General features: G+C 43.3%; 2 protein-coding genes across 2 annotated transcripts; one reads left to right on the forward strand and one right to left on the reverse strand.

Annotated features, from left to right (window-relative positions):
* Positions 1 to 8,084: 8,084 nt before the first annotated feature.
* On the forward strand, positions 8,085 to 14,096 carry LOC306925149 (general transcription factor 3C polypeptide 1-like; the record flags this gene model as incomplete). Its single annotated transcript, XM_079503831.1, has 1 exon — positions 8,085 to 14,096. The coding sequence occupies one exon, from the start codon at positions 8,085 to 8,087 to the stop codon at positions 14,094 to 14,096; it is 6,012 nt and encodes a 2,003-aa protein (XP_079359957.1).
* A 2,097-nt stretch (positions 14,097 to 16,193) lies between these two features.
* LOC306925150 (arachidonate 12-lipoxygenase, 12R-type-like) lies at positions 16,194 to 28,681 on the reverse strand (the record flags this gene model as incomplete). Its single annotated transcript, XM_079503832.1, has 15 exons — positions 16,194 to 16,494; positions 16,640 to 16,813; positions 17,777 to 17,877; positions 18,385 to 18,506; positions 18,963 to 19,132; positions 19,411 to 19,500; positions 20,757 to 20,954; positions 21,391 to 21,534; positions 22,745 to 22,911; positions 23,338 to 23,432; positions 24,229 to 24,351; positions 25,297 to 25,378; positions 26,539 to 26,737; positions 27,606 to 27,789; positions 28,674 to 28,681. The coding sequence occupies 15 exons, from the start codon at positions 28,679 to 28,681 to the stop codon at positions 16,303 to 16,305; spliced, it is 2,049 nt and encodes a 682-aa protein (XP_079359958.1). The 3' UTR covers positions 16,194 to 16,302.
* Between the last annotated feature and the right edge of the window lie 43,408 nt (positions 28,682 to 72,089).

Here is a 72,089-nt window from a genome sequence, read left to right on the forward strand (position 1 = left end):
TTCTCAAGATAATCACTACATGCTGGGTGTAATCATAGGAGCAGAGACGTGCTTCTCAAGGTAATCACTACATGTTGGGTGTAATCATAGGAGCAGAGACGTGCTTCTCAAGATAATCACTACATGTTGGGTGTAATCATAGGAGCAGAGACGTGCTTCTCAAGATAATCACTACATGTTGGGTGTAATCATAGGAGCAGAGACGTGCTTCTCAAGATAATCACTACATGCTGGGTGTAATCATAGGAGCAGAGACGTGCTTCTCAAGATAATCACACATGTTGGGTGTAATCATAGGAGCAGAGACGTGCTTCTCAAGATAATCACTACATGCTGGGTGTAATCATAGGAGCAGAGACGTGCTTCTCAAGATAATCACTACATGCTGGGTGTAATCATAGGAGCAGAGGCGTGCTTCTCAAGATAATCACTACATGCTGGGTGTAATCATAGGAGCAGAGACGTGCTTCTCAAGATAATCACTACATGCTGGGTGTAATCATAGGAGCAGAGACGTGCTTCTCAAGATAATCACTACATGCTGGGTGTAATCATAGGAGCAGAGACGTGCTTCTCAAGGTAATCACTACATGCTGGGTGTAATCATAGGAGCAGAGACGTGCTTCTCAAGATAATCACTACATGTTGGGTGTAATCATAGGAGCAGAGACGTGCTTCTCAAGATAATCACTACATGTTGGGTGTAATCATAGGAGCAGAGACGTGCTTCTCAAGATAATCACTACATGTTGGGTGTAATCATAGGAGCAGAGACGTGCTTCTCAAGGTAATCACTACATGTTGGGTGTAATCATAGGAGCAGAGACGTGCTTCTCAAGATAATCACTACATGCTGGGTGTAATCATAGGAGCAGAGACGTGCTTCTCAAGATAATCACTACATGCTGGGTGTAATCATAGGAGCAGAGACGTGCTTCTCAAGGTAATCACTACATGTTGGGTGTAATCATAGGAGCAGAGACGTGCTTCTCAAGATAATCACTACATGTTGGGTGTAATCATAGGAGCAGAGACGTGCTTCTCAAGATAATCACTACATGTTGGGTGTAATCATAGGAGCAGAGACATGTTGGGTGTAATCATAGGAGCAGAGACGTGCTTCTCAAGATAATCACTACATGCTGGGTGTAATCATAGGAGCAGAGACATGTTGGGTGTAATCATAGGAGCAGAGACGTGCTTCTCAAGGTAATCACTACATGCTGGGTGTAATCATAGGAGCAGAGACATGTTGGGTGTAATCATAGGAGCAGAGACGTGCTTCTCAAGGTAATCACTTTACATTTATTGTAACAAAAATATTAGTTTAGTTTAATCTGATCAATCAAGTCATAGGCTCCAGTACAATTTAATATTAAAAGGGTAAGCAGGGGTCAACAATCGACTAGGGGAGAAGAGGAAGAAGTTAGCACACACACACACACACACACACACACACACACACACACACACACACACACACACACACACACACACACACACACACACACACACACACACACACACACACACACACACACACACACACACACACACACACACACACACACACACACACACACACACACACACACGTGTGTGTGAGGGGGAAGAGCCCTCCCAATAGATCTCCCCCACAGTACGATGTTGCCTCTGTATGCTCTGAATAATACAGGAACAACAATTAGTATCAATTAACAGGTAATTGGCAGTTCAGTTAACAAGTTTAAAATGCATATTGTTTTACCTCAGTGTAACCTGGGCACTAAGGCCCGGAAACAGAGCCAGACTACGCCACAATGGGAATTTCACCCAGAGAATATATATGATACATAATGAATACCCACAAGGTTGAAATAAAGGGGAGCAGAGACGTGCATTTCCAGTTATACAAAATATATCGTTTTGTTTATTTATAACTCAGGACAGCATAAATATCAGGTTAGAATATCCATTTATCAGTTGCAAAATGCCATTTAGTTAAAAGTGACTTCATTACTAAAATCAATATCAAAGTCAAATATGAAAAGGGATTATGAATATGACAGTTAGGGGCCTATATGCTATACTATACCAGGTAGCAGGGGTTTTAAACGTCCTGACACAGGAGAGAGGCAGGGAGTGAGGGGAGAGAAGAGAAATGTCTAACCACCACCAAAGAGCCCACACACAGCAAGACACACATCACTCTTCAATCACTGCAAGACAAGAGATACTGTTAAACACTCACAATAAAACTGGGAAGAAGCAGGCAGACTATACTAAATCCCAAACACAGCCTACCACCCGTGACCATCCCACCTGTCGGACTACTATCTGATACCTGCTATACTGGCACAGCTGGGCCAAATGTACACTGTTATGAGGAACTACTATTAAGTTAAATCATTAAAACAGCTGGTTTGCACAAACAATAAACAAAATATATAACCAAAATAATAGGGACAAAAACAGCAGAGGTAAAGAGCTCCTCCTAATAAAACAAAAGGACAATATTAATAACCAATACTTATTACAATTTAAAACATACAAATACAATAGGCAGCTCTTTACCTCAAATTAAGAGGGCCACACTAGGCCATGACGTCAGTGCTCTGGTCCATAAACGCAGCATGACACCGAACCGGAGCTGAAGGGCGCCGCATGCAGTCGGCCTACGAGGCCATGACTCGAGGCACCATGCCACTGAACCATCAGCAGCTAATGGCAGACAAGGCCTTAAGCCTACGACATGTGGGGGGAAGAAGCAGCCTATCCCAGGGAATCTGGGATTCCCACTGTCAATGCCTGCCCTGCAAGATTTAAGGATAATTCATATTTTGCTCAAAACTTACATTTATCAAACACATGAAACCGTGCATACTGCATACCATCAATGAGTCTCTTGTTGCACCTAGACCCAACACACCTCCTAGACCCAACACACCACCAGGCAACCACAACAAGCCAGCCAGCTACTCTGATGGCCGGGTGTGGCTCCCCTTTATTCAGTCAGCAGCCAGGTGTCACAGCTGTCCTGAATATGGGTGATTGGGGAGTCACATCACATGTCTAGGAAAGCTCAACTCACTATATCAGCAATTAAGGTCTGGTACATGGCAGGGACTATAGAAGACATGGCAGGAGGCTCATGGAAGACATGGCAGGGGACTCATGGAAGACATGGCAGGGGACTCATGGAAGACATGGCAGGGGACTCATGGAAGACATGGCAGAGGACTCATGGAAGACATGGCAGGAGGCTCATGGAAGACATGGCAGGGGGCTCATGGAAGACATGGCAGGGACTATAGGAGACATGGCAGGAGGCTCATGGAAGACATGGCAGGGACTATAGGAGACATGGCAGGGGACTCATGGAAGACATGGCAGGGGACTCATGGAAGACATGGCAGGGGACTCATGGAAGACATGGCAGGGGACTCATGGAAGACATGGCAGGGACTATAGAAGACATGGCAGGGGACTCATGGAAGACATGGCAGGGACTATAGAAGACATGGCAGGGGACTCATGGAAGACATGGCAGGAGGCTCATGGAAGACATGGCAGGAGGCTCATGGAAGACATGGCAGGGACTATAGAAGACATGGCAGGGGACTCATGGAAGACATGGCAGGGACTATAGAAGACATGGCAGGGGACTCATGGAAGACATGGCAGGGACTATAGGAGACATGGCAGGAGGCTCATGGAAGACATGGCAGGGACTATAGAAGACATGGCAGGAGGCTCATGGAAGACATGGCAGGAGGCTCATGGAAGACATGGCAGGGGACTCATGGAAGACATGGCAGGGGACTCATGGAAGACATGGCAGGGGACTCATGGAAGACATGGCAGGGGACTCATGGAAGACATGGCAGGAGGCTCATGGAAGACATGGCAGGGGACTCATGGAAGACATGGCAGGGGACTCATGGAAGACATGGCAGGGGACTCATGGAAGACATGGCAGGGGACTCATGGAAGACATGGCAGGAGACTCATGGAAGACATGGCAGGGGACTCATGGAAGGAACTTGTAGCTGTAGGCCTACACAAAGAGCCTGGTACACCAGCCTATACTGCAAGTACAAAATTAACAACCCTAATGAGTACAAAAATGAACAAAACCCCAATATAAAGTCATATACAAACATTACTTTGAAAATGGCCGATCTACAAGCTCCTGCACAAGAACATGCCTCCAGAGAAGTGTGGTTTTGGCCCTAATTGGGTTACATACAAACAGCCTCTTGGTCCTCAACACTGAGGCCTATGAGGAGGGCACCTGAGGAACAATAGGCCCATTAAAATAAACACACGGTGGCAGAGTTGGTCGCCTCACAGCTAGAAGGTCCTGGGTTCGATTCCCGCCTGGGACGCTGTAGGTGCTAGCGGCGCGTTTCCTCCTCCGCGTCATCAGTGCCCATACCCGAGGCGGGGTTGGCGAAAGGGCCTTTCTGTGTGGAGTTTGCATGTTCTCCCCGTGTCCCCTAGGGTAGGTACCCTCACAAAAAACATGCAGTAATCCTGGCCTCTAAACGGCCTCCCCCTGGCCAGCCGGGGCGCCTGATGGAGGGGAAAGGAACTGGTTTGAATAACGTGTTCCTTCCACTCGCTACGTCCAACCAGGGAAACTCCCCCCTGTCAGGTGTAAAGGAGCAACTTGGACACTCAGGCATGAAGGAAGCATAAGTTCAAGTCCGTTGCTCTCCCCATGTCCCCCATATATGGGGACTTCAAGTGGCAGCGGTGGCCGAACGGTTTGCGGAGTGGTCTTGATACCGGAAGGTCGCCAGTTCGTATCACCGGACCGGCACGTTAAAATTACCACCGCTGAAGTGCCCTTGAGCAAGGCATTGAACCACTACTATGAAATGTTCTATGAGCAGGGCCTGGCTGTAAACAAGTATCTGATGCTTAGTCCAGTTACCCTGGGTAAATATAGTAACTTTGCTTTGCTTTGCTTACTAGGTTGGCAGAGGGTGTGTAGAGCCCAGGATCACATTAGATAATTGACACAGGGGTGAAAAATGGGTTACAAAATCGTGGGATCAAAATTATAATAAAAAAAATAAACATAATATGAACAGTGGTTTAACATAAAAATGCCCACCTTGCTCACACACGTCAGTGCATACCGATAGCCAAGCAGGAATGACTGACTGAGTACCTGGCTTTATAGGGGAGGGGATAATCAGTGACCACTTGCAGCTGAGCAATTAGGGCGTGGACACATAACTCTGTGTAGAGACAGGTCTCCCTGTTACATTTATAATATTAAAGCAGCACTGTGTAACTTTTAAACAACTATATATCATATTATGTCCCACACAATGTAAGTTATGTATAGATTTATAAAGTTACATGTTTAAGCAATAACAATCATCCTTATGCATATACAATATACATGCATAGACTCAAACTCAGGGGTCCCTGCTAGGTGACTGTATTACTTTGGATAGACTCATTCAGGGGGTCCCTGCTAGAGGCTGGACTGTAGGGGAATCATATCTTGAACCTAGTGTCGTGATTGGAATCGCATCGTGAGTTGAGTTGAGTGAATCGCTACACGCCTACATCCTATGTTCTGAATCAATCAATCAATAATTAATTATGTTTTATTATTTCTTGTCAAACAAGACCCATCCCTTACGTACGGGATTATAAGACACCAAAAACAAACAAAATCACATTCACTTCATGAACACAGAAACTACACAAAATAAAATGGGATGTTCATAGGTTGTTGCTGGAGACAAGACAGCCAATCAGCAATCAGAAGTACTCGTCAGTATGGTTGCCAGTGTTGCCAACTGTCGTGACAGAAGTAAGCTATAACCAACCTCCAAAAACCAGCCAAGAAACTGTGAGGGCCAGCCCAAAACAAGCCAAGTTTGGCTGGAAATAAGTGGCCGTGGCAACACACTACTATCCACTGACTACCGGTGTCGGTCTGGTCGTGCAAGTTTCATAGCCATTCTATGACCAGCTTTGCAGCTGGTAAAAACAGACAACATAACTAGCCTACATACAAAAACACAAAAGGAACACCTCTAACCCATAAAAAAAGAACTAAAGAACTGCCTGAAAAACAAGGAGTAACTGGGTGGGTAAACAGGGCAGTAACAATGCAATCTATATCACTGACTACGAGTAGTGTAGTAGTGTGATATTTCCTGTTGCACGCCGACCCAAGTAATTCAACTGGTTCAATTCAATAGCCCAATGGCTTGAGCTAAAAGGCAGACAGGGCTTATTTTTTTTTAATTTATTCAGACAGCCAGATAAATGTATGTATTGTTAGTATGGATTTTGATGAGGTCTGTACTGTCCTTCGGATGTAAATCGCTGATCGATTGAACACTGGACTCTCTTTAATTGCAGCTGGTGTCACAGAGGTCAGGTGGATAGGCAGGATGTGTCTCCCTCGATCCACCCTGCAGGTCTCAAAAGGCCTGGCAAACCTCGTTAAACAAATTAAATACACTTCAAATTGCGTCTTACAATATCTCGCTTCAGAGATAGCACTTACCTCGTAGCCATTAGACATCTGAACTAGATGTATGTATGTAGCAATATGCATATTGCACTTTAAAAACTGAATGTAATTCCCTATGCTGCTGGTTTTTGTATTGTATTGTCCTTTTTGTTTTTGTATCTATGGTTGTCTGTATATGTTGAGTATGAACCAAGACAAATTCCTATCAACTTGTTGACATGGCAAATAAATTCTTGAATGAATGTAAACAGTAACATTATCACAAGCACCAACAAACAGGCACATTACACATTGTGCAGCATTTCAAATCAATCAGAGCACACACACAATTGGCTTAAGGGAGGACCAGTCGGCCAGCTGGCGTGACACTGATGTCACACTCATGTCACTATTATTCAGCCATAACCATATAAGGAGTTCCCAATGCAGCTACGCCCAAATATGGGAGTGTGTAACCTCAATCTGTCGCTATGGTGTCAAGCACAAACAAATCACTCAGCTCCATATATGGCCACAAAAGGGGCCATGCCCATATATGGGCTTATAGGCATATATAATGATGACATCATGGATCTCCATATATGGGCATAAATGGACATGGCGTGACAGATACAGAGATCTCCAAATATGGGCATAAAAGGGACAAGGACTGATGGATACAGATATCTCCATATATGGGCAGTTGGATTGGCGGTTCGACATAGGTGTGAGGGCCGTGTAGCAGCCCAAACTCTAGATGTGAGGGTGGCCCAAACCTCTAGTACAGTAGTATGCCCATGATATACGGAGTTCTCTGTATCTGTCAGTGCATGTCCCTTTATGCCCATATATAGATATCCCTCGAGGGATGCGCACGGCCAGATGCGCACATACTCAATACACAGACATTTTCTTGAATTTATAGAAGGATTATCGTGGGCTCGAGTAGCGAGTCACTCTTTATTCCCCTTTCATATTCCACCCTCTGTGACGTCATGTGGGTCAGAATGCACTTGTCGAGCTTCTGGAGCCCACACTGTTTCTTCAGGAGATGTATTTTCTATTTATCTTCTTCTTCTTTTGGCTTTCCGGCAGACTGGACACCCATCGGCGTATTGCTGCCTCCAACTATTTGGTTCGGTACTGCACCGTTACGCAGGCCTAACCCTATATATTGCAGACCAGAGAGGCTACTTGAAGGCCAGACATCTGACATCATGGACCTCCATATTTGGGCAATAATGACATGGAAATCCATATTTGGGCATGTCTGACATCGTAGTGACATCATCATTCCCCCTAGTCCCTCCATGTACTGTATAAATATGGACGCCCTCCATCGCTATGGATATGTAAATAAAACAAAATCTCATGTACAGCACGGCACGTTGTGTAAATGGAACAGGGAGTGTTGAAGTCATATGAGATGCTCGATTAGAGCATATAGAGAACTCCTGCCAAGTGCCATGTTTATTTTTATTTTGTTTTGAAAGCTGTTAGCGTCGCTCAGCTGATATCTACAATATCTACAATAAACCGAATCTTACTTGACTTCTATCTACAATAAATGAACCGAATCTGACCTACTTACTTGACTCGTGCTAGCCAATCCAATACTATGGATGCGTTGAGCATAGTGGAGAATGAGGTGGCATTGGACGGTCTGGATGGAATCACCGTTCCCTCCCTGTGGATACGTCTGGAGGGCAGAACACCCAAGTTTCCACTCAAACTAGACACGCTCACTAAGGACTTTATTTGGAAGGCATTGGTCGGCAATGGCGACTTGAGCTTCTACGAACTTCCAAAGGAGCGGGACGACGTTCTGCTCTCGGACCGGTTCGCAGGCATCGACCCGGAAACGGGGATGGAGACGAGGGAGGCGCTTCTCGACCAACGACAGAGGACGGAGATCTACCCGGCCCAAATCATAGTGGGAGAAAAGAACGGCGTACAGGGCTCCTGTGCGTCGTATAAAGAGAGGAAAGACGTAACCGGTGTCGTCCGCTCCGACGTCAGCACTGCGCTACTCGGCTTAGAAGAGGCTTTCGGAAGGTTCGGCCGAAGGCTCGTCGTCGTGGCATCGCAGGCGGTGAGGTTCCGCACATTGATCGGCCCCCAGGGCGACCCTGACCTGGAACTCGCCGACCACACCTACTGCATACTGGAACGCGTAGGCCGCGCTCGTTGGCAAGGAGAGGTACAGCGAGACCTGGAGATCTCTCTCGGGTTCGATGCCAAGAAGCTGTATTACTTGCGGAAGTCCCTCGTGAAGAATGGCCTCGTCACCATGCAAGCGTACGCGATCCGAACGCACAGTGGACAGCAGCAACACTCCGTACTGCTGCTGCTCGGCCGCTTCCACGTGAACAGGATGACCAAATATGACATCTTGATGGAGTCCATGTCCAACATTCTAGCGGAGACACCCGGTCGGTTCGCCACCGTAGTCTCTCTCCGAGAACGACTTAACGTAACAAACAGGACATTCAGGTCGGTGCAGCAGTATATGCAATCTGCCAAGCTGGTCAAGATAATCAATGCTCCCGTGGACAACACGCAACCCAACGATGGTCCTTGCGCCACTAAAAGGGCGACTAAAGTAACAGTGCGCTGTTTTCAACTGATAAAGCCATTTGTTAGGAAGGAACTGACTGTGGAAGATGATGCTGATGATGATGATGATGAAGAGGGGGCTGGAACAAGTGCAGTTGATTGTTCTGCCAAAGGGAGGATCATGGAGCAGGATGTCCTCACGCAGGCCTATCAGCTTGTACTCTCTGTTGGTACCATGGGCATTTCGCAGAAGGCCATAGGCTCAAGGATGAACATTGCGAAACTGGAGGCTCGTATGATATGCAAAGTGCTGGACAGGTCTGGCATGATTAAGACATTCATGGAAGATGAGGGCAAGCAGAGGGTCACCAAATACATCAGCCACAAGTGCGAGAGCACGTGTGACCATTTGAAACAGTTTGCAAAGGAGCGAAACAAGTTGATCAGTTCATCTGCAATCCCCCAAAACAAGCTTCAAATCCTCAATGCACCGTCCTCACCTTTTGGGTCAAAGTCCAAAGGAAAACACAAAACCACGGTGGAGAAACAAGCGGTATCCATCATGCGCCCAGACGTATCCCTGGAACAGTGTGGTGGGCGATCCAGAAAGGCTCAGGCCAGTAAGATAGAGCAGCCTCGTGAGACATACCGTCTGCTGAAGAGGAAGAACATGATCGTGGAGTCTGTCCACAGTCTCAAGATCATAGAGGGAACTGCCATGCTTCAGAGGATGATCAACGACGAAGAGAGGACGCATGGCATGACTACAAAAGTTTGTAAGAAGACTATCCTACGTATAATACATAGTCTGACCAGAGAGGGCTTGGTTAAGATATTCACTACCACTGTTATACGCAATGGAATAAACAAAAAGGTTGAATTTGTGCTTCACCCCTCCATTCAGCCTGATGATGACATAGTGAAGAGTGCCATAGAAAACATTTGTTTCCAGACCTCCAGCTCCTCCATTTCACACATGCAGCAGGCTAAAAAGAAAGCCAAAGAACAAGGAAAGGAGTTGAGCGTGAAAGCCGACAAACCTGTTGACTTCAAACCTGCGACAGTCAAAGGAATTAGCAAGGCTTGGGGATACCAACCCAAGATGCAACGTCTGCGTGTAATCCATACCTTCCTTTGGTACCTCTTGCATGGTCACCCACTCCAGCGGAGCACAAGGGGTACACACACATCCAGTCAGTCTCCCACGGACGCAACAACCTCTAATGCGGGTGCCACACAAACATTCTCATGTGAACATCCGGAGCCCTTGAATACGTTATTCCCAGGCAACGATCCCAATGTCGACGATGCGCATCATTCAGCAGATGCAGCCAGACAAACCACCTCCTCTGAAGATATCGCCTCCCATGCGGGGGACCGGTGGAATGCAGGGACACCTCACCAGGATGGGACGTCGGCTCAGCCAGATGAAACCCACCCAGATCTGAGAGTGTATGTGGATGCGATCTCTTGGAAGAGATTCATTCCTCCCGTTCCCGTATACGAGGAGCTTGGCAGTGGCTGGGGCCTCATTGAAGATGTGCTGCTCTGCTTGCCTCTCTCCATCTTCATCCAGGTCGTACAGATAACCTACATGGTAGATGGGCTGGCAGCGTACCTGAAGGATCCTGTGAAGCAACACTGTCTTGTCAGACACTTACCCGGTACTTTGAAATCGCAGCTGCTTTACAAGCAAAAGCATGTCTTGTCTTTCCATGAGCACTTGCAGAGACTGGCCTATATGGGTTTGCTCCAATTTGGTCCCGTGGAGGCGTTCCAGGAAAAACAGAAGGCATTTGTTTACTTGAAGAAAACTTCCACGATTGTTGACACGACCAGCTCTGAGCCTCACTACTGTCTGGTCAAAGATCCACCTGACAAACCATTTGAAAGGCGACGTTACACGTTCACCACTGTGAAAGATGTGGAAACCTACTGGTTCGACCTTATGTGTGTCTCCCTCAATACACAGCTGGGAGTAAACCGTGCTAAGAGAGAGATCGTAGGACTTCCTTTGACACATGACAATTTCAAGAGATTGGCATACTTGCTCAAAGGCACCCATGAGGTGTGTGATGACGGTTCGATTCCAGGGGACGGTAGAGGTGCTGGAGGGCTGGATTCCTGCTTCTTTGTACATCTTAAACGCAACTGGAACTGGATCACACCAGAAAGTGTCGAGGTGGCAGAGGAGCCTGCTAGCATGGACCAGCAGGTGGCTGGAGGTCGGACACGTAAGAGGAAAACACCCAAGAAGGTTGATGTCCAACCCCCATGCAAGAAGACAAAAGAGCTAAAGACGTGCAGTCCCGCCCATGATGAATCGGAACATCTGCCGTTGAAGAAAATGACAAGACAGCGCTTCACATGGTCTGTACAGGAGGAATCGCTGATGATGCTCTGCAGCGTGGCCTCACATCTGCTCAACAGCATGATGACCAGGCAGTTTCTTCCCTACGGTGTTGCGAGGGCCCTGCTGTACACCGAGTTTGAGATAGCTGAAGATAAAACGTCTGCAGTCGTCAGGAGACACATGTTCGCCATCCTCAAGAATCCTCAGACATTGCTGAACTACAGGGTGTGTGTGGCCGAGGTGTACCAGGACAGGCTTCTGATGGAACGTCTGGAAGAAAAGAAACCCACTAACCCAGACGACCCCCAGGAGTGCGCCGCAGCATTCTCCCAGTTCACTAGGCTGCTAAGGCAGAAGTTCAGCTCTGTCGTGAGCTCCCGTGACAACATAGCTGTCCCCAATACCAAGGCAGAGCTTTTCTCACGGTTTAACGTTTACACCATAGATGAGGGCAAAGGAATGTGCTTGGAAGACTCACTCGGTTGTACAGACGACATCCACGCTATCGTTTTGAATAACTTGATGCAGAGCACTCTGTTGTCTAACTCTCAGACAACAGAGTCCTTCCACACCTTCAACATCTACAGTAAATATAGTCAGGAAGTGTTGCGTCAAGTGTTCATCCAGTGCAGGAAGAAGGGTGTGATCAGCCGCCGTCGTGACACTTGTGGGCCCAAGAAGAACCGAGCCCTGCCCATCCTCCCCATGTCCTACCAGATGTCTCAGATATACTTTAGGTCTTTTCTGTGGCGCTTCCCTGCCACGTTGTGCACAGATGCCTTCCAGTTCATAAGGACAGTGAATGGCGTCCGGGCAGTAGATGACAGGCCCTTCATTGCATTCCACAACGAAACAGAATGGAGAGAGGGGTTGGGGGGCAGAGGAAAGGAGTTGGAGGAAGTAAGTCCGGGGGAGAAAGAAGAGGGGGGTGGGAAGAGTCGCAGGGAGAAAGACAACAAGAGTGACAAGGAGGGAAACATCATACCATTGACCGTTAACTCATCCACTGAGGACCATGTGGGGGACCGTGCTAACCTGGAGGAGCAAACTCAATCGGTAGCATCGTCAAGCCCTGCAGCCCAAGCTTCAGAGGAACCCCAGGACGTTTCGAGCATGGTTCAGTTCTCTCTAGACTCCCCGGGCGGAGCTTGCGCAGCGTTCCTCAGCCTAATGACTCTAGGACTAGTGTCTGTGCACGTCTCCATACCCAAGCAGGTGGTGATGGTGGACAGCAACTTGGTGGCCAGTGAAGTTACCAAGGGTATGGCAACACTGGAGGAAGACGATAATGAGGAGAACTATGAAACCGATGAGGTGTGTGAGGTGTGGAATAAGTTCCATCTGAAGAGTCATCAGGCATCACACACTAAGTACCTGATGATGCGAGGACACTGCAGTCCGGGCATAGCTCAGTTACATAACCTCGGCGCCAATGACAGCATCGTAGTGGAGTCCTGTTTAATAAGTGTGCAGATGCGCGGCACTCCAGCACACCAGCTGTTTAACCCGGAGATCTCGCCACCTTTGGACTTCTTCAAATGTGGTCCATCTCTGCTGCCTTCCACACTGACTCATTCTTTCCAACCCCCACCCTCTCTGGATTCTCCATCCACTGTGGAGTGTGATGTGCGTTTGATTCAGCAATACGGCTACACCGCTCAGGACGTGCATGCCTGTACCGAGATACAGAGGAGCTTAGATGGGGCGGGTGAGAATGGCTTGGGTAAAAGGGACTTGTACCAGGCACTCAAACACCTGGCCGAAACACAGCCTGGTAGCACCAGGAAGCTAGACCAGTATGTGCACGAGCTGCAGGAACAGGGTCATGTGTTGCAAGTTGGCGGTTTTGGGCCACGTTGGGTGCTGATGCGCCATGCCGGCCCATGGATTCTGACCTCAAAGTCCGGGCCCGGGCCCCAGTTCCACACAACCCAGGAGGGGAAACATCCCTTCTTCGCCCGCAAGAGATGCAGAGAAGGCCGTGACCAGCAAGAGCAGCAGCCGCCAGGGAAAAGAGTGGCTGTGGAGGCCAAGAGAAGAGAAGAGGCGGATGGATTCTCAGGGAGGACGACTGACGGAGAGAAAAACGGCATAGAAGAGTCAGAGGAGCAAGAGAGACGGGGTGAGGGCAAGGGAAGCACAGACATCGCATCGACAGAGATAGCGGAGATCACAGAGAATGTGAGAGAAACGGGGAAGAAGGACATCTGGCACGGGGGTGGAAGGATTGGGACCAAAGACACTGCCAATGCAGGTTCACCCTCAGCACCATCCTCACCACCACCCTCAACGTCATCACCAGCCGATAACAACGACACGGGCGACGTGAGCTTCATCAGTCGACCGTGGCGTCTGGAGGACGGCGGTCTGAACGGGCCGGCGTGCAAAGGCATGCTGGAGGCCGTCCTGTTCCACGTCATGTCCCGGCCGGGACTCACGCGACAGGCACTGCTGGAACACTACAAGGACGTCCTGCAGCCAGTGGCCGTATCAGAACTTCTGCAGGCACTGATAGAGTCGGGCTGTGTGAGGAAGAAAGTCCTCGTCAAAACTCCGAAAGCGTCGCTCTTCTCCCGCCCAGGACACCGGACGGCGTGCGCGGCAGACACGAGGTCTGAAGAGGAACATGCCGTCTTTTATGAGCCCACCATTAGCTGCTGTCTGCGGCTCGCTCAGGTGTTACCCGATGAAGCTAACTGGAACTATTCCACCCAAGTTTGACAAATAGCAGGCGTGTCCTGGGCCTTTCCTCGTATTACCTCGGTCACACACGCATAGTTTTAACGACCCTATTAAGGAAATTCAACCATTTGTTTCTAGACACATGGTACACGTTAAAGAGTAATGGTTTTAAAAAATCTTTCTCACATACGGATACTGTACATTAGAGGGCAGCACGGGTCCATAAAATTGGACCCGGTCCGAAACGGACCCGGTGATATCAGAACAGAACCGATCCGGATCCGAAAACATTCTAATTGGCCGCACCCGGCCCGGACCCGGCCCCGAAAGTTTTGGATCCGGTCTGAAACGGACCCGTTAAAAACAGGATCCGATCCGAAATAAACCTACCCGTTCCGAAAGACCCGTTACACCCGTGGTGTGTCAAATCCTATATTATGCTTATTTTCGCCGTGACTGTGATTATGAGACTGAAGTGAACACTGTGACTGAACGTCAGCATCACCCCCGCCTCTACAAAGGAGCGCTGAAAATAGCCGATCTACAATAAGCTCGCAATGCGTCGCATGGTTAAGTACAGTTTGCACTGCAGTGCAAACTGTACTTAACCATCTTGTAGATCGTCTATTTTCAGCGCTTGCAGTTGCACAGCACAATGCAGAGCAGATTCAGAACAGAACTACATTTCCACGGACTTTCGTCTTATTAGATGTCCCCGTCTTCTGCATGTCGTAGGTAAGCAGTGAGTCACACTTTGTGCATTTAGCAGCACCAACATTTTTACCGTCCGCGTCGACAATGATAACAAAACTGTCCAAGACATCCGACTTCCCTTTAGGAGATTGCGTGCTGTAATCGTTTGATTGTAGTTTGCGTTTCACCTCGCTCAAGAAGGGGGCCGCCATGGTGATGATAGCTACTGTTCGTGTTGTGTGTGACTGTGCGCGCGCTGCGCACACACTGTGACACACCCACCACCAGTGGATACGTTCCATTTCCAAATCCTCGAGGCGTGTATTTTAGAACATAATCATTACAACGCAGTTGAACGCACGCATACCATAATGTCTATTTTCAAAACCTATTTTTAAAGTTGAAAGGTTTAATATATAATAAAAATCGGGTCCTGCACGGGCATTTCGGGTATTCTGCATTGCAGATGCCCGAAACGAGGCCTGCAGCTTTGAAATGGAACCGACCCGTTCCCCGACGGCATGTCAATATTGTGCACCCGACCCGGCTCGGTTCGGATCTCGGGTATTCGGGTCCGGGTGGACCCGTGCTGCCCTCTACTGTACATACTAAAGTAAATAAAACGCAAACTATCACATTTTGTACATAATATTTTTTAAGGATTCTCCAACTGAGATATTTAAAGACAATACGCCTGCAGTGATATATTTTGAGATATAGAATAATATCCTGTTATGTGCTCAAGTGGAACTTCATTTCAGCTAAACAGCAACTATTGTTGTTTCAATGTTTAGTTTATTGTAATGCCAGAACATTAAGTCTCACTTGATTGGTAGTTTAATTTGTCAGAAATGCATCTACTGAAACAGTCAACTGACACAGACATTTTCATCATCACTTCAGGGAATTCATTATTAGATCCAGGAGCAATTCATATAGCATTTACTTTCATGAATATGAACGGCATTTACTTTTATGAAAATTAACAGAACACACACAAACACATGAACATATTTCCATGAACTGCAACTTTTATTCCAAAGAGAGGCTTGATAAATTACATTAGTTTGAAGAATTATTTTGGTCTGAAAATGATCTTATTCGTCTATTTGCAAACATAAAGAAAATGTGTGTGTGTGCGTGTGCGTGTGTGTGTGTGTGTGTGTCTGTGTGAAAACTTAAAAAGCCTTTAATTAGACAACAGGGCTACATATTAAAAACAATAAAATGCCAAAGATGCCATGGAAGCAAATGGACCCTTATGGCTCCATTTGTTTCCATTTGTACACTCTCAAAGTCAGTCATGTATCAAATGGGGGTCTGTGGCCTAATGCACATCTGAGGTCTGTGGCCTAATAATTATAATGGATGCATTTTATAGCACTTTTCTATGCACAGAGTGCTTAACTCCATTCATTCAATACATTGGGAGGTCTCTCTGGCCTAATGCACATCTATCTGGGGGTCCCTGGAATGAAAATGAGGTTGTGAATCAGTGAGTTATTCAATATAGTGAACTGACTTCCTGAGAATAACGTCAAACACACCCATGTCAAATGGCAACACTATTCGCCACCAGCTGTGGGTCCATGAATGTGTACGGGAGGCTTCCAGAGGCTTCCAGAGGCTGGTTTCTGTCATGGACATATTTAGTGAGCTGTTTAAGCTCTGCTCTGAATTTCGCCATGAGGTTGCATGGAGTCTCCTCAGTGAAATACTCCTCTGGGTGATGGCCAAGAGCAACCTGAGGAAATAGAAATAAAGTTGTACAGTTGTGGTAAAAGCTAAAAAAGATAAAAGTACAGTTTTTGTAGCAAAGGCTTGTCAATATCTCATACAGGGGAAACCCTTTACTTGTACAGTTTGTGGTAAAAGGAAGGGACACTTACAAAGTCAGTGGACTCTTTGCTGAGCAGCCACAGGGCGGCCATGACATTGGCCGTCGTGCCGACATCAGGGAGGGTTTGTAGCACGCTGCTGCTCTCACTAGAGCTCCCCTTGGTGGTGGGAGGAGGACGTCGCAACGTGCTGGGATCGTTGGGCATCCAACCACCATAGTCAAACTATAACGATACATAATACAGTCCAAAAAAAGAAATGTTTTTAGAACACAATACTGCCTCATTAAAGTTGATACGGTTATTTTATACATTGTCAGATAATTTAATGTGTCCTTACATTATAATTCTCATCGCAAGATCGAAACGTCATCATTCTTTGTACTAGCACCCGAATATAAAAGGCATAAACTGTCCGAGGTGACATTTTCGTCTACTGACCTACCAAGATCTCAGTAGCTGCATTATGTGCGTTGATCACGGCTACTGTTTTGACCGTGACAGAGGGGCGCCGTCTCAAGCGAACTTGAGCAACGAGAGCCACCACCGAGCGAGCTAAAGCGAGTTGCCATGGTGAATTTGGGGAAGTTCTATAGAGCGTCGCAGTCCCGCCCCCTTTCAGAACGACGAAGGCACCAGGAAATAATTCTCCATTCATTTTTTTCCCATAGACGTTTCCAAAAGTATTTATTTAAAGGCATTTAAGCCTCGGACAAAGCCAACAGCCGAGTTGACAAATCATGACAATAATCAAATTTTTTGGGCCCAAACAAATAATAAGAAATAAAAAAAAGTGTTGTACCCTGCCTTCTTTCTAATTATTTGTTCGGCCCAAAAAGATTAGTTTATTGTCATGATTTGTCAACTCAGCTGTTGGCTTTGTCCGAGGCTTAAATGCCTTTAAATAAATACTTTTGGAAACGTCTATGGGAAAAATGAATGGGGAATACTTTCCTGGTGCCCCCGTCATTCTAAAAGGGGACTGCGACGCTCTATTGAGCCGACACAGCCCTGTCCGAGTTGCAACCCGATAGGCACAGAATCTATTATTTGTTGCGAGTGCATTTGCCCCAACTGAGATAATGGGGCTACTACTTCAATGGTCTGATCAAACGTTATAATGTTGCATTCAGTGCACTGATAGCATTCGAAGCGGGTGTTCTATGACAGTGATACCACTGGACACACCTGTCCAGTGTTGACGGCAGAATGCTGGGCGGAGCCAGTGAAGATCACCATGGTGGCAAACTTCACCAGCTCATCCACTGAGCTTAGACGTTGAGGCACTCCTGAGTGTGGACAGAAAACAAAATGAAAGAAAACTGTTGTAATAACGATGGTAAGAGGAACATAATACAATACCTATGCATGGACTGTTGACATGACTTAGTTATTCAAAAGCATTTAATGTTTATATCTAAAAATATAATTAGCTGGAGTTCATCATTACATCAAACCAGAATCATAATAAACATCAAACAAAGATGTTCAGAAATGTGTGTTTGGTAGATTATTGCTCTGTTGTAACAATGCTTCTTGGAAATAATTTCTATAGATTTTAGTTGGATATTCAAAAATAGCAGATCTACATGCTCACAGCACGTCACGTTTAACACTTGTACATCTGCTTCTTTATTTCTTGATTTTTTAAACCTCTTGAAAGTATTTGTATTTATTTAGAACACAGAGCTTCTCTTCTGGAGGTCCCAGTCAGAAAACATTTTCAGAATGGTGTCCGCGGTTAACAGGTGCTTGCAGTTGAGAAAATGCTTTGTGTGCACGGCCCCTAAGTGTACCTGTCCTTTTGTTGGAAAGGAACCCATGCTCAAATATGTCCTGGATCCATGTCTGCAGCTCACTGTCTTTTTTGACCTCAGCATCAGTCTTGTAATAGTAGCCAAGGATTCCCTCAACAAACCTGCACAACACAACGCAACGCAACACAACACAACACAACACAACACAACACAACACAACACCGACCTCAACATCAGTCTTTTATATCTTTTAACACAAGACAAAAATGCATTACTATGCCTTTTTTGAGTGGTGTAAACCACTCCTACAACTGGCTTTGTTGTGCAGAAAAAATGAGCATGGTTGCTATGTTCACCCTGTTCACCCGGGTGTGATTTAATTACGTCAGACTTGATTTTGTTAGTCTGTGCAGCAAAAATGAGCATGGTTGCTATGTTCACCCTGTTCACCCGGGTGAACAGGGTTTTTTTTCTGTGCAGAAAAAATGAGCATGGTTGCTATGTTCACCCTGTTCACCCGGGTGTGCTTTCATTACGTCAGACATGATTTCATTACGTCAGACAGGCTATATTAAACCACTCAGTTCACACGGGTGTTTTCTATTATGTTCCTATACCTGTGAATGATGGCCCACATTTTCAGTGCATCATCCCTGTAGTAGTATCCTGGTACAGACTCCATGCCACGCTCCTTGATGTCATCAGGAGGACACAGAGAGCTGTAAGTCAATAAGGCCGTGGACTTCTTCAGGATTGTCTTCGTAGCCTCTCCACCTGAAGCTGCATACTGGAACACAAAATCACATGTACTGTATAATAGGAGAACAATCAGATTCCCAACAATTTGATGATAGATCTACCAGTTGTGCTGATGATTGACTGATCAGCATCAGCTGCAGGGGCCGTGCTCTGACATATAGACAAAGTCACTCATGAACGGTCGGCACCGCTCAAAATGTATACAATTTCTGGAACACTGTTCTTAAGTGTTGCGTGTCTGTTAAGAGTGAAAGAGATTTAATGTATTGTTCAGTATTTGACAAACTCTTAAACAGTGTTTCCTACATCTTTAAAGAGTCCAGAAGAGTCAGAAATCAGGAATCCTCGAGCCAGACTGTTGATCTGCAGAGTGTAGCGGGTGTGAGGAATCAGGAGCTGAGGAGGGGAAAAGAGAGATTGATAGTATTGGAAATGAGCTCTTAAGTTTGATTGATTAAATGATTGATTGATTGATTTAATACTTTATTAACAGTTTGCAAAGACAAGCACAGGGAAAGTACAGTTCAATACAAGTTCTGCTAATAGGATTAAACAATCAAGAAAGCACTCATGGCTTGTTTAGTCAATGTTATGCCCATTGGAATGGGGGCTGCGCATAACTCCGACATCCAATTATGCCGACTACGTGGCTTTGCGTGCGGTTAGGGTTAGGGATAGGGTTCATCATCACCATTTTTCGACTGTGGTCGAGATCATGGATTTCACAATGCCACGCCGGTCCTTCATTGCCATCCCCAGTTCCTGCTTACTGATGCATGTGTCCCTAGCGATGACATCAGGGACTGACAGTTTTCTACCTCTGGTCTGCTTTGAGGCAGGACTCCAGAGAAGAAAGGAAGATATATCCTCATGATCAGCTCTGTAGCAGTGGCAAGCAAACTGTGTTCTTCTGGATCGGACTAGTGAAGAAACACAGGGAAGGTTGCCGTATATGCCTACACTGTATTAGATAAGTCGATGGGTAGCTCTTCCAAGAGAGATTTTGCTCTCATTAGAAGGCACCGGGTGTAAGTGCCATCCAGCCGTTTCTCTAATTTCTTTGAAAGTGTCCATGTCTCGGAGCCATAGAGTAGAATCGGCTCGACGGTTGTCCTAAATATTTTTACTTTGAACCTCTTACTAAGCTGGGATGACCAGATCTCGTATGCATGTCACTGCAGGCTGACCAGGCCATACCCTTCCTAGCTTCACGGGTCTTCATTCTTTTTTTTCTCTGCTGATGTAAACCGTGCACTTGAATCTGTTCCGTGAAGATGTTCAAATAAACTAAACTAAACTAAACTAAACTAAAGTCCTTTTGGGAAGAAGATATGAACCCAAATACATGTCGTCATCAACATGTTTCAAAGGAGTGTTGAGGGATAAGGTTAGTAATGCGCAAATCGGACTAACATCAGAATAATGAGCCGTCAGACTAATGACACAGCAACATTGGAATTGCGTTGAACAAGAAAGACATTTGATCGAATTCTGATGGGTGAAACCATAGGGACATTCCTTAGCAGTGACAGTTACCTTGTACAGGGGGTGAGCCATAGCAGTGACAGTTACCTTGTACAGGGAGGGGGTGAACCATAGCAGTGACAGATACCTTGTACAGGGAGGGGGTGAACCATAGCAGTGACAGTTACCTTGTACAGTGGGTGAACCATGGGGACATTCCTTAGCAGTGACACTGCAAAGACCTCTGCCAGCAGGTGAGTGCGCAGCAGGTGAATGTTGAGCTCGTGTTCACTGAAATCGGCACTTCTCACATAGATCTTGGCCAGCAGCCAGTCATTGTCAGGCGGCAGGAAGATTGGATTGGTCTTTGATGGCTTCTGCTTCAACTGCAAGGAACAACAATTTACTACTGAATAATTAGATTAGATTAGATTAGATTGAATTAAATTACATTTAGCTAAAATCCTTGATGCATAATCCACATATCATGTACAATCTCATGCTGGCTAAAGAAACGTGGTACATTTGCAAAACGACAGAGGCACGCTGTGTCAAGCGGACTTGAGCAACGAGGCACGCTACCACACCGATCGAGCCGCAGGCTAGCAAGTCGTTGTGCCAAACGTTGCAATATCCACTTGAGCCGACTCAGTGCTACCTACCAAGGGACATGAACTATCTACACTACAGGACAGAATTGTAAGTTAGTATCAATGGTTACACCTGTGAAGTAAGTAAGGAAGACTCCCTGTTTCTTTCCAGTACGGCTGCTGTGCACAGAGCCCATTGGTTTAATTTTCCAGTCTGGAAGCTTGTTCTCACCTGGATGGCGACGGGCATCAGTTTGTGGTCAGGCGTTGAGTGCAGCAGCACCAGTGGAGCCATCAGGTATTGCTTCTCACCGTCGATGATGTTTGCTTCCACCCCATCCAAGTTCTCATAGTCCAACAGGAAAATGTTGCCATTCTGTTGGAAACATTAACACATTACTCGTGGCATCCATTACTCGTGGAATCCGTAAAATAAGCAGAGAAGGAGGGTCACTTCCGCCCGAGCTGGATGTGACGTAGTCCGGATCTGTAGTGAAGGCATAGGGAACGGACTGACCATCACCCCAGAGCAGCAGCATGATCAGTGCGGCTCGGATTAATGTTTTAATAGGATATAAACATGGCATTTTATGCCATTATGAGCATAAATACCACTAATAACCCTGTACATGTGTACCCCGGCGAACCCCCGGCCCTATGGAGGGGCCGGGATTATCATGTAGGTTGTTTCTACAATGAGAGGCCTATGGATGCTAGCCGCGGAAGCTTACAGAGGCTAAAAGAAAAGGTAAAATAATATTATTATCCCATGGATGGCTAAGATGACCTGAATTACTTTCCACAAGATATCGCGAGGATAGCACGGAATGTGTTAACAATAATAATCGTGCTATTTTTTTCCAGAAATAGCAGAAATAGCTACTGTGTCACGAAACGCAATGTTGTGAGCCTGTAGATCGGTATCTGTGTATGTATGTATGTATGTATGTATGTATGTATGTATGTATGTATGTATGTATGTATTAGGGGTGCAACGATACATTTTAACAGCTATATGTATCGTACGTATACCATACCATACATGGTTGACGATACATGGACGATATTGGTTCATTATGGCGATACGATACAATGATTTGAATCGTATCGGCATCAAACCCTGCACTGAGACACGTACAATTCAATCCATATGTTGATCTGACTCCCCATGCCAAAGAGCCAGCGCGAGGTCGCTTCTCGCCTTCAGGGCGTTTGTCGTATACTGGTACTGTATATGATAGTGATGTATCAGGGCTAATCACAGACATGTGACGTCACATACAGTATAGGCTATGTGGGAAGGGAATCAACACGTGATTGTGTTGGAGGTGCCAAAACATAGAAAAATAAATAAAAGCATCAACAATATAGAGAAACAGTATTCGTAGATACAAAGCAAATAAAGTGTCCATTACAGTCATAGTATTACACTAGGTCATAAAATATATCCCATACGATCCATCTTACTACCTGGGGTTGTTTACACCTAAAAGACAAGATTCTGCCACACATCCAAATACCTGTATTTGTGTCTCAAAGAATAAAGTATCACTTCACCATTTAAAATAAAGAACAAAATATATCACCTTCATTTCCTCTTCTAAGCTCCGCCCACCAGGGAGTCTCAGCATGTCATTGGTCACAGGGAACTTGACCGGCAGGGTTGTACAGCGGCGGATCAACATGGGGTTGAGACCGTTCAGGTACTGGTAGCCAAAGAAAGCATCCTCTCTCCAGTGTTTCTGCACATAGTCTGGAAGACAGGTGGAGCTTGGTTCACTCTGCTTTCTGCTTACGTTACCGTTCAGCCAAGCACCATCCATTTTGTATTGTTAGTTTTCTTCACCATGTCTATGTGTCATCACTGTGCACTGTGCAGCTTATAGCCGTGTTAAATGGCAATACTTTGGTGGGTAAGGTATCATTGTTCCGATGCACATTAGTGCGACCCATTAACCCTATCCCAAACCCTAACCGGGTACCCTAAATATAACCACATGCGGAAGCCACGGGGTGAATCTTAACCGGCCACGTTGTCTGTGAAAGCTTTACTCACAATAACAGAATCATTTGGGGTTTGACTGAGTGTTTAAGCTTTTTTTAATAGTGACCACCTGGAACACCGTCAAGGACCCCTGTGGGTTCCCCAGATCACACTTTGAAAACCACAATAGCCAACCTGAAATGTCATTGCTTTTGACTTTCGCAATGGCGTCAATGCCCTTCCAGTTGTCCTTGGAGATGACCAGAGCTGTCAGTTTCAGCTCCAGAGCACTGGGGAGTGAAACAAGCACAGAGTTTAAAATAGAGGAGAAGACTGCTTCAAAACTGGTGGAGACGAAAAAACTGGTGGAGACGATAAAACATAACAAATGCATTCAACTTTAATGGGAAACTACTTGTGTTTCAAATGGCTGGGCCCAAGAGTCAAATTGTGAGTAGGCTACATATATTAACCATTGCCAAACGTGTTTCAAGGTTATTTTCAATGTATGACATAATTCGTTAGATCTACAATCTCTTTCTAACTCCAGTAGACTCTTTCCAACTCAGACTAGCATTTAAGTTCAGCACAAACCAGTCGGCCGATGGAATCATGGAACATTGTTTTTGCGCATGCTGCATCGCTGTCTGCATTGTTGCCAGGACTGCTTATTATAAGCAACTTTGGGCTTGTTTTCCTGTAAGCCGCTATCCATAGTTGCGGGTTGCCTTTGTTTGGGCTTGTTTCTGAAGTGTAGCTGCTTATTTAGGCTTGCTTTCAAGATTATTTTTGAAAATAGCTGATGTAAAAAGCTCAAGTGGTTAAACTGATCGGTTGTTTCATTCACAGAATCTTGCAACACAGGGTCTCATAGACCAAAACAAATCACACATACCCCTCCAGCAAGGGCGAAATCTATATGGACTGGCCGGCCGCTTCGATAGGCCGGCCGGTCGTTTGATAGGCCGGCCGGTCCATATGGATTTCGCCCTCCCTCTACCATTTTTGCCTAGCTTTGCTTTGGTGCCAAAATGGGCTTGGTGGAGAGCTGGCTTAATGCAACGTTAACAATGTGTAATGATTCACCTTTTAGCTCCAGTGTAGAGAAACTGAGTGGTCTTGTTGTAGGAGAATCGGACTTCTAAAGGCAGATCTAGAGGATTATCAGACTTCATGCACTGAGGAATGCCTTTTATATATACGTCCCACCTATGGAGGAAGAGAGAGCAGTCAACTGCAGCTGGCTTGGAAGAACTTGGGTAATTTGACCAGACAAACTGTAAAGTATAGTCTTCAGTGATTCTCAAACTTTTTTCCCCCCATTTCCAGGACACTCCAGTTTGAGTGTGACGTGTGTAGCCAGACCACGTATGGACCCCTAGTTTGACGTGTGTAGCCAGACCACGTATGGACCCCTAGTTTGACGTGTGTAGCCAGACCACGTATGGACCCCTGAATGTGACGTGTGTAGCCAGACCACGTATGGACCCCTATTTGATACGTCTTTAATCTCCTGGACCCCAATCTACAGCATTGCAACATCCTCAGTGTTAATTTAACTCTGCCTTTTCCACCAAAAGTTCTAGAGCTGGTTCTGTTCTAGGTTCTTGGAACCTTATTGGTGCTTCCGGCGGGAATGTTTTGGTTCCATTTCCGAACCAACTTTTAGGGTTCTGAACCAATTCATTTTCAGTGGAAACTGGTTCAATATTAGGTGGTTAAAACAAATAACTGTACCGGTTCAACCCTGGTGGAAAAGGGGCCTGAGACAGAGTTATGGACCTCTAAGTGCCCATTTGTACACTCTCTGAGTTACAGACCAGAACATTGAGAACTGCTGCAATGGGCATTAAGCAACTCCACTAGTAAATCCACTAGTCGACCTTGTTGGTACTAGTTGACTAGTCGATAAGAAAAAAAGAAAAAAAAGTTTATTTTTATTTTTCCCCCCCAATTTTGTAGGCCTCAAGATCAGGTAGATTATAGTTATATTGTCACCAATGTACAAATATTTATTTAAAAATAATAGGTAGTTAACATAATAGGTAGTTAAATAATAGGTAGTTAAACTAGTCGACTAGTAAACTAGGCAACTAGTCAACTAGTAAAAATGACTAGAAGTGAATGCCCTCAGCTGCATAAGATCAGACTCACTGATAGGCCTTCTTTCTCTGCTTCAGTTCTTTTTCTCTGCATTTCTTGGCCAAAGGTAGTTCGTCCTTGGAGCTTATCAAAGCTGAAAGAACAAAACAAAGAAAAAGAAAAGTTTAGAGATTAAAATCAGATATTTAGTGTTGATAACATGCAGGTTTAGTATAGGTATTAATATAGAATTTGCCGCATAGGGCAATTAATAACTTTTTTGTGCTGTTGTTGCAATATTAATGGTTTGGTTGTAGGTTTCACGCATGCTGACATGTGGAGAGAATGGGGTAAGATGAGCCAGCGTCTAAATTGAACCACCCCCTTTATCTAGAAAACTAATAAACTGTGTTGTCATGTGACCTTAAATCTAGTAAGCATCCATCATTTACACCCTACGGCCAAGCTACACCAGGCTTTTCGCGCACAAAACGCGCACGTTTTTAATTTAGGTCCAGTCCTATTTAAACAAACGCACGCGCGGGCCGCACGTTAGGGTAAACGCGCGAGAAAAGCCTGGTGTAGCTTAATTGGCCGTAACTGTGAAGTTGGGAAACACATGGGGAAAGTAGAAAATATTATTTTACACACACACACGCACGCACGCACGCACGCACACACACACACACACACACACACACACACACACACACACACACATTGTCATAGATGCTTATTGCTTACTCATGATGCACTGCTCCCCGTGCTTTATATTTATTATGTCTTGTGTACAGCTGCATGAAGGTACAACTTCAGCTCCTTGGGTATTCTATCAACATTAGTACTGACAATAGGAAAATGGGGTTGTATGTACTCCAACAGCAGTACACCAGTGTTACCAGTAGGGGGCAATGTGACTCCACACATAAAACCAATTTCCTTTATACTACTGTTCCATTGATGAACAGATTAAACTTTTACAACATAGGCATGCATATATCTCACAAAGTCTCAGCTGTACACTATACAGTACTGACACATGTTGTTTTCTTTACATTGAATTCTCAAATTTAAACTAGCTGTTTTTATAGAATAGTTTAGTTAGTGCTGTCAAATTAGAATTAGAATCAATATATACCCTACCAATTTTAATCAGTGGAGAAATATATCATCATGCACAAAGATCTATGTTTTATATTTGTTACTGTTCTATCGCTGCGTGATTATATTTTCAATCCCATAGCTGGAGCGGTGGGGCGTTGCCATAGGAACCGGACCACGGTTAAAACGCTGCGGTGGGACTCGACCACTAACCTTTCCCCTCTCTGAACAGGTGTGGCTGTCCATCGGCGATCCATTGGTAGACGGGGAAGCGGTAAACGTCTCCTTCTGGAGACGTGATGTCAATCTTGGTGGGGAACCAGTCGTCCCCCACGAGGAGGGCCTTCTTCTCCAGCTCGATCAGCACCAGCTCACCAAGGCTCCCGGGACAGTCCACGGAGAAGGTAGAGGTCTGAGAGCACACATTGAAGAAATATATACATATAATGGCAGAGTCCCTGTTGATTCTCCTTTGCTTAAAGTATATTTCCTATCTATCTATCTATCTATCTATCTATCTATCTATCTATCTATCTATCTATCTATCTATCTATCTATCTATCTATCCATCTATCCACAGTGTTTTGTCCCAAATGGGCTGCCTGCTGTAAAAATGTTTCACCTATACCACTCGTTCTTTAACACCAGAATAAAGATGCAGTGCCGTGATTTTTGTACTTTTTCTGTTTTGTATGTGTCTATGGAGTTAACGTTACTCTAAAATAGACCACCAGGTGTAATAGAATATTGGGATATGTCTTCCCCGTGTATTTTTTGTTTCTTCCTGAAAGCTGAAAGCCTTTGAGTCAAAAGGCCCAATCGAAATGACAGTGATATGATTACAATAGCATCCCCTCCCCCTTTATCATGTACATCAGACTTTTTTGACTTGAGAGCTATACTTTCAAAATGACCAGCGCAACAAGATCTATACCACCAAAAAATATGAGCTCATTGCTGAAAATAGTTTAAAGAACTTGACAAACACACTTGGAATGGGAAATATAGGGGGGGGGGGTATGTAACTTTCTAATGCTACTGATTTTTGTGCTCAACACTCTTGAAAACAAAGTATTCTGTTGTGGGTTAACAGGCCATTTTTCATGTCAATCAATCAAGTCACCTTAATTCAAGTGGCAGATGCCAAATTATATATTTTTTTATTTAAATGATATATGTTTTCGGACATTAAAATGATGAATTAAAAATATGAATATATGTCACAAAAGGGCTGCTATTGGGTGGCATTCCAAGGGTTAAGGTAAGACGACTTTACTTACAGTGCCTTTGGAGAAGTCAGCAGCCGCTTCCAGCATGCTGTTGAGCTGGGTGCGCTCGCTCTCACCCTTCCTTCCCACCAGCTTGATGGAGACGCTGTTCACGGTGGACGCGTTGGTTAACCCCGTCAGGCCCAGAGCGAGGCTACCCGTGGACACTTTCACTGTGTATGTCACCATGTTCACCCTATAGGGAGAAGACGGAGAGTGATCTAATTACATCAAACCACCATGGGGGGGGGTCCAGGACCCCCAATAGGAGCAGTGGTGGAAACAGCAGGCACGGTGCTTCCATACAGGTCACTAAGGAAATTGCCTTGGGGCGGCAGTTAGTAGAAGTAGAAGTTCCAATCTTCCGCCGTAGTCTGAAAACACACCTTTTCAGACTCCATCATGGCCCGTAGGACTTGCCCTAGCCCCTTAGATAGCACTTTATGTAGACTTAGATAGCATTTTATACAGACTTATAGCATGTTACGTAGACAGCACTAGAATTGCATTTTATGTAGTCATGGCACTTTATAGTACATACGTATGTATAGTATAATATAGTATGTACTTTATATGTATAGTTTAATTATATAGATACTCCACTGTTACGTTCTTAGCTTACGCATGTTTCATGATAACTACTTTTTATATATGTGATGTATGCCATGCTTTTTGTTATTGCTTAATGTAAATCGCTCTGGATTAAGAGCGTCTGCTAAATGCCTAAATTGTAGAGGCAGAAATGTGTCGGCCACAAAAAAGAAAAAAAGACAGAAATTGTTGCCGTGCATACCAGATGAAGAATGTCTTAATCACATTCTTCAGCATCACCAAGAACGCCTTGGGGGAGGGAAGGGTGCCCAAGTACACGTGAACCCTCCCCCCTGCACGCACGCACGCACGCTCACACGCACGCACGCACAGCTGCTGCACACATTGTGTGTTACAACCTATAGGTCACGGTAGTTCCTCCATAACTCCCTCAGTTTTTGTACGTTTTTGAATGTATTTATGTATTAATGATTATTTATTTTTGCCCTCAAAATATTAAGTCGGGTGTCTTTGCGCAATTTCACGTACTTGGCCATGTTGACCACAGCATATCCCATATGGAACGGCAACAGATGCAAACGATTCGAGATTACTATTTGCACAACATGAACTTCAACATGAAGACTATAATGTTTGAGAACCACTTGCTTCTCAAACATTATAGTTCATGTTGTGCAAATGGAAGAGGAAATGATCCTTCCCCGTTAACAGGTGATCACCCCCCCTTCCTCTTCACTCTGTGTATACAGTTTTTATTTTTTCCTGAAATTATTATTATTATTATTTCTTTTGTTATTTATTTTGCAAGGACATTTTTTTTGCGCTATCCCTTTTGGACTAAGTCATGCATTTGAGTGTACTCTGTTGCTGTTTTTACATTTATGTTCAATAAACTATTCATTCAATCAATCAATCAAAATAATGTACCAGATTGCTTTCTAGTTGTGCTTGTCAACACTTTATAGATCGGCAGGTTTAGTGATGCCAATGTTTTATCAATATCCCAACATCTGTCATTTAAAAATGTCACCACAATTTAACCATTATTATATACTTTGGCTATTCAAAAATAGTGAACATACATGTATACATCTTTGAATATATTATTTTGAAATCAAACGTTTGAATGTGTATATATATATATATACACACACACACACACACACACACACGTTTTTTTCAGAAAACCTTTAGGATTTATAAGACCGTTTTAGAATTGCGAGACATTAATGTGTGCATTTTCTAATTTCTGTCACACGCACGCACACTTCAACCGATGATTGCTGGCAGTCTTACCTTGGTTTTGAAGGACTCAGAGAGGTTTTGAAGGACTCAGAGAGGTTTTACCTTGGTTTTGAAGGACTCAGAGAGGTTTTGAAGGACTCAGAGAGGTTTTCCAGATCTCACTCAATGACACCCTTCAATCTGTCCACTTTTATACAGTGCTCTGGGAGGGACTCAGTGTCACTCCTCCTGGCATCCAGTGCCAAGAGGAGGCAGTCATTCTGCAATACTAAGACCAACAGAGGAGAGAATGTATGTATGCGCGTGACATCATCATCAAACCAGGAAGTTATGCAGGAACGCCTACTGAGTGGCAAAAACTACTTTCTGGCCTTGACAGCCCATACATCCACACAGAAAAGTCATATCTGATTGCATTAAACAACATTAAACGATGTTAAACTCACTTTGCCTGTTGCTTTGCCACTCGATGTGCCATTCACTTTAAGCATGCGCATACTCTCTATAGCTTTCCTCACAAATGTGTTCATTAAGGTGTCTACTATCACCTCTAAGTTTGTTCCAACCCAAATCCCTTGGGAAACTTTGTGACAGCTACTGAAAGTCGGGGTAGTGCTGTCGCCTCACAGCTAGGTCTTGGGTTCAATTCCCGCTGGGGATGCTGTGGGCGCTGGGGAACGTGTTCTCTTGTGCAAACATTGCAATATGGCAAGTGGAAGCATGATTTATTGATTGAATACTTTATACTTTAAGTTCAGTTACACACTTTTCAACTGTAGTGAAAAGCCAAAATGCTTGGGTCTTGTGCGTCTTCTTGCTTGTGTGAGGAAGAGAGAGAGCCAAGAGAGCAGCAGGCAGTTAGATTAGAGAGAGAGAGAGAGTTTGATGAATTCCTGTTCTGTCTATAGAAGTGTCTATTTGTACGTCTCTAAATGTTTTGATGATTTGAACATGGTGGACCCTGTTGGAAACAAGTGTAATGCTTAATTGGGTCGTCCACTCACAGTTAACAGCCTTTGTATTGAGTTTGTGCTTGAAATGTACTGTAATTCTGCAAACTGTTAATAAATTCTTCAATCAATCAATCAATCAAAGAGTGAGAGTGAGAGAGAGACAGAGAGAGAGTCCTTGATCCTGGGCCTTCTTTTCCAGCCGTTTCCATGTCAGTCCACACTGCTTGGTGTCAGTCTCAGGTGTCAAGGCTTAGTGGGATGTGTAACACCCGTGTGAAGTGAGGGACACTCTTATCATCATACATCATCATCAAGAATGGTGGTCCCTTATTGGCCAAGGGTTCCCTTATGCCGATTTGCTCAGACACATATGACGTAAATTATCCATTCATTGTCAATGGCATTTAATGTTTGTGTTCAGACAACACAAACATTAAACACTATAGCTGTTTATAGGAGGGGCCCCTCAAAAAGAAAGGCCGAATGCAGAGGCACTGTGGTGTAGTCTGTAGCGCTGTCGCCTCACAGCTAGGTCTTGGGTTCAATTCCCGCTGGGGATGCTGTTTTGCCCTTTTGCCAATCCCCCTGGGTGGGGTTGGCAAAAGGGCCTTTCTGTGTGGAGTTTGCATGTTCTCCCTGTGTCCCCCTAGGGACACACACAAACATGCAGTAATCCTGGTCTCTAAACTGCATGCCTCCCCCTGGCCAGCCGGGGCACCTGATGGAGGGGAAAGGAACTGGTTGGAATAACGTGTTACTTCCACGCGCTATGTCCAACCGGGGAAACTCCCCCCTGTCAGGTGAAAAGAAGCAGATGGACTCCTCATGCATAGAAGGAAGCATGAGGTCAGTAGCGCCCAGGATTACATTTTGATAATTGACACTGGGTGAAAAAATGGGTTGCAAAATCGTGTAATACAAATTCCAACAAAAACAAATGCACTATGCAAATGCACCATCACACTAGAGTATCACTCTTGCCTTTTCCTGAAAGGTGGCAGCCCCTATGTGGTGGGGGAAACTCCCAGGGTGGCGTAGTCTGGTAGTCTGTTTCCTGGTTACATACCTAAACTAGTGTTTTTGTTTGACAAGGAGGAAGCTTCAACAAGAATTCTAAGTTAACGATGAAGTGTTAACACATCACTGTGTGATCCCATGCCAGCTTAGTATGGAACAACGGGTAAATGCACTTCAGAATGGCAACCGGTAGGCTTTGAAGTTAATTGATGAGTGCATGGAATGCAGTGTAACAGCTACCGTACGTTGATGCTGTCAGCAGAGAGACAGACACTTTCTACTGTTGAGCCACAACATGCCAAACAACACTATAGGCCTATGTAATGTTCTTTTACAGTATATTTTCAATGCATTTCATTAGTTCCATGTAATGAAAAAATCACACCCGTGTGAACTGAGTGGTGCAAGGTCTTATATAGCCTGATCAGCTGTGGTCTGACAACACATACTAACCATAGCAACCATGCTCGTTTTTTTGGTACGAACAAACACGGGACACGGGTACAAAGCCAGTTGTTGGAGTGGTTTGCACCACTCAAAAATACATAGCTATACTGTGAAGTTGAACACACTAATCTGTTGTAAATAGAATAGATAGATAGATAAATAGATAGATATATGCACATGTACATTTGTTGATGATCTATTTTATTCTCTCCTTGCTCTCTTTTTTAACAGGCCATGTAGGTCGCTAACCCTAATCTCAGTCTTAACCTTAACTTAAAGTGCAACCTTGAACCTTGATAAAAAAATCTTAATAATTTTGTAACTTCAGGTATCACTGAGTTGTCAATGTCATGAACCAGAGACAATAAATGGTAAATGGTGCATTTATATAGCGCCTTTATCCAAGGCGCTTTACATAGATTGTGCATTACATTCACCCATTCACACACACATTCATACACCGATTGCAGCGGAAGCCATGCAAGGTACCAACCAGCACATCGGGAGCAATTTGGGGTTCAGTGTCTTGCCCAAGGACACTTGTAGACAGGAGGAGCCGGGATTCGAACCGCCGACCCATGGGTCATTGGACGACCTGCTCTACCTCCTGAGCCACAGCCGCCCAGACAATAGATCAGAAGGTGGCCTGGGCCATGGCTCAGCGGTCCAGGCACCTTGGCTGGTAATCCAGTCTGGCAGTGTGCCGCGGGTTCGACTCCCGATCCCGACGGCCTTTACTGCATGTCACTCCCCCATATCTCTCCCCATTTCCTGTCAGCCTACTGTCTGTCCCTCCATTAAAATATATAAAACTAGTACTTGCGCGCTCTGCTTGCGCAAGTAAATATGAACCTTGGTTGAAAAAAACTAAAGTTGGCCTTTATACTGTCCTATCATACCTCAGCACCACGGATAGCACTGTAACAAGTTAAATGCCAAATGGGTCTTCAATCAACATGGGGACTGGTAGGCCTAGTCCTAGGTAGTCATCAAAGTTATTACAGGGGGGCTCCAAATCTTTGTGTGATAGGATTCTCTCTCTCCCTCTCTCTCTGAAGCCGATCTCTATCCTGAGGGGAACATTAGCTGAAAATAGCAGATCTACAAGCTCACACACTTTGAGGCATTGTGAGCTTGTAGATCTGCTATTTTTGGCAAAGATGTTTGAAGTAGGGAAAAAGAGCTGGCCAAGAACAAGTTTAGTTTATAAACGGATCATAGTCTTGTATGCATACTGGTTTAGCATGATGGTTGATGGATATCTAAATTAATAACGTTAAATTACTGGACTTGTATGCCTGATCATATGCATGGTTAGAGTGGATACAGTATATCAATGTATCATAATGCAATTTATGGCACAAACAGATGTCAGACAAAATGATGCAGCAACGCCCCATAGGCAAGCAATAGGCCCATTTGTGCCACACTAGATATCATACCATTAAAATATTTGTGTAATTTATCAAGACATGTCCATCAAACCAAATCTATACTGAAGAGGCCTGACATTATTCCATTAGTTATGTTGTGACAATACTGTAGCACATTAAGGAACAGGTTGCTGGCTTTGACATTTTATGTTTGGGATAAACATGTTTTGATCATGAGTTCTGGTTGCACTGCACACAGTACAATCTGCAATGAACCATGCCACACAAAAGTAAGGATGTATCCTCTGTCAGTGCTGGTTATAGGAGTCAGGTGGCCCTATGCAGGCACGGTTTGGACGGTCTGGCAATTCTGGCATTTGCCAGAAGGGCCGGGTGGGGCCGGCTGAGCGCCCCAAAATAAATCCCCCAAAAATACACACAAACAAAAATCACATAGGCTGCACCCATAGGGGGGTTAAAGTGATTGTGACATTGGTGGAGGGGAGGCAGATCACCATGATGAGGATGGTGGTGGTGTTCAGGAGCAGGAGTCATCACCATGATGAGGATGGTGGTGGTGTTCAGGAGCAGGAGTCATCACCATGATGAGGATGGTGGTGGTGTTCAGGAGCAGGAGTCATCACCATGCAAGCTTGTGATGGAGATTTTCATCAATATTTCATTTTTGCCACAGACATACAACATTTGTGATCAATAATTTGACCATGAATACATAATAAACTAAATGTGCTGCACATTTTTTAAATTATACTAGAATAATAGAGAAAAGTCAATTTACGGTAGGCTACTTGGCCTATAATGACATGCCCAAACAAAATGGAGATGCCAGGGTTAAAGAAAACCTTAAGACCACCAGGTGACTATAAGACGGTCATTAACTGTGGCATGATGAAAGTTTATTCCATATTTGTGGTTTCAATAAGGGTCTCATCAGTACAGTTAGTGCTTCCATCGCATGTTACATAACATGAGAAAAGGGCCATTTAGGTGCAGAGGTGAGTGGGTGCGTGTCATATGGTTATTGTAGAGATTGCTTGCTTTTCAGAGGACAGGGTTGCTTGAGGTCATGAGGAGATCAAGTTCTACCAGTTCTACCTTAGACCTTGCATAGCTGTGATGTCATGCATGACAATGGAACAATGGAAACAGAAAGATAAGAGTCAAAACCATCATGTACATGTACGTACGTGATGAGTGATTAGATAACGATAAAAAGAGCATGCCAGGTCACAACTAGTTCCATGCAAGGGCTACTATAACTTTGATCAGAGGTGAACAAGCTTCTAAATGGAGATTGTGGACGCCCAGGCTGTGGATCAAGGGTCTTCACGAATTAGGATTGTGGAGAGTTATTATATATTGTTACACCACCAAGATCAAGCTCAGTGAGCAGATGGAGGTTCTGGGTCTTTGCTGTCTTTCTCAAAGCCTGTATCTGCCTAAGCTTAAGAACAAAAATAAACACTATGGCCCTCATTTATCAACCGTGCGTACGCCAAAATATGGGTGTACGCCGAAATTACCGCAATTGTCGGCATTTACGATTTGCGCCAAAGCATGAATTTGAACTTGAGCCAAGACAAAAATCACGTCTGGTCGGGTCGCTTTGTCCTCACCTGTTTTTCTGTCGTAGAACAGCGGAGCAGCATTGTTTGACCAGCTGAGAGGCTGTCACAGGCATCTAAACATATGTATTCACTCCTAAAATGTTTATATAAAACTGTATAGGTATGTATATGGGCTAAATGTAAAAAAGAAAAAAAAAAGTAAAGGAATACATCAACGATGTGTCTTTGTGTCATATGAAATTAGGAGATTTCCAACTTTACAAGTAATTAAAATCGCGCAATTAAAAACAATGTTGCAAGTTAGATGCTTAAGCCATTTAAACAGTGTTTTGCATGAGCGCATACATGCGAGGATTTGGGCTGTCTGTGCTGAAATATTTCCATGACGGGACGTTGGAGAGTATAGTGCAGCGCTGCAGCTGCGGAGAGTCCCAACTTGGGTAGCCTACTGTAGCCTAATCTACAGCAGGCCGATGTCTTTCTGGAGTACAGACAGTACAGTATGTGCAATCTCCTCCTCGTTTAATAAACCCGACGCGTCGCTCGAATGCCAAATGTGCCGTGCCAGCGCAAGTGGGAACGCATCGGAGATAGTATAGGCTAAAGCCAGCCTGCAGCCCACCATACTACCACCACCACTGTCCAGTGCCACATGACATGAGGCTACGGTTTTGGCTGCAATATTCATATAATAAGTTGACAGCGAGGCAATTTATATAGACTGTCGAAACGAACGTGCATGGTCAATTGGTCACGGTGTCACGGACGGACCACAGTGATAGAGAGAGACAAGACAGGAGATGCACCTTGCAAAACAGCAGCGTGTGTGCGCGCGCCTATTTGTTATATAATTCATGGTTCACAGGTTCAGGTTTTCGTTCACTAATATATCTTGTTGTATATTAAATGAATAAAGACTTTAATAATTTAATATACAACTAACAACACAGTGACAGTTGCTTGCAAATTGCGATATGTGTGTGCGTGCGTGCGGGGGGGGTGGGGGGGGGTGAGGCGGGCAGCAGGGGAAGCGAAGCGAGAGGAGAAACAGACATGCAGGTTTATTTATTTAAGATACAACAAGTTGCGTGTGCGTGGGTGCGTCTGTGTGTGTGTATGGGAGGGGGCAGCAAGGCAACTTAGGCAAGCGAGTGAAACTTTTTTTTCGCTGTAACCATGGTTTCCAGGTCTTATTGTAGTTGTTCATGTCGCAAAACCAAGGGCGCGGCTTGATTTTATAGGGCGTGCCAGATTGATTTCAGCCGTCACATTTATTACTGCTAGGAATGAAATTAGGAAGGATCAGCTGTCTGCGATCACTTTGTAAATGCCGACCCGACGTGGGTGTACTACGAAACCTACACTCGAATTTGGGGCAGATTTTACACTCAATTGATAAATGAGGGCCTATCTCTCAATGGTGAAATAGTTTTTCAGCAAGTTTATTTGCTCAGTAGCCTACTGCTCTCCTTAACACAGTGAGAGCCCACGCAATACTGCCCAAAATCACTTTCACCTAGAAAATCCATTCACATTTTTTATAATTCAGCTGACTGTGGAGACACATGCTGGAACTTTTTACTTTGAAATGTTTTATAGTTTCTGAGTTATTTAATTTAAACGCCAAATGCATTCTCAATGGCGAAAACACAAACTTTGGCACCACGTGTTAAAAAAAAAATGATTTTTCTGATTTTTTTTAATAAAAAAAATAAAAAATATATATATATATATATATTTTTTTTTGAAAGACGTCCACAGACGTCTTGGGCTATGCACGTGCGGTAATACCCAGGACGTCCACAGACGTTTTGGGCACAAAATGTGTTTTAATAGATCCTTCTGAACAGAACTGTTTTTGCTGCACCCCACTGTGAATAATACATAATAGGCCACAGACATAAACAAGTCTTGCCACAGACACATTTGTGTGTCTACGGACATGTTGATGACCCCAGGTCAGGAGACTGATAATAATAATGTGGCTGAGGTTGTGATTGATGGTGGCCCAATAAGAAGCAGGTAGGCCTAATGAAGTTGTTGTAATAGATCTTTTGAAAGGAAAATGCCTGTGGTCTCCTAGTTAAAACGTTGGTTTGACAAGCAATAATCAAAATACAACTAACACAATGATATGTTTAATTTTGTGTAGAAATGTATTTAGAACACACTATTTGCACTGTTATTTAAACAAAGGCCAGGGCCGATCCACGCATGACCCTACGCAAGATGATTTCATGTAATAATAAATAATACATAATAACTAGTTTGAGAGGGCAACTTTGAGAGGGCCACAAGGCATATACCGGTAGTAAAAAAATAGCTGATCTACAGCTCAAACTGCGACGTGTTTTGAGCTCGTAGATCTTACGTTTTTGCTATTTTTTAATTGGAATCCTGAATTATTTTATTTAATTTCAAATACATTTATATGTTCTTATGTTAACTTTATGAAATTATATGCAAATACATTGGACATAAAAAACACTAGTACTAGTCATTAATTAAGCTACTAATCAATAATATATCAGTATTCCAATATTAACCTGCGGGACACATTAAGTGTAGGTGGGGGCCACCCACCACTAGCTCATGTAGGGGATACATTAAAAAATCACACCCGTGTGAACTGAGTGGTGTAAGGTATTATATAGCCTGATCAGCTGTGGTCTGACGTAATGAAATCACACCCGTGTGAACTGGGTGACCATAGCAACCATGCAAATTTTTTTTGGTACGGACAGACACGTAAACTAACAATGATGAAATCACAACCGTGTGAACTGGGTGACCATAGCAACCATGCTAATTTTTTGAGTGGTGTAAACCACTCCTACGACTGGCTTTGTTAGTTTACGTGTCTGTCTGTCTGTCTGTCTGTTCGTACCAAAAAATGAGCATGGTTGCTACGGTCACCCAGTTCACCCGGGTGTGATTTCATTACGTCAGACATTACGTCAGATCAGAGCTTATCAGGCTATATAAGACCTTACACCACTCAGTTCACACAGGTGTGATTTTTGTTTTGGTACGGACAGACACGTAAACTAACAAAGCCAGTTGTAGGAGTGGTTTACACCACTCAAAAAATATATCTATCTCCCTGTGATGGGACCTTGGGATACATCACTGAGGATACATTGCATCCATGCGATGTATTTTCGTTCTGAGGTATTCTATTTATAGTGACTCATAGGAATAGACTATGTGACAACCAGGTATAGTCTGGTGTCCACCGGAGAGACGGGTGAGAGCCGGAATGTAGACGGCACCCCGGGAGCAGTATGGGTTAGCGCCCCAGCCTGCATCCTCTGTGAGGAGGAAGCCCAAAAACCTTCGATGAAGCCTTTAGGAGGGCCATTCGAGCCGCAAGTGGAGCCTGCAGTACTACCGTTGCCCAGCGATGGAGCCTGCAGAACCATTGCGGCTCAAGAATCCACCACTCCTGAATGAAGTTTCTGGTGCTGGGAGTCTGGTGCAACGCACAGGTCCTCACGGTACTCCTGGTGAGAGCAGGAGTGGACCTGGTGAGACGTAGGAAGGGCCCGGACAGGAGGCAACCCACAGAGCCCCGGCATTGTAGTTCCGGAGTGTTTCCAACGGATTGTCTTTCCCACAGTGGGTCTGATCGAGGGTAGCTACTGGGACGTAAGTCGGGACTTGATCACCCCGGCTGGTTCACCCGAGTGAGGGGTATGATGTTCGCGAGACCCGAAACCCCGATGACCTTGGGATAAATCACTGAGGATACGTCCCAGTTGCATCCATGCTTTGTATTTTCGTTTTCAGTCCACATATAAATAAATACATTTTTGAAAAAAACCACAGGATGTCATCCATTAATAGATGACCAAGTTTGTGTGTTATGTCCATTTCAGTTTCAGCTTCACCCAGCTGATGGATGCTCCGACGGGATATGTGGTTGCGTAACCTAATTGTGTTTTATCCAAAAACAAAAAGAGAAGGTTTCCGATGGATTTTGTGTGTAATTAATGGAGTCGACCGGACCATACGTGGAAATTGGACATCCTACTATAAATGTGCCACGTTGCAATGCACGTAACTCGAGAACCGTTTGACCCACCGACTTCACATTAGACAGGCTCTGGTCAGACTCTGCCAGTGGGCCTAATGAGGCCAACTCCTTTCACCTGGGCCAGGCTCTGCCAGTGGGCCTAATGAGGCCAACTCCTTTCACCTGTGCAATTTCCAGCCTCTGCCTCAGCCAATGGAGGCTCAACCAATCAGGCTCTGCCAGTGGGCCGAATTGATTGCCAAGTACACTTTCCAGTTTGCAGTCTTCACACACAGGCACATACACAGATCTCCATGTGGGACACCGGCTGACAGTTAAAACGGGTGCTATGACAATTTGTATATCATTAGGTTCCCAAATTGCATCGTTCCCAAGTAGGCCGGTGGCCGACTGCGACGGGCACGTACAGGTCTAGTTGCTTTAAAATGAACGACGTGGTTGACACTAAAAATGGCTTTTGTCACCAAAAGGCGACAAGTTTGTAGGCATGATCATGCCTCTCAAATTACAAGCTCAGAGGCAAAAGTTGTACAGTACATAAACATCACACCCGTGTGAAGTGAGGGGGCGCTCTAATCATCATACATCATCTCATTCTGGCCAATCACAATTTGCGTCCTCACTATTCTGTCTTCACTTTTCTGCCCTTACTTTTATCTTCAATATGTACTTTGCTCAGCCAATCAAATCATCGCTATGGGGTGATCAGCCAATCACAAGCCACAAACCCGGAAAGCTCTGCACTGTTACAGTTGCAGTGCAGAACACGATGACCCATGTTGTCCATGTCAGGTTGTTCAGCTCTTGCTTCAAGATACTTCACCTTGGCATAGGCCATCTGAGACTCCTCTGTCATCAATAAGGGATCATCTGATTCTTTATCAGATTCTGATAGCAGGAGATCTGCATGATTCTGGTAGAAACGATGACAATGACAAAAATGGTTGGAATCACAGACTAAAAACTGGGCTTTACCATACTATCTAAAAAAGGGACATATTGTTGGTCTGTAAATGACAGCACAAAGTGTATTGGTTGTGGTTCACCTCCTCCTGGAGTTAAGGCTGTACCGTAGCCCTGTTTTTATTTCTACTCTGCCACAATGTTATGCTTCACACACACGGGCAGATGCAAAAGATAAAGATCACAGACAGTGTATTTGTAGCACACCCACGCACCCACGCAGGTTATCTTATTACAGCTGTTCCAAAATGCACTTGACAGGGCATATGCCCAGTTCTCCTTGAATCTGTCGATACAACATGCTATCTAAATAACATTCTTAAACATTTGTGGTCAAGAAAAATACATGCATTAAAAAAAAAGAAAAAATGACCAAGATAGTATCTACATGCTTGAACCAACCAGATCCAGTTCCTCACTTCTTCTTAGCCACGATAACGTTCTTCCTGGTGAGGGGGCGGGGGCGCGGGGGGGGGGGGGGGTAGAAACAGAGGAGTCCGTTTCTGTGTCTGAATCGTCGGTCAAACATGGAAACCAACTCTCCTGTGGCTGCTTGGGTGCTTCTCCCGGTGAGGCGTCCTTCACTGGAACCCTCCTCTTCTCCCGGTGAGGCGTCCTTCACTGGCACCCTCCTCAGTTTCACCCTGGGTTTCTGGGGGACATCGACCATGGTGACATTTGTAACTTGAGATTAACTTCCTTCAATAAATCTAACTGCAGGAAATTGAAGTCCATTGAATTTTGTTTTTGAAGGTTTTTTTTGTGTGTGGTATTTCTTCCTAACAAACTTGGCGTTGACTTCCAAAAATGAAAGAAAGGTCAATAAATGTTTAAACTACAGAAGGACCAGTAGTTGAAAATGAAATGACAAAATGGATCAGTTAGGATGAAAACAAACGGTAACGTCCTCAGTGCTGTGTGCATGGTTTGTGCACGGAGCCGATGTGATTTACTTCTGACACTCCTGGTTCCATTTGGATGCAGCTGTCTTTGCAGGGTTCTGATGTGCAGGAGAGCAGTCTTAAGATTGCCTGACAGACTGAAACTTTTCTCAAAAACCTCACAGGGGATACTCATTAATTTGGATGTGTTGCATCCGTCTTTGCAGGGTTCTGAAGGGGTTCGACATACTTGAATGAACCAGATCCAGTTCCTTGGTGACCCTCTTCCTGGTGGTGACCTGCCTTGGGAGAGGAGAAACAGAGCAGTCCGTTTCCGTGTCTGAATCGTCAGTCAAACATGAAAACCAACGCGCCTGTGGCTGTTTGGGTGCTTCTCCCGGTGAGGCTTCCTTCACTGGCACCCTCCTCAGTCTCACCCTGGGTCATCCTTCAATAGATTTAACTGCAGGAAATTGAAGTCCATTATGATTTTTATTTGTTTTCCCGGAAAGTTAATATAACGGCATGTTATGACTCTGAGCCTGGCCCAAGCAACGGCCCAGGACGATTTGGTGGGCGGGTGGGCCTGGCATTGACGTTGCTTGTCGACATCAATGCCAGAAACTGCTGCCGTTGGAAGTTCTTTCAGTGTGAAAATGCAGGTGTGTGTTAGGCTAAAATAGGTTGGGTACAACTGAAATAAGTGAAATCTACTTTGAGACATGGGTGTACTTTAGGGGCAGTGGCACACACACACACACACACACACACACACACACACACACACACACACACACACACACACACACACACACACACACACACACACACACACACACACACACACACACACACACACACACACACACACACACACACACACACACACACACACACACACACACACACACACACACACACACACACACACACGAAATATGCAGATTTGGTTGTACACGCGGAGGCACAAGGTTTGTGTCTTCACATTTCTTCACTCTGGGACCCGGTTTAAAAAACAATAGCGTATCGGTCACCCAACACGCCAGCTACGCGTGGATGATAAAAAATAAAATTGCGGATTCACCTAGAAGTTGAAGATTAGGACCAGTATTAGGTGTGATCTCTTACAGTGTGTGGGTCTGCCTGGGTCTTGCTCTCGTCCGTGAAGCCGGCCGAGAGCATGTACTTAGTGTATCCGTCTGGGATGAAAAGCAGCACACCTGGGCTCTCCTCACAGCTGACACACCTGGGCTCTCCTCACAGCTGACACACCTGGGCTCTCCTCACAGCTGACACACACACACACACCTGGGCTCTCCTCACAGCTGACACACCTGGGCTCTCCTCACAGCTGACACACCTGGGCTCTCCTCACAGCTGACACACACACCTGGGCTCTCCTCACAGCTGACACACACACACACACCTGGGCTCTCCTCACAGCTGACACACACACACACACCTGGGCTCTCCTCACAGCTGACACACACACACACACACACCTGGGCTCTCCTCACAGCTGACACACACACACACACACACACACACACACACACACACCTGGGCTCTCCTCACAGCTGACACACACACACACACCTGGGCTCTCCTCACAGCTGACACACACACACCTGGGCTCTCCTCACAGCTGACACTGCACACACACCTGGGCTCTCCTCACAGCTGACACACACACACACACACACACACACACACACACACACACACACACACACACACACACCTGGGCTCTCCTCACAGCTGACACACACACACCTGGGCTCTCCTCAGAGCTGACACACACACACACACACCTGGGCTCTCCTCACAGCTGACACACACACACACACACACCTGGGCTCTCCTCACAGCTGACACACACACACACACACACCTGGGCTCTCCTCACAGCTGACACACACACACACACACACACACACACACCTGGGCTCTCCTCACAGCTGACACACACACACACACCTGGGCTCTCCTCACAGCTGACACACACACACACACACCTGGGCTCTCCTCACAGCTGACACACACACACACACACACACACACACACACACACACACACACACACACACACACACACACACACACACACACACACACACACACACACACACACACACACACACACACACACACACACACACACACACACACACACACACACACACACACACACACCCCTATAGGCCTACTGGTGAGGACATTCCATAATCCATCCACCTTTTTCATGCTTCCATAGAACACATGCTGGCTTCTATGACATTTAAATGGCTAAAATCAGTCGTGGAAACTGAGAACTTTGTATGTACAGTATACTAAAGTAAAAATAAAAACAAACTCATTAGACACAATAATGTCCCAAGTTTTCAAAATGTATACAAATCTTTGGAAAATATAAGAAAAGTCCCGCTGTGAGCTAAGCTTGTAGATCGGTTATTTTCAAATAGCAAAAGGACAAAAACAGCTGAAGTTAGTGGTTAATGTATGTTTTGTGATCATCCAAATCTGAAAAGTAACTGAGCTTTCAAATAATTGCACTTGCAATTGAGTAAAATTACAATTAATTGCCTCATTGGAAATTCTCCAGTAGGCCTAAAAATGACAGGATGACATAACAGTGGTCAGTAGTAAGCCAGCCATTTACTCGCTCAAAGGTATATCAATTGTACAGTGAAGGGGAACTCTGGATTAATTCAGGACCTTGACAGAGTGTAAAATTATACTTGCCTCTCCGCAGCCTTCTTATTTTGCACAGCACGTCTGGCTAGGGAAGACCAGAGATTGGAAAATGTTTGTGTTAACAAATTAAATTAGTCGATCAACAGTGATCGTCTGTCCGTCCATCACCCGTGTTTAGTGTTCTAGGGTTAATGCATACCAGTGTTTTCGTCGACTAAAACTAAGACGAAAATTATTCGTCGACTACCTTTTTCCACTGACAAAAATTAATGGAAACTAAATGAAAACTAAGGTGTGATGACTAAAACTAAGACTAAATATACTGACAATTTAGTCAACAAATAAAAACTAGACTAAAATGTTAGGAAGGGACTAGTGGACAAGAGATCCAGTATAAGTCATTTTACACTTGGTTGCATGCTGAAAATAGCAGATCTACAAGCTCACAACGCGTTGTGAGCTTGTAGATCTGCTATTTTCAGCAAATGTAAAATCAGCCATTATGACGGCATCAAGGCCTGCCAAAACACATTTTAGTCGACTAAATCAACTGTAGATTTAGTCGACTAAAATCTCATGACATTTAGTCGACTAAAACTAAACTAACACTAACACATTCCGGGTGACTAAAATGTGACTAAAACTAAGTGAAAACTATTCAAGAGACTATGACTAAAACTAAACATGATGCCAAAAACAACACTGATGCATACAGTCTTCACAATCTTACCTGGATGTGCCGTCACGCCGGGGATGGTTATATCCCCGGTTTGTCGCCGGATTGTCAGAGAAAATAAACCGTCAAGAAGTCTGAATTTCATGTACCCATATGGACCACGACATCTTCTTTTTTTAAGTTGACTGGAAAAAAGAAAATCACGAGTTTTATTTCAGTTCACTTACTTCTTTTAATTTAATTTAACTCAAACTCAGTTCTTTCAGTTTTACGCGCCTTCATTTTCTCACGTTGAAACTCTGAAAAGCAACCCAAACAGTCCTCTTTATATGGCATGTTTATTAGATCTACGCAAGACCACTGGCAAACCTGATGGTCTTTCGATGTCAACCATCAGCCTTATGATCCAAAACCTTAGTTTTCACTTCAGCATTCATAGCTTCATCCATCTTAGCTACTATGAAAAACACGCAGATCAACACGCTGAAGTCGTGTAATTCCTTTGTGATTACGCTTTACATTATAATGCTATTTGCCATTCATTCCCGAGGTCTTGCTTTGATAATTGCTAACTGACCTTCCTCCATATCTCCTCATTCAGTATGTTAGCCCATGTGCCACGTTTTAGGATGGTGTATTACTGTATTCTCTGTCTTTCGAGTGTGATGGTCACGGCCACACAGCCAACTCAAGGTACGGCCACGGAGCCGACTTGGGGACCCAACGCAGCTCCTCCAAGGAAAACAAACAAATGAACGGAGCTGAACGTGAATCCCCCCCCACCACCCACCCCTTTTTTCCCCTCACTGTATATGTTTATTTTCCCTTTTTACCTCCTTTATGATGAATTCCTGTTCTGTCCTTTGTCTATATAGAAGTGTCTATTTGTACGTCTCTAAATGTTTTTGATGAATTGAACATTGTGGACCCTATTGGAAACAAGTGTAATGCTTAATTGGGTCGTCCACTCACAGTTAACAGCCTTTGTATTGAGTTTGTGCTTGAAATGTACTGTAATTCTGCAAACTGTTAATACATTTTTTTCAATCAATCAATGACAATTGATGTAACAATTTCAGGACACATTTGTCAGGGGAGATGTCGTCTTGTTCTCCGAAGGACTTATACGGAACTGCCAGATCTCGCCCATGTCCAGGTCGGAAATGCCATCTGGAAACTGGAGCTGGTTTTCCTCCACCTGTGAGAGCACATGCTCCTGTTGTATGGCACAGGAGTTGTAGTGAGATAATGGGGTCACCGTCTCTTAGCTCTTTGTTACTCCTCTCTTGTTTAGCTTTTCTTAATGTAGCCAGGTTTGGTAGATGGCTAGGCTCTGGGTCGCCAACATCCATGGTCTTGAGAGCCTCAGCAGCTCCATGGGGCTGTTTTCGACCTTCACAGAGTTCTTGGGACACTTTTGCTCTCAGATGTCCAGACAACTTTGTCACAGTGCAAAGGCAGGAGCTTTAGGACCCAATAGCAGACAGATAGGCGCAGGCAGATGAGCTTCAATGCAAGGTTTTTATTTTAAAAAAAAACCCTTGCCACAAGGAATACAAGGAACTTGAAGTACATACAGTACACTAGGAGTCAAATCATGGATACACGAGGAGAACACTACTGACAAAGTGACGAACTAGCAGGGAACTGAACAAACAGGGGAGTATAAATAGACACAGACTAACTAGGCACAGGTGAAACAAAACTCAAAATCAAGACAGGGATTGGCTGGGAGACTAAGAGGACACAGGTGGAAAACAAAGACTAATCACAATACAGGTTAGACAAGGCAGGTACAGAACTACAGGGGCAGACAGGAAGGCACAAAACAATACTACAAAATAAAAGGTACACAAGTTAAAGGTGAAACTCAAACTGGAACTAAGACACAGGGAAAACACAATACTACAAAATCACAGGAACACAACAGAAGGGTAAAACAATAACAAAAACCAAGAACAGGGTACACAAGAAAACATAACACGTCACGGACCGACAGATGGTCGGACAACTTGCGCTTTGACTTTCCAGTGTAGGCTCTCATCAATATCCTGGATCATGCATGTAAAGGACACTGGCTTGTCAATCTCAGGGATGTCTTCACTGGTAATGGACAGTTTTGCATGACACTCATAGTGCCCTATGATATCAACATACTTTGAGGTGGGATTTGGATACACGTTTGCCCTCTTGAAACTCAATGTGCATGAAGATTTGACCTTCCTCCATATCTCCTCTTTCAGGATGTTAGCCCATGTGCCATGTTTTAGGATGGTGTATTCTCTGTCTTTCGAGTGTGATGACTTATTACTATATGTAACAATTTCAGGACACATTTCTGTCCATCTTTCATATGAAAGTGTTAGTTATACAACCACATTGTGTTATTCACACAGAGTAGCCTACAGTATACCTGACAAAGGCACACATAGGTCAAAAGTTGTTTCTTTTGACCGCTGGTAGCTGGCCTATAATAAAATATTCAGTGGGAGGCACTGCATGGAGCATTCAAGTGCAGACCGCTTCTTCTTTTGTTTATTCACAGAATAAATAAATAAGACTGATGCATATAAATTTAGGATAAGGGAAGGATCGAAGACCAATCAATCATCTGGACTCTGGAGGAGTACCGTGGAGGAGAATTTGTAAGAATGTAATAGAGTACAAATACTCAAGAAGTCAGAATTAAGGACTAAACCTTTTAAACAAGTGAATATTAACTTTATCTTTACTGTTATAATGTTAAACTTATAAATCTGTATTAATACCTTATAAGGATAAATACTTTAGAGGAAAACTACAATACCAAAAGGAGAGGATTAGGCAGAGAAGTATCAGAGTATACCAGAATACCTTAGAATGAGTTTGACACCAGACACGGAAGAAGAGAAGTCACACCAGAGCTAATGATTTTCCATTTGATATATATTACAAATCACATCGGGAGAGAAATGGCAGGTCCGTACAGCGTTAAAACGATCTCTCCCTGACACATCATCAGTGACAACATTTTATACTACATAAGTCATAACATCCTTTTCACATGGGGAAGTAATGCATTTGGAGTTCAGAGGGTAACCAAAAAGTGAATTATGGCGACACCTATTGCCGGGAGGTTCACTTTGGACAGTACAACTGACGTGGCAAATCACACTTCCGGGAATCCAGAAAGTGTGACCAATGGGAATCGTAGTTCTTTTAAGGGTAGATGTAGTTTATAACTGGTTACTGACTACTTAGTAGGAGACAATTTGTCTGCTCTGGCACCGTACCAAGGCCGAATAACATGTTTTTCACCAGAGGGGCAGATAATGCAAGACGTCAAACAGGAGAAAACAATCTTTTATCTTACTCGCTGACTGGGGGAGAGTGAGATTTAATACTATCTGTTTTACGCTGGGGCAGAAATGATATGTAAACTCAGTGGGATACAGGGCATGAAAAATACATAGTTATTGAGAACATGGAAACTACCATCCACCAAAAATAACAGATCTACAGATCTAATAACTCAAAATTATCCATCAAAGACCACCACATGTACTGTATAGTAGCTAATATCAAACAAAGTAACTTAGGCCTATACATAAATCCAACTCAGGCAGGCCTACTATTGGGATTTAAACCAAAGAACGTGCAATGGCTTGTTTACATTTGTAACACAGAATAACATAAATGACTTACTTACAGTAGGTTATATGTACAACCAGAAACTAAATTACTTTTTAATACCTTTAAATGGATGCTTGCTGGGGAAAAGACATACTGCTGCATTGTGCTGTTCGCTGAACTGCAGACACAGGACAAACTTTTTTTCTCTCAGGTGCAAGTAATGCATAATCAAGTCAGTGTCTTAACTCTTAAAGGCCTAGCTGCCCAGTCAACACACCTGGTCAACACACATGGGAGGAGACAAGAGTGTCAAAAAAGGCATAAACATATCAATATCTTGATCTTTAAAGTTGTCAACTAAACTAGTTCTGGCCATGACCATTACAATTGACCTTGAATGGAATTTGATTCTGTTCTGCAGGTGAGGATGTGTGTGTGTGTGTGTGTGTGTGTGTGTGTGAGAGAGAGAGAGAGAGAGAGAGAAAAAGACTCACAAAAAATAAACAATAAATAAAACACTGTTCATGTTGGTAGAAAACGTTTTTTTGTAATTTATTTAATAAATTACAAATTTCCGGGCAGAGGACGTCTGTGGCGGTTCTGGACAACCAGTTCTGGACAACCGTGGGTGCACTTATATTATGATGTCAGCGGTATCCCCTTTTATGCCCATATATGGAGTTCTTTGTCAGGCTTTGTCAAATATGGAGTCTATGCAGATGTCAGAATGATGTCAGAAGTCGGTGGGACGAACCTGTATTTAGGCATGCCCAAATATGGAGTCTGGCCCTGGCAGAGGCCTTGTGATGTCAGCTGTGGCCCGGGCAGAGGCCCTTTGTGGCGGTTCTGGACAACCATGTGTCCGACCGACACGACGGCGGGCACTGCACTCCCTGTGGGGGTGTGGAACGCGTGTCGAATTACTTGGGAACGATGCAACTTGGGAACCTAATAATACCCGTTGTCATAGCACCCGTTGGCTTACTACATAATTTCACATGTGATCAGGATTGTTGTGTTGGAAATGTGTGGCACTAGGCCTATCTCACAGCCCCCTTTCCACGCCCCCTTCCGGTAGCTAGTGGTGTCATTTAACATTAGGCATTTACACTTTTTTTCTCTGGAGAATCTAAGTACATTTCCTAATGTTAAAATGTCAAAGACCGAAAATAATATGAAGAAAACACAATGGTATAACAACTCAAATAAGTAGAATAAACCTTACCTTTACAAAACGGTAGTTTGTGGCTTGTGAAAATACCTCTTTTAACATGGAAGTCTATGGACCGCAGAAAAAATAACACCATTAGCTCCAAAAGCTTAATGTAAATCGCTCTGGATTAAGAGCGTCTGCTAAATGCCTAAATTGTAAATTGCAAAAGGGGGCGGGGGAATGCTGTGAGATAGGCCTCTTGGTAAAGAAGTGCTGCCTGAGTTTTACTTACTTCCATGCAACAGCTGTAGGAGAGAAGTACTCGCAAAACATTTATTTGAAGTACAAGGCCTCTTCACTGGCATTGTTGGCGCCAAGCTGTTGCTTGCCTCCACTTCCCCATGCCTCCTCAGGTAGTTGTGCAGATTAATGTACATGTGGCTTTCGCCGTGTTCTCCGCATTGTCAGGGGGAATTCCTAGCACCCTGTGGTACAGGCGCCACAGGGCGGTCAGGATGAATTCCTAGCACCCTGTGGTACAGGCGCCACAGGGCGGTCAGGATGAATTCCTAGCACCCTGTGGTACAGGCGCCACAGGGCGGTCAGGATGAATTCCTAGCACCCTGTGGTACAGGCGCCACAGGGCGGTCAGGATGAATTCCTAGCACCCTGTGGTACAGGCGCCACAGGGCGGTCAGGATGCCAAACACGGCTTCTAAAATTCGCATTTTAGGAATGCCTGAAATTGTAGATGAGCTCCTCTCTTGGTATAGGCCAGGATATGGTCGCATCAGATAGCGTTTGAGTGGGAAGGGCTCAGCTCCTGGTAATGGGATGTCTTCAGGAATCCCAAGTGCTCCCTCCATCAGACCCCATGGGCCCCACCGGTCCGCTGCATAAAAAAATAGGTGCGCCTCAAAGTCAGAAAGTCAGAAACCCCTGGTCTAGTACTTACTATCAAACAACACTAAACTGTTCCTCTGCCGAGAATTTTCTTTCCTCAGTTTCAATTGTTCTTATTTTTCTTATTTTACTCAGCAGTAGGCCTCTCTCACAGGTATCATCTGCATCATCGGAGCTATCTTTAAAGAAAAAGAAAAGTACATAATATTGTTTTACTTTAAACAGATATGCCTAGTTCAGCCAAAAATGAAAATTCACCCATACTCGTCACTCGTCTACTCACACTGGCAAAATAAATAAAATAGAGTGTAGTGTAGGACACCCTGCCCCAAACCACTGATACCACTGGGACAAGTACTGAAATGTTTTACTTAAAAGGACCACTTCACCACTTTTCAACTTCTCTTCCTATAATTGGACCTAACTAATGTTTAGGATAAAATACCACCATTTTGTCCTACTCAGTCTGTGTCTCATAGGAAGGCTGTGGGCAGTTCAGAAACCCGTCCACCAGTGACATCATCGATGGTGAATCCAAGCTATTAGAAAAGGCAGGCTTTCTTTTCCTGAAAAGTTGCAATGCAAAAGTTGAAGCCATCGTTCTCACGATAATACAAATCTAAATATATTTTAAAACAAATCTTGTTTAAAAAAAATCTGCCTAATGATGATGTCACTGGTGGACGGGTGTCCGAACTGCCCAAAGCCCTCCTATGAGACACAGACTGAGTAGGAAAACATGGTGGTGTTTTATCATGAACATTAGTGAGGACCAGTTATATAAAGAGATGTTGAAAAGTGGTGAAGTGGTCCTTTAAGTAAAAGTACCAATACTGAAATCTGTAAGCATGCGTGTGTGTTTAATATTACAGTATATTGGTAAGAGTACTCTGAACACCCATTAGATTGTTGAACAAGAACAAGTGTAGAACAACCGATAAAAAACATGTTGCAGAAAGATATCTTTTCTTCCCTCTTTTTTCCCCAATTTAGTTGTTATGCCAATTGCTGTTGCACATATATTGCCCTTCAGCATCAACGATCACACCCGGGTAAGCATGCTTGTCATAATTAACCACACACCACTCTCCAATGTGTTTGGCATCAATGAGTTCTGGTCTCCAAAGCCAAATTCCAATACCCAAAATCTCGGCCACTCGCTCACTCCCACTCGATCACTCGGGGTCATTCCAGCTTGACCCGGAAATGGTTAACGTTCCGATTGTTAAAGTGCCCCATCGAGGAGGAGAGTGGAGTCGAGTGGAGGAGCCGAGTGGGCTCTCCGAGACCGCATAGAGCGAGTGTACATCAGGTGCAGGCTCGGTGGGGTATGTTGTCTCCTCGCTGCGGATTTCCGCATCACGTGTACATGTTTTTTTCCTTCTCCAGTGACATAAGTCCGCCTCCTCCACATGTGGCACAGAAAACACTGCTTGAAACCCGATACTATGCACCCGCCCCCCCCCCCCCCATCCACTAGCTGCCGGCCGCTGCGGCTGATGAGACGCTGTCGCTGACCCAACACACACATGCACGCACACACATTAAACTAAAAAGCTTTGCTGTTTGTTGAAGAGACACATTTTCGCTGAATTAATAGAGCAGAGCTTCAGAATGATACAGTAGCCTATAGCCTAGTTGAAAGTGAAAGGACCACAACAATCCACTGGCTTTATTGCGTTGTGTGATATAAGCATAATAAAAGTAGGCTATATTGTGCGCACCTCAAAAGCTATAGTTCATTTCTCTCTGTGCATGCCTGAATGCACAGACTGCTATGAATGACGCCTTATGACGGTGACAAATATGTATTTATTTATATGTGGACTGAACTGAATATGTAAGTCAGAGAGACTACCTATAATAATTCCTGTTATAGTGTCCGTTATTTGCAAAAACCGTCGGAGGAGGGACTGTCCGAGGAGGGGGGGGGGGTTATTTATACGAGCAAAAAGGAACGCGGGCTGCGGGCAGGTCAGGAATTCCCTTCACATTCACAATCATATAAAAGTGTGCGCATCCTGGCGCTTATTCACTATTTCAGGAATAAATAGCCTTGTTGCACATGTTACCAATACATACACATTGGCCTCGGTTACATGCACAAAAATGAATTGTCTATTCTGTAGACTGTAGGCTACGGCTCTGGGTTCAGAGTTCCAGTGATCCAGCTGTGTGACACTGTATTGTTCCACCACTTTTGCTTTGGCAATGTAAACGTATGTTTTCCCATGCCAATAAAGCCATAGATATATATCTATGAATAAAGCCCTTTGAATTGAATTGATTCACGTCATAAGTGATCGCGGAATGTGCCGTCGCTTTGAAATGACAGCGGAGTACATTCCGATTCTAGAGGCAAATCCACTCCACCACTCTGTCCTCGCATTGAATCCTCTCCTCCTCCACTCCTCCTCGCTGGGGGCGGAGCCGAGGAGCGAGTGGAGGACGCGAGGGGAGTGAGCGAGTGTGAAAGTTGCGGTATTGGAATTTGGCTCAAGGGTTTTCTGGTTCACATGCTGGGGACTCAGGGAACAGGAACATCAGCAAGAGTGAACTCAGACTGATGCACTGATGTATCTTCATAGTGCCCTTTATGGCTGCTATAGCAGGTACCTATAGTGAGTGGATGAAATTTAACATAATACACTTGATTTAAGGAAGGACTATATGCATTTAGTCCTGTATTTTTCGCTGGGAAAATGCAATGCATAACAACTTATAACAAAGTTTATGAAGTATTATAACTTAATAATATAATGTATCAGTTCTGGTCAGAATGCACTATAAACACTCAGTGGAACAGCACATTATAACTACCAGGTAGTACTTTACTTAAAAGGTTGTGTCTATAATGCATTATTATCACATTTATAATCCATTGTAATGTATGATAATGCAATATATTAATTATTACAATTCAAAATGTTCGTTAACACTTGTAAACTAAGCATGCCTCGTCAAACTATAGGCTTGCTCATATGCAACCGATATGGCTAAAAGTCCATATTGTACACTCTTGCTATGTATAGCAGGTACTGTTCAAAGGTAATTTGACTGTAAACACAACATAAGGATGTTTCACATCATAACAACGTTTACAGGCACATTTCTATACATACCGACAGACCGTCGAGGTTCACAGTGACACAAATAAAACCAGAACCACGAACGGGTCTTCGCGCATCCGCACATCTACAGTACCCTGTTGAATGCACATTCCAATCCTTCATCATACACTTAAATATAAATCCCAACAGCTATACACCCACGGTCTAAACCCAATAAATCACACCTGCATTATACAAATAATTACCCACCATGTTACAAAGCTCAAACACTAAGTAAAAGAAAATAAACGTAATTAAGATGCAAGATGACACAAGAAATGGTGTGATTCACCGCTAGAGTGCATCACTGTTCCACACATAGTCAACACATATATTTGACCGCCGAAATCTATAATTTTCAAAGGAAAACCTCACAGTACATTATGTAGGCCTAATAGATGTTCAACTTGACGTTGACTTCAAAAAAAGGAGGAGGAACCTGCAGGTGTTAAACCAGCCAGAACGACATGGTCATCTCCATTTCTCTTGATGACGTGTTTGATCCCGCTGATGGTGGCACTGAGCAGAGCACTGACGCGCTGCGGGTCGTCCATGCGGCCTGGGATCACGTTGACCGCTACACCACAGGGTCTGAGGTTGATGACCGGATGTTTGACGAGGCATTTCTCGTCTCCCGCCCGGAACTCCTACATGCCTTTGAAGTCCAGGTTCTCGCGGCGTTCAGAGCATTGAAACTTCAGTTTCTCGCCTTAAAATGGGCCCTGAACGAAAAGTTCAGGGAGTATTTGATAGGTCAAAATGTGTGGCATCACTCAGTGACTTGCAGTCAGCCACTGATATGTGTAGGAATGGCTTGCTGGTTTTGACCGTCAAGACGTTACAATTAGTAAAAGAACATTTTAAAATAATTTACCTCAACTTTCTCATCATCTTCATCTTCCTCTTCTTCGCTTCCTCCGCCCTTCAGCCATTTGACGAACGGCGCAGCCTTGGCATGGATCTTTTTGGCAAGTTCCTCAGAGATGAACTTCTTAGAAACCTGGTGGAGGAAAGCGCAGGAAGTCAGACTTTATGCAGTCTAGAAATAGGCTTACATTTTTACAATAGAAAGAATTATGTGGAGGCAGTGGAAAGATACGTTTCCAAGGTCAACCCAGTAAGAATACCCCCCCTGTTTGGGGGCTTAATTGTGAATGTGAATGTCTTCAAAGTACATTATAGCATTGACATCCATCAAATACCATTATACAATATAAATCTAGTAATAACCTAGACCTACATTATATAGTTCTGTAAACTTTTTCAGACGATAGATACATCACTACATTGCCTACTCATAACGTCAGTCACATTGTACAACATAGGTCAATTTTCTGCATTATTCTGCAGTTAACTGGTTATATTTTCTCCGTAAACAATTATACTGTGGTTTTCACAAGACTGAATGTCTTACACCTAGCAAGTTAAAATGGAGTGATGGCAGTGATTATGGACTAAATATAAGCATATGAGAGCAATCAAAAAAATAAAGCCATTTACAGAAAAATGACCTACATTTATACGTTATGAGGCCAAAGTTTAATAGACGATATGTAGTAATGCTGGAATGGTTCTTTAAAACACCAACTCTCCTGAAGTAGACAGGAATGAACCGCCTTTACACTGTCACACACAACTCCAGCTACCTGCTCTGCACAGGTGAAGATAACGTCTTCTTCCAGCAGGTCTGCGTCATACAGGTCCTGCAGGATGTAGGGAACGAGTGGCAACAGCTGAGCCTGGTGCTTGTTCACCACACGTTCAAACCCTCCCAGCAGATACTTCTGGGACTTCTTGTTGTTGCGACAGAACTGTGGGTAGCATTAGAAACCAATTTTATTGGACAGTGAGCTTTGCCTCGCAGGCAGGCGGGCGGGCAGGCAGGCAGGCAGGGGGGGGCAGGGAGGGGGGGAGGCAGGGGGGAGGCTGGGAGGGAGGCTGGGAGGGGGGCAGGGAGGGAGGCAGGGAGGGGGGCAGGGAGGGGAGGGGGGCAGGGAGGGGGGCAGGGAGGGAGGCAGGGATGTCACAATGTGACCATTAACAGGTGATCATCATCGTTTAACGGCCAGCTGTGTCCAAAGTGCGGCCCGTGGGCCAAATGCGGCCCTGGGGGGTTTTTTATACGGCCCTCGGCTTCATACCTGAATTGAATTTTAACCTGGGCATTTCCCAGAGTATAATTTGTCAATGTTCCTTGTTTCTTGTATTTCTTTTTTTATTGCTTTATTACTTGCTTCATGGTTACATTTGGTAATGTGACATAAGGCTGAGATACACTTTTTGTTCACACACACCAGACAAAAGACCATTGATATTAAATATTGATGGATGATAAATAGTTAAATAGAATTGTTTAAATCTGAAGCTAAATTATGTAGTTGGCCCTTGAGTGTTTTAATATTTTCTAATATGGCCCCCTTTGAAAAAAGTGTGGACACCTATGTGCACCTATGTGCATTTTAACCTGCTAGTGAAAGAACGTGTTTCTTCCGCCATTTACTGTACATTCGAAAGGCCTTGAAATGAAACACAGTCAGAACCCTATTGGAAGGAATTCCATACCTGAGTGCTGCTCATTCCTTCAGAACAATAGAAGCTGGTGTTCTATGGAGGAACAACAGCTTGCTGCACTATGTGAGGAGACTCTTCAATGAGCTCCATTCATTCTTTTATAATTCAAAACATTTTCAGAGGTAAACATGACCTTTAGTCTTCATAACACACAAGGACACATGTGTGTGGTCACAGTTAACTAAAACTTCCCAAATATGTAAACCAAATAACATATTCACTACAATATCTAACTAAAGTCAAGTTTTATTCTTTGGCCATTTATTATATGAGCCATTCTACCGAATTCGTTCAAATTGCAGTCCCACAATGTAATTTTTTTTTTTAAACAATTAAGTAGTCAGACCTTACATGTACGTACAAATATCATCTTATCTATTTAATCACAATACATTAAAACAAAAGTAGTAGTAGTTTTCTACCAAACACTCTCCAACTGGTGACTTTATAGACCTGGTTCAGACTTTGCATTTCAAATGTTCAATACATCTTAGGTGTCGATGGGCTGGTTCTGCATTTGCATCCTGGATGATCAAAAGTGGAATCTCATAATGCAGTTAAATGTCCCCAAAGAGAACAATCACTACCTCTAATAGGGGGAAAGAAATAAGGCTGTCTAATATTAATCATTTGTTTTGTAACCATGTTATTACTAAAAGGAACAACTCAAGAGTCTCCATCAATAGCACAATTGAACAAGGACATTTAACTTTATGTACTTTTGTAGATCGGCTATTTTCAAATGGCCAAAATGTATATAGGGCAAGTGATACATGCATATGTTTTGTAATAATAATCATCATGTAACTAGTAACAAAATTAATCAAATAAATGTAGTGGAGTAAAAGTACAATAGGCATATTTGCCTCTGAGATGTAGTGAAGTAGACATAAAAGTACTCGCTTCACACAGGTGTGATTGTATACTTATGTTTTAACTATTGTGTATACCTTATATTCATTGCCATGTAGGCCTATACTGTCCTTTTTTTGCCATGTCCTATATTATCTGTACTGCAATTGCTGTACCTTATTAATATTTTGCATTGTTTTTATTTAGACTATTTGAGTACTATAGACGACTAACAGTTTAAGTCCAAATTTTATTCTGACCCCTCCAGGAAAAGGCCTCGTTGTCCTGACCCCTTATCCATCATTTATACGTTATGGATAATTAGTGTGGACTTAACTGTTATTCGTCTATAGTACGAGCGGAACACACAAAGCCAGACGTTGGTCTCAAAAAAGAAACCACAGCCAACAAGAAATGGGGAAAGAAATCGCACACGAATGTTGCTGTGTTTTGGATCCATGGCATCAAAGCTGCTCTGTAAAGACACATACAGTATATCTAAGTTACATTGAATTGCAATAAATGTAGCAATAATAGCAATAAATAACACATGTCAGGTTAATAGTTTTTTTATTGTGGGTAAGTAAAAACAAGAAATAATACAATGCATCAATTACAGTCCAAGTACCAAGGAAACAATAAGAACATATTTGTTGAGTGGCTGACCAAGCAACCAAATATTCTGTGATCCCAATACTATGTCCAAAAGGAGACGTTTATATACACTAAAAACTGTGTTGAAAATAACATTATGATTAGTATATATGTAACTAGCATGTAGTATGATTGTAACTTCAAAAAGCAAAACATGAAGCCTATAAAAAAACCCACAAAAATGCATCTAATAATAGCCTAAATAAGGACAAATATTAAAAAAATGTGCACAAAAAAAGGTTGCACAATTATTTTATGTAGGCTAAACGATAAGAAATAACCCATTTAGGACTGAGGCCAATTCTAAAAATGCCTTTTACATCCTGACATAGGTTTGCTGAAAACCTTAAAATAATTATTCAAAAATGACACAATGTTGCTATATACTGTACATAGCAACAACTACCCCAAAAGGGGTTCCCGTCCTGTAAGGTATAGTTACAAAAGGGGTTCCTGTCCTTAATTGGATAAAGAACAGTCTAAATTAATTCCATTTCACTGAGTGTGTGCATTTAGGAACACTAGCCAACTGACTTTTGTTGGATTCATCCTCTCTGAAATCTCTAAAATCAGCTCCTCTGAGTTGCCAAAGAGACTCTCTGATGCTACTAAAAATAAGAGTTCATTCAAACAATGTTAAGTTTACTTGCAATTAATCATCGCCATCCTCTTAATCTAAAATCAGCATGCTCATATACATGAGTAATGTATGTAATATATGTAATGTGTTTAAAACAATAATAAATCTTAATAAACAATTGCTTTAAAATACCATATGGATCATCATGATAGACACATTACTTAGGTTTCTCTCCAGTTTGAATTCTCTGGTGTGTTTTAAGGTTTGACATTTGAGAGAAGTGTTTTCCACACTGATCACATCCATAGGGTTTTTCTCCAGTGTGAATTCTCTTGTGTCTTTGAAGGCTGGACGAATCAGAGAAGTGTTGTCCACACTGATCACATCCATAGGGTTTCTCTCCAGTGTGAATTCTCTGGTGTGTTTTAAGGTTGACCATGTGAGAGAAGTGTTGTCCACACTGATCACATCCATAGGGGTTCTCTCCAGTGTGAATTCTCTGGTGTGTTTTAAGGCTGACCATGTGAGAGAAGTGTTGTCCACACTGATCACATCCATAGGGTTTTTCTCCAGTGTGAATTCTCTGGTGTGTTTTAAGGCTGTTCATGTGAGTGAAGTGTTGTCCACACTGATCACATCCATAGGGTTTCTCTCCAGTGTGAATTCTCTGGTGTGTTTTAAGGTTTGACATTTGAGAGAAGTGTTTTCCACACTGATCACATCCATAGGGTTTTTCTCCAGTGTGAATTCTCTTGTGTTTTTGAAGGCCGGACGAATCAGAGAAGTGTTGTCCACACTGATCACATCCATATGGTTTCTCTCCAGTGTGAATTCTCTGGTGTGTTTTAAGGCTGACCATGTGAGAGAAGTGTTGTCCACACTGATGACATCCATAGGGTTTTTCTCCAGTGTGAATTATCTGGTGTTTTTTAAGGCTGTCCATGCGAGAGAAGTGTTGTCCACACTGATCACATCCATAGGCTCTCTCTCCAGTGTGAATAATCTGGTGTGTTTTAAGGTGTGCCATTTGAGAGAAGTGTTGTCCACACTGATCACATCCATAGGGTTTTTCGCCAGTGTGAATTCTCTGGTGTGTTTTAAGGCTGTCCATGCGAGAGAAGTTTTGTCCACACTGATCACATCCATAGGGTTTTTCTCCAGTGTGAATTCTCTTGTGTTTTTGAAGGCCGGACGAATCAGATAAGTGTTGTCCACACTGATCACATCCATAGGCTCTCTCTCCAGTGTGAATTCTCTGGTGTGTTTTAAGGCTGTGCATGTGAGTGAAGTGTTGTCCACACTGATCACATCCATAGGGTTTCTCTCCAGTGTGGATTCTCTTGTGTTTTTGAAGGTTTGACATTTGAGAGAAGTGTTTCCCACACAGATCACATCCATAGGGTTTCTCTCTAGTGTGGATTTTCTTGTGTTTTTGAAGACTGGCAATGTGAGAGAAGTGTTGTCCACACTGATCACATCCATAGGGTTTTTCTCCAGTGTGAATTCTCTGGTGTGTTTTAAGGCTGTCCATGCGAGAGAAGTTTTGTCCACACTGATCACATCCATAGGGTTTTTCTCCAGTGTGAATTCTCTTGTGTTTTTGAAGGCCGGACGAATCAGAGAAGTGTTGTCCACACTGATCACATCCATAGGGTTTCTCTCCAGTGTGGATTCTCTTGTGTTTTTGAAGGTTTGACATTTGAGAGAAGTGTTTCCCACACAGATCACATCCATAGGGTTTCTCTCCAGTGTGGATTTTCTTGTGTTTTTGAAGACTGGCAATGTGAGAGAAGTGTTGTCCACACTGATCACATCCATAGGGTTTTTCCCCAGTGTGAATTCTCTGGTGTGTTTTAAGGTTGTTCATGTGTTGTCCATTCACATCCAACACTGAATTAGAATCAGAAAAAGGCAAAGGAAATATTTTTTAGAGGTAGGCACTACTTCATAGACTTAAAAATAGCAAAACTAGCTAATTATCACAATTAATATTTTTACCAGATATTTATAATTTGTTTCTACAATCTACATTGTTGGGCATTTTAGAAAAACAAGGTTGTCTTTTAAATCAATACTAATGTTAAATTAAAACAAATGCACATGACTAGATACAACACACCCTTATGACATGCTGTAGCCTATATACCCATATAGACACAGTAAGTAACTTACAGAGGTCTTGGTGATCATTGGGTCCTCCCTGTTGAGCAGAATTGTTCCTGGTGTCAAGAGAGTTCATCTTCACCTGAAGCCTGGAGTCTACAGTCAGATGTGATCAGAAATGGTTGATATCCTGGAAGAGTTGTGGATAACTGACAACTACAAACTCTTCTTATACTAGAGAGCCTGAGTTGGAAACATTAACTGCTTGTTATTGATTGGCCAAAGAGGAGAACAATAGAACCATCTATCCACCAATCACAACCAAACTAGCCTGGGCACCATTTCATTTAGGTATATGATCCTGTCGGGAGCGGATGATATCGTTACGTCATGTTGTAGTATTGTTTTGTAGTCGACAGGCAGGAACAACAGGCGGCAACTTCCTTTTCCCTCAAATTGATTTTTCTCAATAAAAGCTACAGGCTACGAGAGCTTTTATTGTTTGAGGGAAAGGGAAGTTGCCGCCTGTTGTTCCTGCCTGTCGCCTACAAAACAATACTACAACATGACGTAACGATATCATCCGCTCCCGACAGGATCATACGGACTTTTGAAACAGAGACCAGGCTTTCCTCCGAGGTGGTGGAAAGCCTGGTGAGGCGAGGTTACAAGCGAACAAACTGCTGCATGTGCACCACCCCTCTCTAACTCCTCCCTCAGGTCATGTTCTATGCAACATTCTAGAGATTAACTGCTAACTGTGAGATTTATTTGTACGATTCATGTTTAATGAATCTAACTATATCCAAATTATGATACATTGACGCGATACATCCTATTAGTATGTGAATGTGACTAAAGTCAAAGCAGGAGTGAGCATAAATCTAAAAGAACAGAATCAAAGCATATCGAAAACGTGATTATTATCACAATTATTCGATAGTAAATTTCAACAAGGCAATTCAATATAAATGTTACAGGTCCCAGGTTTGGGTACCCGAGGTGCAGTTTATAGATTACCCTGGAATACAGGACACAGGAATGAACAGAAACGTGTCGTCTCTTTGGCAAGATCCATTAGATAATTTATTTACTCAAACTGTTTTCTGTCTTTCTTTCTTTTCTATTTTCAATGTTCATATTTTGTCTTTAACAATAATCATAAAATATAACATTCATGTTGTCATTGCAATACATTCACATTCCATAACACCATTCTTATTCTACAGCATAACCCATATTATCTCTTTTTACTTTACAGTATAATACTACCGTAAATCCTCCAATAAAGACCTCCTTTCTATTAATTACCGGGCCCCTATTAATCACCGGGGATGGCGTTGAATTAAGTAAATAAATTCCGGCCTCCTTTTATGAGCCGGGTTTTTTGTGTGTTTTGTTTTTTTCAAGTGCCGTATCTGTTACCTTCGCTGCTCTGGCTGGCTGTGCCTGTCACGTTAGTGTTTACTGCCCAGATGCCGGTGGTGGTGCTCGGCTCGCGCACAATACATTACAACTACAAAGTTAACTTCGGGAGAGAACGCCAATAAGCACTGTTCATGGCCACCGACAATAAAACTACCGGTAATGAGCGCAGCAGTCTAACTGCGGAGGAGGGCAACCAAAGCAAGTGAAATCTATCCCACAGCCTACTAGGCTACAATGAGTGAGTAATGAGTTTGTGACACGATGTGCTGCTCGCCCGCAGATCTGCCCATCATGCAACGAACGTTGGTTCTATAAACGGCAGATCGCGGAGCACATGGGGCTATTGGGCCCCATGCGCGTTGTGGATCTGTCGTTTTATGGATCATGGAACGAACGTACCGGTATGCTGTTAGCTTGTTGCTAACGGGACCCCCCTCCCTCCCTCGTTAGAGAGAGACGCTCTCTCTAACACGTCTCTCTCTCTCTAACACACGTTAGAGAGAGACGCTCTCTCTCTCTCTCTCTCCCGTTGAAGCCTTGGATTTTTACAGTCTATGGTTGGATCACTGCAGTGTTGCACTGTTAGGATTTGATATTATATGAAATAGCCTATCATACATTTTATTATTTGCATCTGAACTTGTCAGTAGCCTAACTGTAGGCCTTTACCACAGTACTGTGGTAGTCTATCTCAGTTGAAGTTATATACCGGTATATTTGTGACCAGATTTGACTGAGGGACTGCCATTGTATTTTTTTTTTTTTCATGTCTGAAAGCAGGGAATCATATAGCTTCAAATGACAATGACATTGGTTGTTCAAGTTAAATTGATGTTATTATGGTATTCACCATAGGCTATATGCCAATAATGGAAAAACAGTTAAAATGACCATTGAGCACCTGCAACTGCACTGTTTAATATTTCATGAGGACTTGGTTTCAATAGGCTACATGAGCCCAATACATTTTACTGGGTTCTAACTGACCCAAAATGTGATTTGTTCATTATGATCATTTTGAAAAGTAGAAATAAAGGCCTCCTTCTTATAGCTGCCTCCTTCCAATAGTAGTCCGGTATCGGAATCGGTTGAGACAAATAATAGCCCGGGTTCCTAAAAGAGGATTTACGGTATATACTCTTAAATAACATTGCAGTCACTGCATTGTTATGGCAAGGCACATTGTGTGGCTAGCTGCACTGCTAAATTGCTAGCAGAAAGTAGACAGTAGGCCTAGAGCTAATACTAACAACTGACACTGAACTGGGCCATACTAAACACATTTTCATAGTAGCTAATTCAAATACAAAACGAAATCATTAAACACACATTCTGACTCTTTTCTGTTGACAAAACTTACAAAGCTGTTTCAAAAATAATAAAACAATAAACTGTGCAGGAACCCACATTGCATTACTTCACACAGTCATTAAATCAACACAAAACGTCATCATCTTTACATCAAACTGAAGCTAAGTGAATTATCTTCATCATGGAATTATTTGTGTTGCAAATACAGTGGTTTTGAGGTCATAACTAACCTGGAATACAGGACACAGGAATGAACAACAGAAACGTGTCGTCTCTTTGGCAAGATCCATTAGATAATGGCGTCTTGCAGGAAATCACGTCAGTACACTGTGGTTCCCCCAGCATGTAACAGACGGACACTGCCCCCTACTGTCCCCACAGTACTAGTACACAAACTAGTACTGCAGTGAGGGAGATGTCACTCTAAAGAAATACGTTTCATGTCCAATTGAAAAACAAGGCCTACATGTTGGCAATAGTTTAACCAATATGCCTACTTCTACAATACATTATATATCTGATAAAAAATGAACACTCATACATTTTGTCATGCATTCATGACGAGCAGGTGTGTAAATGCAGCCTAACACAGCATTATATTTTGGATTTAAATATTTGAACGTACACGTGTAAGTAACACACACATAGCTTAATATAGAGTAATCTTGCACAAACATGTGAATTGCCCACATTACCATTTGCACATGTAACATACTGGTTTATCAATATGCTGTTGTAAATATGTATATATCTTTTATATTGATGCATTTGAATCTACTTAGGCCTATATAAAGAATATCTGACCTGCATGATTTCCTTGCTCTTTCAAGGATTTCATCCAACTCTGAACCTGGGAGGGAGGCAGGGAGAGAGGGCAGAGAGACAGACAGACAGACAGACAGACAGGCACCAAAGCAGAGAGACAGACGGAAGCTTCTATTGTTGTGAACGAATGTGCAACACTGCAAATGTGAGTGAAATGACTTTGAATAGCGTTGAATATCGTTTAACCTATAGTGCATTTTAATCTGCTAGTGAAAGAATGGGTTTCTTCGCCATTTACATTCGAAAGGCCTTGAAATGAAACACAATCACAACCCTATCGGAAGGAATTCCACACCTGAGTGCTGCTCATTCCTTCAGAACAATAGAAGCTGGTGTTCTATGGAGGAACAACAGCTTGCTGCACTATGTGAGGAGACTCTTCAATGAGCTCCATTCATTCTTTTATAATTCAAAACAGGTACTGAGGTAAACATGACCTTTAGTCACAAGGACACATGGATGCAGTGTCCCTAAAATACACTGGAGAAGTCAAATCCTTTTCTTCTCAGTTCTCTCACAAATGTACACAATTATACTGTATATTTAAAATGTATTTATATTCACCCATGAACAACGAGGTGCATTGTTAGCACTTGTCTGGTCAGATAAAATGGACAACCATATTCCTACTATAATGACCTTGACCAAGTATTCTCTGCTTGTGTTTGGTCACAGTTAACTAAAACTTCCCAAATATGTAAACCAAATAACATTCACTACAAGATCTAACTAAAGTAAAGTTTTATTCTTTGACCATTTATGTTAGCTGTGCCGTTTTAACTGTGAATACAAATGTTATATGTCTGACCTTTTTTAATCCATCGGGTGATCATCATCGTTTAACTATGCATTTCAACCTGCTAGTGGAAGAATGTGTTTCTTCGCTATTTACATTCGAAAGGCCTTGAAATGAAACACAATCACAACCCTATTGGAAGGAATTCCACACCTGAGTGCTGCTCATTCCTTTAGAACAATAGAAGATGGTGTTCTATGGAGGAACAACAGCTTGCTGCACTATGTGAGGAGACTCTTCAATGAGCTCCATTCCTTCTTTTATAATTCGAAACATTTTCAGAGGTAAACATGACCTTTAGTCTTCATAACACACAAGGACACATGCAGTGTCCCTAAAATAGAGGGTATGCACATGCTTAAAGTTAATGGCACATCGAGTGGCAAAGCAACAGGCAAAGTGAGTTTAACATTGTTTGATGTTGTTTAATGCAATCAGATAGGACTTTTCTGTGTGGATGTATGGGCTGTCAAGGCCAGGACAGTAGTTTTTTGACACTCAGTAGGCGTTCCTGCATAACTTCCTGGTTTGATGATGATGTCACGTGCATACCCTATATATACCAAAGGAATACTTCAACAGGATTGTCACACACCACCCAGCCTGCACACACTACCTGTCTGTCAGAACCAGACGAGGGTCCAGTACAGAGATTACAACAATTGTGACGTGTGGCCGACTCAGTCACAAGAAAACTATTATATAAAGTGCACCGTTTAAAAAGTGCGGGTGCATATTGACTGTGATACTCAATGTCTGTTTGTAGCCAATGTCTGTTTGTGCAACAAAGCATGGAGGAGGTGCGGACTGCGGGGACAGTCGAAGGTTCAATCAGTTTGTCCGTTTCTTCTATACTTCTGGTCACTGAAACACATAAAAAGCCTGGGCACAGTTCATCCGTTTCTCAATGTTCTATTCTAATAATGATGGAGTATACAGGTCGGTCTACACGTTGGCAATACTACTTATCAGGATACTTACAGGCCACCCAGGTATGGGTGGCCTGTAAGTAGGAGTCCCACTCTCCAATGGGACTCCTACTGGTGACTTTATAGACCTGGTTCAGACTTTGCATTTCAAATGTTCAATACATCTTAGATGTCGATGGGCTGGTTCTGCATTTGCATCCTGGATGATCAAAAGTGGAATCTCATAATGCAGTTAAATGTCCCCAAAGAGAACAATCACTACCTCTAATAGGGGGAAATAAATAAGGCTGTCTAATATTAATAATTTGTTTTGTAACCATGTTATTACTAAAAGGAACATGTGGACTCAAGAGTCTCCATCAATAGCACAATTGAACAAGGACATTTAACTTTATGTACTTTTGTTATCCATCATTTATACATGATGGATAATTAGTGTGGACTTAAACTGTTCGTCTATAGTACGAGCGGAACACACAAAGCCAGGCGTTGGTCTCAAAAAAGAAACCACAGCCAACAAGAAATGGGGAAAGAAATGTTTCTGTGTTTTGGATCCCTGGCATCAAAGCTGCTCTGTAAAGACACATACAGTATATCTAAGTTACATTGAATTGCAATAAATGTAGCAATAAATAACACATGTCAGGTTAATTGTTTTTTATTGTGGGTAAGTAAAAACAAGAAATAATACAATGCATCAATTACAGTCCAAGTACCAAGGAAACAATAAGAACATATTTGGGCAGAGTGGCTGACCAAGCGACCAAAGATTCTGTGATCCCAATACTGTGTCCAAAAGGAGACGTTTATACACTCAAAACTGTGTTGAAAATAACATTATGATTTATATATATGTAACTAGCATGTAGTATGATTGTAACTTCAAAAAGCAAAACATGAAGCATATAAAAAACAAAAATGCATCTAAAGAATAGCCTAAATAAGGACAAATATTAAAAAAATGTGCACAAAAAAAGGTTGCACTGAATTATTTTATGTAGGTTAAACGATGTAGGACATGTACAAAATAACCCATTTAGGACTGAGGCCTATTCTAAAAATGCCTTTTACATCCTGACATAGGTTTGCTGAAAACCTTAAAATATTTATTCAAAAATGACACAATGTTGCTATATACTGTACATAGCAACAACTACCCCAAAAGGGATTCCCGTCCTTAATTGGATAAAGAACAGTCTAAATGAATTCCATTTCACTGCGTGTGTGCATTTAGGAACACCAGCTGACTGACTTTTGTTGGATTCATCCTCTCTGAAATCTCTAAAATCAGCTCCTCTGAGTTGCCAAAGAGACTCTGATGCTACTAAAAATAAGAGTTCATTCAAACAATATGTTAAGTTTACTTGCAATTAATCATCATCATCTGGAAACATTTGTTTCATAGCCATCCTCTTAATCTAAAATCAGCATGCTCATATACATGTAATGTGTTTAAAACAATAATAAATCTTAATAAACAATTGCTTTAAAATACCATATGGATCATCATGATAGACACATTACTTATGTTTCTCTCCAGTATGAATTATCTGGTGTGTTTTAAGGTTGGTCTTGTGAGAGAAGTGTTGTCCACACTGATCACATCCATAGGCTCTCTCTCCAGTGTGAATTCTCTGGTGTGTTTTAAGGGTTGACATTTGAGAGAAGTGTTTTCCACACTGATCACATCCATATGGTTTTTCTCCAGTGTGGATTTTCTTGTGTTTTTGAAGGCTGGACAACTGAGAGAAGTGTTTTCCACACTGCTCACATCCATAGGGTTTTTCTCCAGTGTGAATTATCTGGTGTGTTTTAAGGCTGTCCATGCGAGAGAAGTGTTGTCCACACTGATCACATCCATAGGGTTTTTCTCCAGTGTGAATTCTCTGGTGTGTTTTAAGGCTGTGCATGTGAGTGAAGTGTTGTCCACACTGATCACATCCATAGGGTTTTTCTCCAGTGTGAATTCTCTTGTGTTTTTGAAGGCCGGACGAATCAGAGAAGTGTTGTCCACACTGATCACATCCATAGGGTTTCTCTCCAGTGTGAATTCTCTGGTGTGTTTTAAGGCTGACCATGTGAGAGAAGTGTTGTCCACACTGATCACATCCATAGGGTTTCTCTCCAGTGTGGATGTTCTTGTGTTTTTGAAGGCTGGACGACTGAGAGAAGTGTTGTCCACACTGATCACATCCATAGGCTCTCTCTCCAGTGTGAATTCTCTGGTGTGTTTTAAGGTGTGCCATTTGAGAGAAGTGTTTCCCACACTGATCACATCCATAGGGTTTCTCTCCAGTGTGGATTTTCTTGTGTTTTTGAAGGCTGGCAATGTGAGAGAAGTGTTGTCCACACTGATCACATCCATAGGGTTTTTCCCCAGTGTAAATTCTCTGGTGTTTTTGAAGGCTGTCCATGCGAGAGAAGTGTTTCCCACACTGATCACATCCATAGGGTTTTTCCCCAGTGTGAATTCTCTGGTGCGTTTTAAGGTTGTTCATGTGAGAGAAGTGTTGTCCATTCACATCCAACACTGAATTAGAATCAGACAAAGGCAAAGGAAATATTGTTTAGAGGTAGGCACTACTTCATAGACTTAAAAATAGCAAAACTAGCTAATTATCACAATTAATATTTTTTACCAGATATTTATAATTTGTTTCTACAATCTACATTGTTGGGCATTTTAGAAAAACAAGGTTGTCTTTTAAATCAATACTAATGTTAAATCAAAACAAATGCACATGAACTAGATACAACACACCCTTATGACATGCTGTAGCCTATATACCCATATAGACACAGTAAGTAACTTACAGAGGTCTTGGTGATCATTGGGTCCTCCCTGTTGAGCAGAATTGTTCCTGGTGTCAAGAGAGTTCATCTTCACCTGAAGCCTGGAGTCTACAGTCAGATGTGATCAGAAATGGTTGATATCCTGGAAGAGTTGTGGATAACCGACAACTACAAACTCTTCTTATACTAGAGAGCCTGAGTTGGAAACGTTAACTGCTTGGTATTGATTGGCTAAAGAGGAGAACAATAGAACCATCTATCCACCAATCACAACGGAACAAACGGCTGCATGTGCGCCACCCCTCTCTAGCTCCTCCCCCAGGTCATGTTCTAAGGAAAATTATAGAGATTAACTGCTAACTGTGAGATTTATTTGTACGATTCATGTTTAATGAATCTAACTATATCCAAATGATGATACATTGACGTATTGACATAAGTACATCCTATTAGTATGTGAATGTGACTAAAGTCAAAGCAGGAGTGAGCATAAATCTAAAAGAACAGAATCAAAGCATGAAAACGTGATTATTATCACAATTATTTCATAGTAAATTTCAACAAGGCAATTCAATATAAACACAACATAAGTTAATTTTTTAACATAACAAAAACAAGGGCAGATGAAAAAGAAAGTGGAAATAATCAAAGGCAGTGGGAACAGAACAGTCTTTAATTGTGATTTAAAATAAATACGAGTGGAAGCATACCTGCTGTTTTCTGAGACTTTGTTCCAGATATGTGGTACATTAAAAACTAAATGTTGCTGGTTTCAAATAAACCTCAAAAACCTTAAAGTGCTGTGTTGATCCAGCCCATACTACACCATCACTGCATCATTAAATATGTTTGCCTAATTGTAACGTTCTTCTATATCATACGCTAAAACATTACATCATGTAATGTAACACACAGTAGGACTTGTGTAGGCTAAATATAGGCCAAATCATGGGTTAAATAGGCCTACATAATTTGCTTGTGATTTATATATCTGATAAAAATGAACACTCATACATTTTGTCATGCATTTTTATGCATTCATGACGAGCAGGTGTGTAAATGCAGCCTAACACAGCACAGCGAAATATTTGAACGTACACGTGTAAGTAACACACACATAGCTTAATCATAGAGTAATCTTGCACAAACATGTGAATTACCCACATTACCATTTGCACATGTGACTAATCACAATACAGGTTAGACAAGGCAGGTACAGAACTACAGGGGCAGACAGGAAGGCACAAAACAATACTACAAAATAAAAGGTACACAAGTTAAAGGTGAAACTCAAACTGGAACTAAGACACAGGGAAAACACAATACTACAAAATCACAGAAACACAACAGAAGGGTAAAACAATAACAAAAACCAAGAACAGGGTACACAAGAAAACATAACACGTCACGGACCGACAGATGGTCGGACAACTTGCGCTTTGACTTTCCAGTGTAGGCTCTCATCAATATCCTGGATCATGCATGTAAAGGACACTGGCTTGTCAATCTCAGGGATGTCTTCACTGGTAATGGACAGTTTTGCATGACACTCATAGTGCCCTATGATATCAACATACTTTGAGGTGGGATTTGCCCTCTTGAAACTCAATGTGCATGAAGATTTGACCTTCCTCCATATCTCCTCTTTCAGGATGTTAGCCCATGTGCCACGTTTTAGGATGGTGTATTCTCTGTCTTTCGAGTGTGATGACTTATTACTATATGTAACAATTTCAGGACACATTTCTGTACATCTTTCATATGAAAGTGTTAGTTCAAAGTTCAGGTCATGCAGTGTGGCCTATAGGATATCCTCCTCTGACCGGAAGAAATATGATGACCTGTCAACAACAGCCACAACAGTAGGCTACCTGACAACAAAAATACAACCACATTGTGTTATTCACACAGAGTAGCCTACAGTATACCTGACAAAGGCACACATAGGTCAAAAGTTGTTTCTTTTGACCGCTGGTAGCTGGCCTATAATAAAATATTCAGTGGGAGGCACTGCATGGAGCATTCAAGTGCAGACCGCTTCTTCTTTTGTTTATTCACAGAATAAATAAATAAGACCACCACATGTACTGTATAGTAGCTAATATCAAACAAAGTAACTTAGGCCTATACATAAATCCAACTCAGGCAGGCCTACTATTGGGATTTAAACCAAAGAACGTGCAATGGCTTGTTTACATTATGTAACACAGAATAACATAAATGACTTACTTACAGTAGGTTATATGTACAACCAGAAACTAAATTACTTTTTAATACCTTTAAATGGATGCTTGCTGGGGAAAAGACATACTGCTGCATTGTGCTGTTCGCTGAACTGCAGACACAGGACAAACTTTTTTTCTCTCAGGTGCAAGTAATGCATAATCAAGTCAGTGTCTTAACTCTTAAAGGCCTAGCTGCCCAGTCAACACACCTGGTCAACACACATGGGAGGAGACAAGAGTGTCAAAAAAGGCATAAACATATCAATATCTTGATCTTTAAAGTTGTCAACTAAACTAGTTCTGGCCATGACCATTACAATTGACCTTGAATGGAATTTGATTCTGTTCTGCAGGTGAGGATGTGTGTGTGTGTGTGTGTGTGTGTGTGAGAGAGAGAGAGAGAGAAAAAGACTCACAAAAAATAAACAATAAATAAAACACTGTTCATGTTGGTAGAAAACGTTTTTTGTAATTTATTTAATAAATTACAAATTTCCGGGCAGAGGACGTCTGTGGCGGTTCTGGACAACCAGTTCTGGACAACCGTGGGTGCACTTATATTATGATGTCAGCGGTATCCCCTTTTATGCCCATATATGGAGTTCTTTGTCAGGCTTTGTCAAATATGGAGTCTATGCAGATGTCAGAATGATGTCAGAAGTCGGTGGGACGAACCTGTATTTAGGCATGCCCAAATATGGAGTCTGGCCCTGGCAGAGGCCTTGTGATGTCAGCTGTGGCCCGGGCAGAGGCCCTTTGTGGCGGTTCTGGACAACCATGTGTCCGACCGACACGACGGCGGGCACTGCACTCCCTGTGGGGGTGTGGAACGCGTGTCGAATTACTTGGGAACGATGCAACTTGGGAACCTAATAATACCCGTTGTCATAGCACCCGTTGGCTTACTACATAATTTCACATGTGATCAGGCTTGTTGTGTTGGAAATGTGTGGCACTAGGCCTATCTCACAGCCCCCTTTCCACGCCCCCTTCCGGTAGCTAGTGGTGTCATTTAACATTAGGCATTTACACTTTTTTTCTCTGGAGAATCTAAGTACATTTCCTAATGTTAAAATGTCAAAGACCGAAAATAATATGAAGAAAACACAATGGTATAACAACTCAAATAAGTAGAATAAACCTTACCTTTACAAAACGGTAGTTTGTGGCTTGTGAAAATACCTCTTTTAACATGGAAGTCTATGGACCGCAGAAAAAATAACACCATTAGCTCCAAAAGCTTAATGTAAATCGCTCTGGATTAAGAGCGTCTGCTAAATGCCTAAATTGTAAATTGCAAAAGGGGGCGGGGGAATGCTGTGAGATAGGCCTCTTGGTAAAGAAGTGCTGCCTGAGTTTTACTTAGAGCAAGTACCTGTACTTCCATGCAACAGCTGTAGGAGAGAAGTACTCGCAAAACATTTATTTGAAGTACAAGGCCTCTTCACTGGCATTGTTGGCGCCAAGCTGTTGCTTGCCTCCACTTCCCCATGCCTCCTCAGGTAGTTGTGCAGATTAATGTACATGTGGCTTTCGCCGTGTTCTCCGCATTGTCAGGGGGAATTCCTAGCACCCTGTGGTACAGGCGCCACAGGGCGGTCAGGATGAATTCCTAGCACCCTGTGGTACAGGCGCCACAGGGCGGTCAGGATGAATTCCTAGCACCCTGTGGTACAGGCGCCACAGGGCGGTCAGGATGAATTCCTAGCACCCTGTGGTACAGGCGCCACAGGGCGGTCAGGATGAATTCCTAGCACCCTGTGGTACAGGCGCCACAGGGCGGTCAGGATGAATTCCTAGCACCCTGTGGTACAGGCGCCACAGGGCGGTCAGGATGAATTCCTAGCACCCTGTGGTACAGGCGCCACAGGGCGGTCAGGATGAATTCCTAGCACCCTGTGGTACAGGCGCCACAGGGCGGTCAGGATGAATTCCTAGCACCCTGTGGTACAGGCGCCACAGGGCGGTCAGGATGAATTCCTAGCACCCTGTGGTACAGGCGCCACAGGGCGGTCAGGATGAATTCCTAGCACCCTGTGGTACAGGCGCCACAGGGCGGTCAGGATGCCAAACACGGCTTCTAAAATTCGCATTTTAGGAATGCCTGAAATTGTAGATGAGCTCCTCTCTTGGTATAGGCCAGGATATGGTCGCATCAGATAGCGTTTGAGTGGGAAGGGCTCAGCTCCTGGTAATGGGATGTCTTCAGGAATCCCAAGTGCTCC

Source organism: Electrona antarctica, assembly GCF_951216825.1.
Source record: "Electrona antarctica genome assembly, chromosome: 6".
NCBI lineage: Eukaryota > Metazoa > Chordata > Actinopteri > Myctophiformes > Myctophidae > Electrona > Electrona antarctica.